Here is a 60948-nt window from a genome sequence, read left to right as displayed (position 1 = left end):
GTTTCCCAGGTACCTCACTTACTGTTTTGTCTGCAGCTCTGCGCTGCATAACGGTGACAAGAGCAGGCTGTCTAATTACAGAAGTGCACTATAAACTGACTGGTACTTCCGTGGGCAAGTGTTTCCTCCTGTGCTCTCTCACCCTCTCCCCAGGGTTCTGATTATTTACAGAAACAGTAAACTCACCCTCCCCACAGATAATTTTTTTCTAAACGCTGCTAAAGATGGGGAAGTAATTAACTACATTAATCTTCCTGTGGAAAGATGCAGTTGGCTCCACTGGTGGTAGCTGTTATCAACCTTATCAGCCTCTTAGTTTGGCTGATACAACAGTAGCCATTTAGGCAGCAAACCCTGCTGCTTAGTGCTCCTTTGCTTCTTTCTTTCTCAGTAACTGGATAAAGGCAGGGCAGTATGAAGACACATCGGTTTTTCTTTCTGCCATTATTGTTTCTCACAGGCTTCCCTGCAGCAGACAGCATAAGTCCAAATGAAACAAAGCCAAAGAAAGCCAAACTCCCCCAAATAAAAAAGGAGAACAACGTACTCTTGCTGAAAAAAAGCAACTTTGACAGAGCATTGAAGGAAACTAAGTACCTGCTGGTGGAGTTCTGTGAGTATCAATTTCCGCTGTCTCTTACCCTGATGGCTCTGCAGAGCATGACTGATGCTGGGGCACTCAGGTACGCCTGTTTTGCTGCTGCTTTGTCCTCCAGTAGTCCTTGTTTGTTTTGATTTTCTCCATGTATCTATTTCTAGCCATGACTACTGTAATTTATTCCTTTTTGGTGTGGTTAAATACCAGTCTGCTATATAAGATAGATACTGATAAGATGGGTCCTCACACGCACAGTGTTGAGTTGGCATTCTCTGCTTCTACTGACTAATTTGGCAAATACGTGTTTCACAGCAGCGATGGGTGAAACTCTAGGTATTAAAAAAAGAATCAGAGAGAGCTTTTCTTTTTACGACATTTTGGTGTCTGTAATTGCATTACACAGGACTGCGAGACTCCTTGAAATTAGCACTTGGTTAGATGGAGGCTGGTCTGTGGTTTTCCTATTGGTTCATGTTCATTCCTCATGGGGAGGAGACTAGCGGGACCTTTTGAGTAACTAACTTTGTTAGACGGTCTGGCCATCTGAGCCTTACAGAAAGTAAATCACAAAAGCAAAAGCCAAACAGTATATTCCCGTGATGTTACCCATCTAAAAGTTCAGATGCTGCATAATTTCTCACTCCACAAACGTGGAGCTGTATTTTATAGCAGCTTGCTTGTAGCAGAAACTCTTCAATCTACATAAGACAGCAAAAGCTTTGTCTCTGTTCCTTGGGCTTGACCCTGCTTCACTGTGCCATACTCACTGAGCTCAGTGCACACATCTACTTAGCCTTAAATTATTCAAACACCTTGCAAACTAGTCCTCCTTTGGAGGCAGACATTAGAGACAGGCAGAAGCTGAAAACTCCAATATATTCCATATTTGGAAGAGATATTTGAAATTAAGGCAATATCCTAATTTTGCAGAAGAACATGTAGTTTGTTCTTTTGCCTCACTACCAAACGTAGATGATGATGATGATAATAATAAGTAGTAGTGTAGGTCACTCTGAAATGAACACACTTGTATTTTTCAACAACAAAACCTAAAATAAACTAAGAGATTAAAGAAACTAAAAATATGTTTGGATCATACCAAACATTTCATTAATCCTGAAACAATGTTATAAAACTTTAAATATTTTCAAAACTTTCAAAACAATCACCTTAGAAATTTCTTTAAAACTTAAAACTTAATGTTTAAGACTTTTAAACAGTTTTCAAAGTGTTAAAATTTAAAAAGATTTTATTTTTTACCTGTAGAGGGTCTAAAGCTATTTGGCAAATACAGTCTATTGTTGTGAACTGTTTTGACATCTCTGAAGAGGCATTATTTTGGTGAAAAAATAATTTATCAGAAAAAACTTAGTCAAGCTCTATTCTCAGCTTTGTAAGAGCTGATTCAAAGCACAGAACCTAAACATTCAGGTCAGAGAAGAGTTTGCAGCCAAATCTCCTTAGTACTGGCAGTGCTGATCAACTACGAGATATTGCAACACACTTCAGGATTTTAACCTACTACCAAATGGAAAGAAGGCATGTGAAAAGTTTCATAAAGAAGTGAGAGATGAAGAAAGAATTGTTCAGAACACAGTAGCGCAGGGATTTGGGCACGCAAAGGATGTGAGAGATCTAAATCAGGATTTCTTCCCTCTACTTCAGAGCAGAGTGTTGGACATCTCTCTCTGATATCCTACCACCCTCACAACTGGCGCTCTTCAGAAGGGAAGGGCAAACACACTCCTCCATTCCAGTCCACATCTTCCAAAAAAGTCAGATGAAACACTGCTCCCCAACCACACCTTGCTTCAGTGATCCTCACTGCCTTCTGGTTTGGATTCAAGGTCACCATGTCTATCTGGAGGGCTTACTGAGAACTCGGATTGCCTTTCCCCCCACAAACCGTAAAGGAATCTACAGTTCCTGCAGAGAATTACGAAATCACTCACAAGAGTGATGAGCTCCATGTCCCAGATACATTATCTGGAAATCACTGGCCTTAGTCTCAATAGCCCCTTTTGAAGACATGTCACTAAACAGCCTCTGGGGCAGCGCAAAACCATCCTGCAGTAAGGCACTGCCCCAGGATGCAGGAAACCAGATGATTCATTTACTGTAATCATTTGCATTGCCACAGCACAAAGAGGCTAATGATGGGACATGCACATGTGCCTGCACGGAGAGGTCATAGAGCCCTACTATTTTATGTCCTACTCCTTAAAACAGGCTATCTAAATAAGCAATCTATGTGAACATGGAACTATTGAGGGAACTTAGATAATGAGAGACAAAGCAATATTCCCCAGATCACACAGGAAATCTGTGGGGCTGCCAGGAATTAGCTTCAGAAATCCAGAACAAATGCAAGACCCGAGACCTCTCTCTTCTTGACCCCATTCTCAACCACGAAGATGCAGCCAGAGAATGGGAAGGAATCCCATCCTTCCCAGAAAGTGGGATTTGTTCTGTTGATGTACCAACACGGGGAAAAGTTCAGTTCCCTCTACGATCTGCCTTAGGCCTATCTGTTACAAGAAAACCCCAACGCTTTCCCTCTTGTATACTATTATCTACTTACCAGTCCCACAATATTTATCAGGAGAGGCCTCCTTCTGCCCGGCAACTCCCAAGTCTTCCTAATGCCCTTCAGTTCCACCCTCACCGTGTCCCACGTCTGCGTTCTTTCAGGCAAGCTTTACTATAAAAACATACGCCGACTTTCTGCCAAGCCGTATCAGGCTACCCTTGTGAGCTGAGCAAAGTACACAGGGCAAGTACCCAGCATGGAAACAAAGTAATGACCCAGAAATGGGGCACTGTTCTGCCCTCATTCCAACTGCGTTGTGCAATAAGAAAGTAACTGAAGGGGCACCGTAATGAAGGCAAGGAAGGACACAGGAACAGAGGTTCCAGTTCTTCTTTGGTTTTTGGGAACGGCACTGAAAACAATGTCTGAAAGCACTGTTGAACAGCACACAGCAATGTGCCTACTCTCCCATGGATGCCCGCCCAGCTGAATTATGTGTGCTCTGTATGCGCTAGAAGCTCCTGATCTCAATGCTCACATGAAAGGGCTCTTCTGCTGCAGTCCATGGCATCTCACCATCCACATTAAACTCATCTAAGCATCACTCAAATGCCTATGAGCACAGGGTATGTGGAGCACTTGCCACCAACAGAAGGTAGATCTTATACCAGTGTTACCTACATGGAAGAGTTTTACTGTTTACACTATATGTTAGCTCAATATAAGTCCCTGTGTTGACTTTCATTGCAGAATACCACTGCTTTCGGAAAAAAAAAAAAAAAAAAAATCCCAAGCACTCTTGACACACTCTTGTCTATCCTCACCACAGGGACGATAAACTTTGTACACTTATAAGCACAAACACTACAAGCACTGCTGCACACCACTGCAGACTGTAACCAGCTGAACTCACGTACTAGCTTACTCTAGTCTTCCCAAGGACAGCAACTGTCTCAACACAGTAAACTGCCTGAACACAGTAAAATGCATCTCCTATTTAATTTCTTTTCAAAAGCCTTTCATAAACCTTTCCAACTTTCTGTTGTCAGAATGGTTTTCACAGGACTTTGCAACTATCCCATATCTCTCTGTGCAAGAATAATCCTCAGATCTCCCAAAGACTACGGTGAAGACCATTCATGTTTAGGCTTTCCCAGGCCAGAGAGGCAGAAATAGCCCACAACACGCTCCAGCCCAGGGGTAAAATACAGAGCATCAGCCCATATCAGCAACTGACCATCTTGTGACTGAGACATGTTAAATGTTCCCAAGTACACTGTTTCCGCAAAGAAGCAGGGATTAAACTGTTCTCTATTTTCATTGACAATATAATGGGTTAAACACAGCAGACACATTATGATTAGGGATAAAGACCACCATTTAGCCGTAAGGCTAATGATGGACTGGAGGAACATGCCTAGGGTACCTCTGGTATCTCCATTCATGGCAATATTTAAAGCCAGATTCATCAAATAGCTGTTAAGAATGGTTCAGATGTGGTTTATCTTGCTTCAAGCCAGACCAATGACCTCTCCAAGTCCCTTACAGCTCTAGTTCTGTAATCCTTTAACTTGCCTAGTGGCATATTTTGGGAAACATAAAGTGGGTACAGAGCACACGCTAACACCGCCTTCCCCAAACCTACAGAAGAATCCAGGAAAAGGTGCAGACCCCAGTGAATGTTTGACTTCCCAGGTCTCTGAGAATGCTTGCTCCTGTCCTCTCCACTGAAAAGCTTTCAGTTCCTAGATAAACATGGGGATAACCTAAGGACAAACACACAAGCGGTGCAGACCTTGTGCTGCTGCTTTGTGTGCCAAGTGCACTCTCATTTATGAAAAAGTGATGTTTACCTTTTCTAGTAGAACATTTTTATATCCAGTGAGACACGGGGTCAGCCGTAGGATTCCTGCAGCTTGTGACTGACAATCCATGCTGAGATAATGACATTTAATAGGCAAGATGGGGATTACTCTTAAAGACAAACATCTCCTCTTCAGCGCAAAAGCTCAAGGTGATGTTATTGAAAGAAAAACAAATTGCTGCCCATGTATATGTACAGTTCATAAAAGGGGGATTTCTAAGAAGCAGGGGAGGCATGACTGATTTTAAATCAATTATATAGATCAGATAGTCAGTTCACTCATAAAGCCAACATCCAAAGCATACTCACTCCTCTGCTAAGATCTGATTTCAGTGTACAGCAGTCTCCTCACCGCAGGAGGTGAACGCAAACAGTTCAAAACCACCCAGAACAGGTATTTCTTACAACTAGGCTTCCCACAGGAACCTAGTGCAGTGTGAAAGATAGTGGAACGTGGGTGCCCCATTCCTGTAGGCTTCATCAGAAAACTGTGTCAGTCTTTTAGCAGTAAATCTTCTGATAAGAGTCACTGAAATTGTTTGCAAAATATGCATACAAAAACGAGCAGGTGCTGTTGTTTGGGCTGGACTGGACACTGAAATGAAGGACTGATGCTCTCCCCCACCTCTCCCTGCAAGGAGAGGAAGGAGAGAGAGAGCGAGAGGGAGACTTATGAATTTAGAATAAACTAAGAACAGGGCAGTGGAAACACATGCCTTCGCAGGTACAAGAGTCACTAGATGATATTCTAGTTGCCTGCTGCAGAGACTTACTCATTAGCATAGGTCCCTTATGTAGGTGTCTCTTACACATGCTTATTTAATTGAATGTTTTGAATAAGGATCCAAACTGTAGAACAAACCTCAAGGATCCAAATTGTAGAATAATCCTCAATGTTTTCATAGCAGATGATCTCAAGTGAACTGCAAACATTGGCTTAGCTCAGTTTAAAAGCACAGAGGTCAGCACAGGAGATGATGGGCTGTATCTCACTCCAGAAGAGAATGGAAGAATTCAAGGTCACACAAGAAAGTTTACAACTACAGCAAGATTAACATCCTTCCACTCTGATATGTTAAACACGAATCCATCCTTCATCTCAAGAGTCTTTTACAGAGAAAATTATGTATCTGTAGTCAAACTGTAAAAGCAGCCTACACAGGAGATGAAAAGTGGAACTGCTAAAATGACTTTCTGACCATGTAACTATCATCAAGGAAATAAGTATTTAGCATGACAACAGGCATATTCACGACTGCAGCAATCACTAGACCATCAATATAGACCACAGAACGAAACTGGAGGCCACCGGCAATTAGCTAAAGGAGGAAGAACTCATCATGCTTTCATGTATACTCACTTCAAGAATGCTTTAGGGCCATTAAACGCATCTATGTATCAGCAAAAATTTTCTCTGTCTACATGTCAATCTATTTTAGTTCAGTAAGCTGCACTATGAAAAAAAGTATCAGCTTACTCAGGTTATTGATATGCTCAAGAGAAAGAGTGTCTCCAAGTAAAAGATTTCTGGTTCTCTTCCCACTTTTGCCATATCCATTTGGTGTGGCTTTAAGCAAAATATACTATGACTCTTTAAGACAGATGATGACACTTGATGATACCCACCTTGTTCTTGATTCTTATGCAGTCATGCTGTAAGTTCTTCAGAGAGGCAGGACTAGTTTCTCACAAAATGTTTTACATTGCCTATAACAAGACTGCTAGCAGCCTGAGCTGTAAAGATCAGGATTTTTGATGGTGTGATTAAAAATCTGTATTCCTTTCCAGTTTGTCAGGCTTTGCTTTCAATGTACATGCAATTTCACATTAATCTAGTTCGCTGGTTGTCCATGGAAAGCAAAACTGACAAAATCTAAGTTGCTGACATATGAGACAGGTAAAATATAAAAAGGCATTTAAATTCTCAAATACTTTATTATAGCTCATGAAATGGAAAATGTGGCAATCCTCCCACACCCAATACCCTTCCTTGGGGGAATCAGAGTGTGTATAAGATTTGCTCTATACAACCTTTAGAGGGAGGCATTCTTACAGCAGTTCCTAAAATAAGGGAAACTTTAGTCATCAAGGAAGGTGCTGAAAAATGATGCTGTTCCTCAGTGTGGGGCCCTCTCCTCACAAAGACAACATGCCAATACTGTCTGAGCAAAGTGGCTGCAGAAAAGGTGCTACAGTCTGCCCCCTGCAAGTGATTTAAAAAGGTGACTGGTTGCAGCTCAATTGTTATCAAAAAGAAAAGAGAGAACAGAAATTCAAAAGGACACCACACAGGTGCTTTTAACTCTCATACTTCTGTGGCCGTTTTTAATTCTTCCCATATCTGAGCCAGAGCTTGAGTTGTTCTCAGACGCTGGATAATTTATTTTCAGGATCTTCTGTACCCATGATCACATGGTAGCAATCTGTTAAGATGCTCCTCAGAGGTTCACATCTGTTTTGAAAAGGACACTTCACAAAACAGCAATGACACAGAATTGGAGGGAATTCAGTGATATTTCCAAAAGACAGGTCAAAAAAACTATCTAGGAAATAATTTAAAAATCTCAACAAACCCTTAAATTATCCTTCCTTTTTTTTACAACTCAACTAAAACTACTGATAATGAAGACGTTCTCCCATTGTTAATACAATGCTGTTCCTGAGCTGACAGCCTTTGAAGGGCCTCTAGCTTCTGGCAGCTGTGGCACAGCACACTGGTTTACACGGACATCCCATCACCCACGCATGTCTTCCCTGGTGATCTTGCCACCAACTCTGTTACCTCTCATCTGTCGCTGCCGCTCAGCTCTCCTCGAGTCTGGAGGCTGTGATGCTGTGTTAGCCTCAGCAGCTGCTTCCTCACCCCAATGCCTGAAATGATCAGTGTGAATAAAAATCTAAAACAGAGAAAGAGAAACAAAACTCAAGAAAAGGCTCCAAATAAAAGGAATGATGATTTCCTGCAACGCTCAAGCAACTTGAAAAATAAAGCACCTGGGAGGCAAACAAAGAATGAGTGGAATGAAAAGGAATTGATGGAAAGCTGAAGAGGAGTCTAATCACTCAGGAAAGCAGTGGAAAGGTGCGTGATGGATGTTTCCACATGCTTTCTGGGTAGTCAAGGAAACAGTTTTTATCTGTCTGATGAAAAAGGCTGTTCACTCACTGAACTTCTGTCTTGCAGTTATCAGGTTAATGGTACTGGGATTTCTCCTGGCCTCTGAGTGCAGTGAATACTTTTTACAGGATGGAGTCATGCACTTTTCCCAGGTCCAGCCAGGACCTGGCAACTCTACCAACTCTCATTATCTAAGCATGCTAGTTACATGACTAGTTACCTGCAACTCTGCCTACCCCAGTCATTCAGTGATAAGAGAACATTCCTAAAATATCTGTTTTGAATTTAAATATTTCAGAGAAAAATGGATCCTAAAGTCCCCCAGACAATCTACATACATGTCTAATGTCCAGAAAGCTTATTATTCCCTGTATATTTGGAAAGCCTCTAAGTGGCTCCAGCTTCTGTGTCTGGACTTCACCAACAAGTTCTTCTGCCCCTTCCCAAAAGAGTCAGATTTCACTGTGCAATAAGCATTTGATCTTCCAAATTCCCAGTTGTGGTAAAACAGCTGTGCAACCTTAGGTTATGAGGAAAAAGGTCTTATATTGAAATTGCCTCTAGTGTGAAACATTGCCTTGGAGTCAGAATGATAGAATTATTTTGGTTGGAAGAGACCTTTAAGATCATTGAGTCCAACTGTTAACCCAGCACTGCCAAGTTACCACTAAACCACATCCCTCAACACTACATCTACACGTCTTTTAAATACCTCCAAGTATGGTGACTCCACCACTTCCCTGGGCAGCTTGTTCTAATGCTTGAAAACCCTTTCAGTGAAGATTTTTTTCCTAATATCCAATGTGAACCTCCCCTGATGCAACTTGAGGCCACTTCCTCTTGTCCTATTGACTGTTGTTTGGAAGACACCGACTCCCACCTCGCTACAACCTCATTCCAGGTAGCTGGAGAGAGTGATAATGTCTCCCCTCAGCCTCCTTTTCTCCACACTAAACAACCCCAGTTTCCTCAGCCAGAAGAATTAGCTAGAAGGTGCTGGATCCCTAATGGCTATGTGGCTTACTGCTCCTTATTCCAACAGCACTCTGTCCAGAGCAATAGGCCCTTTCTCTTGGAAAGCCCAGTAACTCGGTCTAATTGTTCTGGGCTAACCCTGCCACGTGCAGTAATTGTGTATCAGCACTCTTAAAGTGTATAGCAGGTACTCCATGTTTTATTTAAAAGTCCACGTATCTTTGCAATAATTTTAAGCAAAGGTATTTCCTAAAGGCTCAACACACACTGTTCCTAGAAGCAGCAGTATTTTTATAGGGTAGACATGCTAATTCTTACGTTGACAGGTCAGAATTTCTAATAGATATCACTGTTTTCTGCAGTTACATCGAGAACATATTGAGATACAATTGGAGATACTACTATTTTCTTATGCTGGGAGATAACACATTACAAACTTGTTGGGAAAATGTTCGTAAGACCATTTTTATAATTAGGAAAAAGGAAATTGAAGCTAGGATCAAATATCTCTAACATCAAAATAAATTTATTTGATGAAAAAGTAATTTTACAGGCAATTAGAACACAATTTGCTTTGGACTGATGCCTTAAGGTTCATTTAGTTTATTTAGAGAAGTACCTTCTATTCATCACCATGGTATCTGGGTGCCCCCTGGACAGACATTAAGCTTTGTTCTACTACCAACAACGACCCCCCCGCTTTGGCATCTTAGCAGCTGGAGCAGCTACTCCAATGCCAGGGTTTCTGTGAGCCTAAGCCAAAATGGGTTTCTATGTGGAAGAATTTGGAAGGGCCAATCCGGTTAATATTTTGAGAAAATAACATTATTTAATGCTACTCTTCACACACCTCGCTGTAGCAGTTAGGTGGAAGAAAATGATTGATGGCTGGGATTCAGAGCAAGGGTAATGATGAATAATACAAGAAATGTAACTCAGCACTGAGTTAGATTAGTGGTTTTATCTTTCATGTGTCTCATACAGAAATGTTCATTCACATTTTGGTTATAATTATGTTGGGCAATGTCTTCACCAGCTAGGCTGTAAAGAAAGGCATTTGTAATTTTGTGAAAGAACAAAAGGCAGTTACTTTATGAGATTTATTCTTTGGTATGTATGTGTGTGTGCTTGTGTAAGTACAGATCTGAATGTGTGTATATACACACACATATATATGCACTAGTACACACATAAATGTATGAAACCAAGACTAACTGAATGTTTTTCATCTGTTCCTATTTGAAAAGTGTATTGATGAAACAAAAAATTTTCTGAAACCAAAAATTGTCTGTGCAGAATGTAAAGAAAAAGGTTTTGCTCTTTGCAATAAAACGAATCTAGCAAGATAGGGTATCTCAATTTTATCAAAAGAAAGTCAAATTCATTTTCTTTTCAACCCAAGTTACAAAACTGTAAAGCTCCAAGGCTTTACCTCTTATTTGACTTTGAATACAGAGCAGTGATGTGTGACTAGTTTCTTTCTCTTATCCTTTTTTCATGTTAATATAACTCCAGGACTTAGGTTAGGATGGCCCTTCTTCCTCCAAATACACAACTGCCATTTGAGCTAGAGAGGGGCTGGCACACAGCACAGCATGCAGAAATAGACCTCCGGCATCTAAAAGACCATATTCTATTGGTCTCCTTCCCTCCTCCGTATCTTATCTGGAAAAGTAGTTGCTGCATTGCAAAGGTTTGCCTCAGTGAAGTGCTTACAAAAATGATATCTTATCAAAGAGCCCTAATGCAAGTAAAATCTAACTACCCTTGACCTCCCTTTAACTTATAGCCAGAACAGTCGGTCAGTCAAACTACTTTTAATTCCACATCATTTCTTCCCAACAGAAAACTATTGCAATCCTACTAGTTTTTCCCTGTGACTGGTCCAAGGACATGTGGAGTGGTGAACAATCAGCATCAACACGAAGTAAAAAGTAAAGATAATTTCTCATTTATTTCTGAGTCATAAAAGATCTTATTCAACACCTTCAACTGCTACTTGATACAACAACCTCCACTAGAAAGCTTCATGCTGCAGCCTATGTAACCGATTCTCTTTTGATTGACCCTTTCCAGATGTCTCTTTATCTCAGTCATCTCAGAATTTGTCTGAAGAATTTGCTGAGGCTGCACGACAGCTTAAAAAAGAAGCTCCAAGAATCCAATTTGGCAAAATAGATGTCACACACCAACATGATTTGAGAAAAGAATTTAATATTCGAGAGTTTCCTACTGTGAAATTTTTTGTGGATGGCAGCAGGGAAGATCCCATAGACTGCAAAGGTAAACTGTCTTATGCACTAAGAAAATGATATATAATGATAGGGTGTACTCATCTATTATGCTGCTGAGAAGGAAAATATAGATACTCAGATAAAGAACATGCAAGGTAGCAAACTGGTTTTGCCCATAGTTTTAAACATACAATTACCTCTGTACCAATACAAGAACTTGGATTTGAATTCATCTTCCAAGTGTATAACTGGACTGTACGTTTAGTTCACACAGCCAAATTCATTGCTGGCATAATTCCACCGAGTACAGAGAACCACCCCAACAGGATGACTTACTCCCATTTACTACAAAAACCATAAATAAATTCGTTAAGCCAGACAAGAATTTGGTCCCGAACCTGCTCTGTTTACACTTCTAGTTCACTGCAGTTCCCATGGGTAGCATGCCTACAGGCTGGGGCAATACTCTGTGCACTTAACAATGCATTGCAAATCCCTCAGTTCACGCTAAGTATACCGATATAATTCCTAAACCAAAGAAAAGAATTTTGCAATTTAGCCATCAGAGGGAGCTCATATGTGGCTCAGAAAAAACATGGAATAATTTGAAATCTTTGATAAAAAGTTATTAAGGAAAGACAACAATATTGGAATAGGACTGATTTGTGCAATCCAGGCCTTTTTCGAGTTTTTCTTTTACTGAACGTATTAACAAGAAATATATTTAAATATTTTTTTCCTAAAATGATGAACTCTTACAGAGTTGACAAAAATTGCATGACTTGGCCAAAGGTCTGTTAGTGTACTCTAAGCAGATACAGTTGAGTCACAAGTTTAATGCAACCAAAACCAGCAACCTAAAGTTTGCCTCCTGAGCCTGTACACCACTGAGTGCTCCAAGTTTAACTGCTGAGCCCCCTGTGGCTGCTGCTGCTGAAAGCTGATCTTCAGTATTTTTAGTAACTTGCTCTTCCTCACTATTGAATTTCCTACGAGTTCCCATCATTTAGACTTGTGCAAACAGCAGCTTCTGCACAAATACCACTGAAAGCGTGATTTGCCATACTGAAGTTTTATTACGAGTGCTGATACATGACAGCGAAAGCACCTACCTTCAGTTTTTAATTAAATCTATAGCATTGACAAGAAAACCTCTTTTAAACTGGCAAACCTATTTGATAGGTATACTTGTGAGAACCAGCGAACAGAGTATCGTAACACAACATCCACATAGTTACCCTCCAGCAGCGAGCTGCTATTTAAGACACACTAGCAAGACACAAGAAGTTATGACACTGGCTTCTGCTCTGTGATCTGTACAAGCCAGCATCAACTGTTCCACCAAGCACATGTACCACCAATAATGACTTAAATTACATTTTGTTGACTGGTAAATGCTTATGTACAACAACTAGTAAAAACCTCATGTATCGCGTATGACAAACCATTGAGAACTGGCAACTGAAAATGCGCAGTGACCGCCAAATGACTTTTCATACAGAACATGGCATACTTCATACCACAAAAGAAACTGCAGGCCTCACTTAAATCAAGAAATTAACTCAAATACTTTATGGAAGAGGGAATTTTTGAATGGCTGTCCTGCCAATGGACATAGCATGAAAGCCAAATCCTAGGCTTTGTAAAACCATCATTTATAACTCCAAGGCCAGAATCTGGGCAGTAGAAACAAGCTACACAGGCTGTTTAAAGCAACCCAATAGAAAGATTAACCACGTGAAAAATACGCTGAGGGGTTATATCGCTGACATAATCTGCAAGAGCTCATTTTTGCATTTAGGAAGCAGAAGTCAAGCAGTGTGTGGCCACTAGATACTGCTCTGTGCTTTGCTCTGCCGCCTATACACTCCAGAGCAGATGCCTGCCTGCTTCACCTTAAAAAAACAGTATTTTAAACTAGTTGCAGTGCAGCCTGCTGCAAAATGACTTGATGGCAGTAAAATGGTCTGACTCAATTTTGATCTTGTCATATTGTTAAAATGCACAGCCCCAGGACTTGCATCTTTGATAATCCACTTGTACTGTACATCTTGACTCTAGCACTTCACAGCATACACTTTTTCATACACAATTTTCATTAACCCTTTGCTGGACTCTTGCTCTGGTCCAACAAGGATGTCATACTCACAAAGATGAAAGGGCTATTTTATGGATGACATTTTTACCTCCTGAGCCTCAATTTGTGGCTCCAATTCCTCTGCAAACACGATAGCTAGAAAATGTATTTTTTAAAGACACTCAAGATTCCTATAACTGTTGAAAGCTTGAAGAGAATTTACCAAATAAACAGACTGACTATAATCTTAATAAAAGTGGTAGCAGTAATTTGGAACCCAAAAGATGGAATGATCCAGAATTAAAAGATAACTGTGACACTTCAGCTTTGTTTCTTATGTCTAAACTAAAAAGTGAAGATGCAGCACCAAAGAGGAATTTTAACACATCTCTGTGCCTATCAGATCCCTTCTGCAGCACCAGAGGAACAATTTTGACACCTAATTTAATTGAACAGACAGTTCAATAAAATCTGCAATTGGTTTGAAGTCATTTTGGATTAAACCTCAGGTCGATAGCTCTTTATAGCTTACCGTGATTTTGGAACACACGAAACCTTGCAGAACAGGTTTTCTATTTGTCTGAGTTTCCTCATCTCTGTTCTCCACCTGTGATTAAGCAGATTTGCAGAGGTCCCAGAAAACACAATACTGACCCATTGTTGATCTTCTAAAGTCAGCAACATTTTAAATGGTGACTAGAACCTGAGGTTGAATTCGGGTGCCCCAAGCCCACTTTGAATCAGCTTTGACCTCAGTCCTAAGGAGCCCAAGTCCATTTGTATTCAGCATCCTTCTGCATCTCCACTGCCTCTACCTTGATTGCACAGAAATTTCTGTCATTCATTTTGATGGTCATTTTAGCTCTCTTTTTCTTCCACAGGAGTCAGACAGGCCTCAGCCTTTATTACATGGGTGAGAAGAAGAACAGGACCTAGCACTGTTTTAATCAACTCTACTGATCAGGCTGAAGCCATCATACATGCTGATGATTTGGTAGTGATTGGCTTTTTTAAGGTAAATTCAGTGGAGAACTCAAAAGGCTGGTTTCTGTTCCAACTTTGGGATATACTGCTTGCCATCACCACCAAATCCCACACATCCAAAAGAGGTAGAACTCACCTGAAAAACTCAGGTCCTCAGTTTTCTCTGCGTTTTTTTTTTTCTTTGTTTCTATCTACATTTTCACACTTCTAGATAAGCAGCCCAGGCAGAGATAAGAACATCTCACACCACAGCACTTTTCCTGAATAGGTCCCCAGGCCCAGAGACCTACCACTTTGAGTGCAGCTTCTGAGAGCATGATGCTACAGAAGTATTTGCACAGCCCTGGTCACAGCAGACTTTCCAATATCCTCAGAAGAGAAAGGGCTTCTGCCAAACCATCCCAAATTTGGTGGCTGGTGGGAAGAGGGCAGAACTATTTATCTACCTATCCTTACTTAACTCCATCCTTTTCTTTGGAGAGACTTAACCTATTGCTGGTGTGGGTTATACTGCTACTGGAGTCTCCAAATGCAAAAAGTTGTAAACCCTGCCCAGAGCTGTAACCGATCTAAAAATCTAGGGTTACCTGATCACTGCCTTTCTATTTAAACATGGTGTAAAATCATAGACATGAGTAGTTGCAGGGTGTTCTGATGAAGGAATGTTCCCTTCCTGCTAAGGTCTATAAAAAAGCAATAAGTATTGTCTAATATACTGGAGTGCCTTTCCTTCATCTTTCCATTTGATGATTTAAACACCTTCAGTGAAACTAAGGGGGGCAGAACACAGTTCCATGAATATCATGCTAACTGTGGATTTTAGCTCCTGCCAGCTAAGAAATCTGCATGGATAGGAAGTCAAAATATTACACTGTATATAATAAACTCATGTAGTCCTTTCACAAGCAAATTCCTACTAGTTTCCAGAGCTGAATAAGGTTCTTAGGATTTGGGGCTGAATGATACCAAACAATAGTCAAATAGTGCAAAATAAATTTCAGCTGTCAAGGCTCACAGACAGAAGTCAGTAAAATAGAAATATTTTTTTCCTGCTTTTTCAATGTGTCCTGGAAATCTTTAATACCTGAAACATTCAACCAAGGATTTTCTCTAACTAAAGAGAGTTCTATTCTGGTATTTCTCTGCCCAGTTAAAAGCAGTGTCTGGACTCATACCTGAACTGATAAGGTTCCAAATGTGCTGGCTACAGTGGATAGTCCAAGTTTTATGGATATGGAAAACAGGATTCATTACCAAAATGCCCCATAGTAACAGAACTGGTGAACACATACAGCATAATAGGACAAACTGAAAATGCCCAGAGTACCCAGAATTTTGCTTTGCAACAATCTGCTTGCAGTCGTTTATGAAGGAAGGCAGTTTTCCAGTGCTGGGCCAAATTGAGAAGCCCTTGCTATCACTGTGATGCTGGAGAGTTCCCTGAACCATGCTGATAGCAGACATCATCTGCAAATGTGTTTGACTGGACTTCGTGATTTCACTTGGGGGCTGAAATGACAACAGATGAGCATGAGGAGGGCATGTCAGAAATTTAATGGGTGGAAGCCAACAAAACAGTGTCCAAGTAAATAAAGAGCTGTATTTGGTCTTCTATTAGTCACAGATTGCTCACAAATATGAGTGCCAGGATGTGTTGGGAGGTCTCAGCATATAAATTACTATTCATCTAGCATGAAATAATTGTCTGATTAAATCAAATCCGGAAGCGCTGTTGCCTTTCATCATGCTTGTTTACTATTAGTTTGAGGGTGGACAGCACAGTGACTATTTGACAGATGTAGGAGTCAAGGTCCCTGCCTTGAAGAGCACTCAGTCAAAGCACTGAACACATCAGTCAGGTCCTCTTGCAAGCATAGCGCCCTCCTCTCTAATCCATCACATCCTGCCAACTGTGCAGACGAGCTGTGGTAGGAGAGCAGCTGTTGGCTGAAGTCTTTGCAGAGTGCGGAAATGCCAGGGGAGTGCAGGGCAGATAAAAGTAGCACAGAAAGGACATAGGGGGCCATACACCATTCGTATTGACCCAGCCCAGCCAACACTAGCTGGAAAGGTGAACGCATTAGTGGTGTCACAGCACGCCTAGGATCTCCCCTGTTGTGAAGATCTCCCCTTGCAGGTAATCGTGGCAAGCTATACCCACTTTACAATCATGTTCTCTCCTCTACCTCACAAGCCTTTAGGGGTGTGCCTCACCTGTAGCTCTCACTCCTACACATCCTAGCGGGACGCAAGACACAGTCTTGATAAATACTCTTTCTGGGACTAGGAACTTCACAATGACAGTGTGGAAGTTTTCTGTGAGACAGCAAGAGATGTGCCAGAGATGCCTTTCGGGATGACAGCCAGCAAGGACGTCTGTGTGAAATACGGCATCCAAAAGAACACTCTTGTTGTGTTTAAGAAGGTAGGAGTGCAAGCCTAGCAGGCAAGGTACAGGCAGTTTGGGAGTTTTTCAGGTTAAATAATTTCCTAGTTGAAATTCAAACAGCTTAATACAAAAAATACTGCATTTACAGACAAGCAGGAGGCAAACAGCAACCTTTGGACCACTGATCTTTCCAATCCAGCTGCCTACATTCAGGCTTGTAATTTATAGTTAAGGATCTGGATAAAATGGCTTTATTTTCCAACCCGTGTTCTAACCAACACGTGCTGCCAGGTTCAGTGAGTTTCGCAGATGTTCACGTATCTTTCTTTGTGTTGCTTTTGGCCATGAATGTTCTTTTCTTCCAATCCACAACAGAAGTGGCCAACAACAGGAACAAAACTACACAGAAGTAGCAACAACGTTTAAGCTATAAAGTAGTCAGACCAAGGACATCCTAAGTGAGCGCGTGTCACAGATAGTATGCATGGATATAGAAAAGATCTTTCAGTATGTTAAGATTACAGAGCAAATTAAAACTGTCAACTGTACCTTGGATTTTAGTTATAATCTTGTTCTGTAATCTAGCTTTGACATTTATTTTACAAGTTATGGAATTTCAGTTACTGAGGATCATAAAATAGCAAAGCTGAGAACAACACATTAGAATAAAGACAATATCTTTGCTCCTATGCTTGATAAGGCCAACAAACTCACAAACTTCACTATTTGTCCAAGGGAAAACCTGTGCATAATGAAGTGCTTGAAGCTGGCAGACAGAACAAACTGGATCTAACGAGGCTGATCAAAACCTTTACCTTGGATTTGGTCACTGAATATAATCTTGAGGTATGTGCACATTTCACTGCATTAACAAAAGCCACAGGGGAAAGACAGGAATCCATGCAGAAAGGGACCTAAGGACCTATTCTTCTCCTTAGTGTTTCAGAATTTTGTTTACTTGTTTGACTAGGCTATCCCTAAACACATCTAGAAACACCAGCAGAACCCAACAGGCAGCTCTTGGTCTAATCCAGGCCAAAGGATGTTTCCCCCTGGTAAGATGTTGTTTCTTAGAGGAGATGGGGAACAGCTGGCCAAACAGTGAACTTGCCTGAATATACAAACACCTCCGTTCCATGGAGCCAAGACAAAGCCCTGGGCTGCTTCTGCAGCAAAAGAGGTGGGGTGGGAGGTTGGAAGGTCCGTCCCTATCCTGGCTCCAACCCTTTCACTCCCATGCAACAACCAGGTCCTCTCGGCCAAGACAAGTAAGAAAGAAACCAGCAACAACTGCTGGTAGTGCAGACAGGAACAGAAAGACATGGAAATACCTGCTTGCCTGGGGGACACCCCATTGCCTCTAATAATGGGGTGAGGCATGAGAAAAAGGGCAGCTGTATGCAGGGAAAGAGACATAAGCTGCTGATGCCGCTCAGAAGTGAAGGAAATACCCCCACCAGGTCTAGCTCCTGCAGCTGCTGTAGCTGGGCCTCTTTGGGTAACACTGCTTTTTACTTTCAGCACATCTTTAGCTTTAATTCTTCAGTGTATGTTATAAAAGAGGTCAGATGATGACCATAACAGTCCCTTCTGACTGTAAAAATCTATGAATAATGATGAGGTTCTTCCTGGAACAGAGAAAACAGCAGCTGCTGATTTTTCTCACTATCGTCTTTAAAACAATGAAAAAAATCCAATGGTTATGGAAATGTTTGGGAACTGAGTCTTAAAAGTAAAATTTGCAATAGCAGAACTGAATGATACTGATACTCTGAGCCTCTGATTCACTGTTCTACTTACAAAGAGTGGAACAGATGTTGAATCTTTTGTTTCCCAGACATCTGTGAAGATTTTTGATGTCCCTGTTGAAAATCACATCCTGCTGTTCACCCCAACGAACTCAGAGACATTCAATGCAATTTATGAAAACTACAAGTCTGCTGCTGCGGAATTTAGAGGAAAGGTTTGTAATGCTGAATCCTGCTTTGCAAATACGAATGCCAAAAGATCAATGGAAAACCACTCACCAATGGTACTAGTAAAAGTACACAGTTGTCAGTCCATCTTCTAAGTCTACCAAACCATTTAAAAACAGTTTCAGTAACTTTTGCTTGGTTTTTTTTTTAAGGATACAAGCTGAAAAATAAACTTCACTTGAAAATGATTTTTTAAAACGCAAAGATCACACAAACCAACACTAATTCCACCTGTTCCCAATAAACCCGTTTCTGATTTTACAAATACAACTTTCTAGGAGCAACTTCCAACCAAAGATAGTTTTAGCAAGGTTCTGGCAATTTCAGCCACCACCAGGAAATGCCATGAGGATCGCAGATCTGAACCAAGAGCTGGAACCAGCTACAAAACCTGGGAAATATTGCAACACATCTGCATAGCCTTGCTTGCAGCACACGTTTGCATGTATATAAACAGGTATAGGTAGTCATACACAGAAATATTTCAGTTTCCCATTGTCAATCACTGTGGTGCTACTCCTGCTCCAAATACGTGAGACACTGAAGAATGGTGAGTCACCATCTAATAAATTATCACACATGAGTATTGGTAAAGACATACGGATTACAGGTGTTTCAGCTCTTTTGCCCACGTAAGATTTATTAGGAAGAGCATTAAGAGTTTTGAGAGGTAATTTAGAAGTGTTAGTGAACTAGACGAAAGCAAACCACCGTAAAAGGACAGAGGGAAAAGCTCCATTCCTTCTGGCTGCTTTAGCATTTGTTATTAACTAGGATCAAGGTATGATAAGGTCCACAGAGCTGCTGGTTGTTGGACTGAGACCAAAAAATGGTTCTACACAATCCTTTGCATTTAAGTTTACATCCTAACCCACTGCCAAGTTCCATGGTCCTTTCCTCTGAAACAGTTAAACCAAAGCTGGAAACCAGATGCCTATCTCTCTCTTTATTATCAGATAATGTTTGTCTTGGTGGATACTAATGAAACAAGGAATGGACGAGTTTTTGAGTACTTTCGCATCAGGGAGGTTGACGTTCCCGCTGTGAGAATCCTAAATCTGACAAGCGACGCAAAGTACAAAATGCCTGCAGATGAGGTGACTGTGGAGAACCTAAAAGAATTTTGCCAGAGCTACCTAAACGGAAAAGCAAAGGTATGTCCATTACTAATGAGATGCACCTCTACGACACCAGCTAAAACACTAACAAATTTGCAGAACATACCTTTTTAAATTAGAACAGTGTGCTGTTTCAGATCATCAGTTTATTAATTGACTCTCACTCCAATTCATTCATCTACAGTCGTTGACAGAGAATTCCTCTGTATGTAACAACTGAGGTAGACTACGAAGTTTTCTAGTCTTCCTACATAAAACTGGATAAATCACTTACAGACCAGTATTGTAGTTGATTTCAGCTGATGTATTTTAGTGGTTTAAAAACTTCCTAGGTCTCAAATTTTCCAATATTGGAAATATTAATGGAGACTTTTCACTCCCTTAGTTGGGAGCGATGCAAACAATAATTGCAATGGATTTTGAGGTTACAGAGAAGTCCAGTAAATACAAAATTGACAGTTTCAGAGTGGAGTAAGATTTGGTATTTGTTGTAAACGAGTTTAGCACAGTGAATTTTTTACAGGGGGGATCATTCCCAATGGTAAATACAATATTTGTTGTCATAATGAGGCATCATTCTCAACACTCATGAAAAATAGATTAAAATGTTTTGCTTGTGCAGTGCTGATTTACTTATTCAGGGGGATTTACTTTTGTTTCCATCACGAGGAGAAAAGATTAAATAGTCAGTCTGACAGCAGGCAGAACTAAGAAGATTTGAGCAGATCCCGATTTCAATGTTGGAACGAGGCAGAAGGACAGAAGAGGTGGGGATGTCTCCTCTTCTCCACCAAGATCTGCTTGAGTGGCACACTCCCCACCAGGGAACAGCTTCCATGGGGAATGTGTGCCTTTCTACTACTACACTGTGGCGTACAAGAAAATAAATTGGCAGTTAATATACTGTAAATTGTAGGAGTCGTGTGGGGACTATGATTGGTGGTGAAGGCAAAGATTTAAGCAGCAATGCACACTTTGTGTGTTTTACATCACTTTTGAGAGCCCACAGTAGGTAAGTTTTTCAGTAGTCTAGCTTCCGAAGATTGGGCAACAAGAATTCAGGACAACTGCATACAAATGTGTTCCAAAGTGTAATTTTCAGACCATCTACTATTGAGTCTGTATTGAAGTGAGGGACAAGTAATTCTGACTACCAACTATGCAGGCATGCAAGACCCCAGCTCCTCGCTGAAGGGAGAGAAGGTGCAGACTGGCTAAAATGTAGAGATACAAAAAATAACAGAGTAATAGTGCACATTAGGTAGAGAAACATCCCATCAGTCTCAGAGCTGGAGTACAGTTTCTCAATGCTCCCTGCACTTTCACAGCAGTGTTTCTGTTTCTGCTTAGCTACATCTTTCTAGTGAAGAAATTCCAGAGGACTGGGACAAGAGGCCTGTCAAAGTGCTTGTTGGGAAGAATTTCAACCGGGTTGTCTTCAATAAGACCATGACTGTGTTTGTTATGTTTTGTAAGTGTTATTGTTGTATTCAGATTCTAAGTTGCTTTAACATGATCAATCAGAAGTGAAAAACAAAAGCTCATGCTTATATACCAACCTAATACGTGCACTTTACAGAAGCCAAACTAAATGAATTTTTGTTATCTGATGAAAGCATTGAAGAAAAATTTGTGTCAAATCTAAGGAAACACTGTGATACCTTTGCTGACTTAGGGTTGCACTGAATAACACTGGATCCCTTAAGTAAACATTTGTCAAGGCCATATCAGATCTGTGTTGAAAGACAAAATGACACTAGAACGTCATGTTGTACAGTGGAACATTACAGCATGCTGTACAGTATGAGTCAGGCTGTCTTCCAAGGACAGAGGGAGAGTTAAGTGAGGTTGTCTGGTTATAATGCTCTCAGATTAAATCCCAGAGAGAAGCTGTGGCTTAGCAAATCGTAACTCCTTTTTCCCTCCTCTGTCTGCAAGGGAAGTGGCTTTCCTGCTTGACTCTACCCAGGAAGAAACCACTGCCCTATCCCTGTACCAGCCAGCAGGGATTAGTTTGTGCCTTAGTTACTTCAGTAGAGCAAACATGCAGCATTAACACAGATAACTAGCTGTACTGCCCTGAATTCCAGAAATTCTTAAAGGTAGCATATTCCTGCAATCCTCCTTGTTGGCTGCAGCCATTTCATTCGTGCAAGTCATTTTTACATTTCAGTGTCATGAACAAACTGATCTAAGCAGGAGGTGAACCAAGTGCTGTGGAAATTAAAGGCTGGTAAATGGGATATAGTGTATTCAGGAAAGTGTCCCAGAAATTGTAATTCCATCTAAACTGAGTGTGAGCATTGTTCTTATGACTGAAGGATTGCAACCATGCTGTATGCTTTTTAATGGGATACTGGTGGTGTAGTGTAACTGCCGAGAACTGGGTTTTCAGCCGTTTGCCCTTCTGCTAACCTGCTTGAGTGCAGTGCTCAGAGTCAAAACACCACCATACCTCAAACTTATCCTTTTAGTGTAAATATAGCATAGTTTATGAACACAGTTAATTTTAGTACACAGAAAGCATTTTGTGCTTCTGGCAAGTATTTCACCATGGGAAAGATGCAAGACTGACTTGGGTCGCGCTGGTTACCTGGCACACCTCTCCAGCAAAGTCTTATGACAAGCGTGTATTTGTTATAGTCACAAAAGGCTAAAGACAGCTAAAGCAGCACTGCTATCAGAAATGCATTAGGGAATAGCTAGTCATCACTAAATAAAAACTCATGAAATTCATGAAGGGTGTATGGTTTCAAGTAGAGACTGACCACAAGTGAAATCCAAAACCCTGTTTACTTTAAGGGCTAAATGGGTCCCAGTGATTGCACCAGCACATGCTCTTCTGCCAGACTGTATTCTACTTTTATTTTTAAATTTGCAGATGCCCCTTGGTCCTATGACTGCAGAAAACTCCTGCCAATCTGGGATAAGCTAGGAGAGCAATATGAAAATCACAAAGACATAATCATTGCGAAGATAGATGTCACAGCAAATGACATCCTGTCTGTTGCATTAGATCGCTATCCGTTTTTCAGACTCTTTCCTGCTGGACCAGATTACCAGGTGAGAAGCTGTCAGGGAAGAATGTGGAGACACACCAAGGGGGGGGGGGGGGGGGGGGTGTTTGGGTGAGTGTGTGTTTGCATGTGCGGATGTCACAGTGAGAAAGGAGTCCTTTAAGCATGAAGGCTTTGGTCTTTATCTACTCAACATCAGATTCATTGCCATCAAGAACATATATTAGAGGAGAAAGCCTTCTATCATCTTCTCTTATGTGTGAGGCTGTGGCAAGAGCCCATGTATCATTTACTGACTTGGACCTACAAGTCATTACAGCCTTACATTCTGCTGTTTAACAACCTCCAATCTGCCTGTTGGGTTCTAGCAACAGTCCTCCTACAGATACCCCTAATCATTGCAGTGCCTTTTTCACTTCAAAGTGAAGCGATGTACTGTCACAGAACTACCCTCTGCCAGTTGTTTCTGAAGCAGGTATGACTATAGCCTCTAAAATGCTAGTACTACTCTTGTTATATCCTCTACGTTTTCACAAAACCCAAATCCCCAAACTTTCTTCTATACACTTATGCCAGTAATTTCACTTCCTTGCAGCATCACAGCCTCACCTGGGAATAAATATTTGTTGTCAAGACAAATGATCTCTACAATATGCTACCTAATGCATCAGCTATGTTAAACAATAATCAGAAAATGCTGCTGAAAGGGGAAGCAAAGAACAATATTAAATAGTTACATTCCTCAATCTACGTAGATGATCTAATTAAAAAGAAAATATCTCCAAAGAAAAAAAATTCTAAGACGTTATAATTAAGACATTACTAAGCTTTTCATTTTTATTCTTAGTTCTAAACTTAAATTAAATTCTAAGACATTTGCCCATGTCCTCATTTAATCTTTAAGGGAGAGATTTTCCTCTTGGATGTGCATGCACAGCTTCTAATGAATTGAACTGCAGTCCTGCACACTCGTACCGTGTTTAGTCTTTATGCGGAAAAGCAGAAACCCATTAAATGCTCATAATAAATGTCAGTTTGTCAAAAAATATCAGTAACAACTTTCATTAACTATTTAGGGATTGTTTCATACTTATTAATACCCTGAAATTAAAGAGTATTTGAAATCTCAAGTTTTTCCTTGTGCACCATGTTTCTCTCAACTTCAGAGACTTTAACTTGTACTTGACTACCAGAGCAAGTGCCCTGTAGATGTCTGTAGTCACGCAGACCCAAGTTTTCTGGCCTTCTTTCTTACGGCACTATACAGACAACAGGCCACAGACATCTTTACTTACTACAAACAATCATAAACAATTCAAGACACACTCAAACTGTTAATATAGTCACTGCAACAGCTCTCAGTCATTTCCTACCCAACCTGCAGTTATACTGGGAATTCTCCCACATATACATGTCCTTTTCTAGAAGTTAACCAAAGTCAGAGCACAGGATACAAATGTAATCTCACAACGCGCCAAGGCTCAGAGTATCTACTGTGCTTTTCACTGTATAAGCACTGCTCCAAAATTATGAACCCTACTCTCTTATTCTGACCGTGAAAAGAGCAATAGAAGGGGCTTGGAGCTGAAGAGAAACTGGTATGTTCAGAATGAAGAAAAAGAGGAACAGGAAATGTATACAGTCCAACAACAACACCTGATGCAACCTTGATTTCACACAGACATATTTTCTAGCTTTTAGTATTTTGCTGGTGTTAAAAACACTAACACATGAGCTTTCCAATTACCTCTACCGATCCTTCACATTGTTTTAGGACTAAGGATGAATTGAACCCTATCGCACAAGCAGTAGGAACTCTAAAGATGAAATAACTATCATAAAGAAGACTCTAGAAAGCACATCAAAATGCACATAAAGAAGTCTGAACCCGCTCCTGATAAATGAAGGGAAATGTGGCTAACACAACCCAAAGTTGTTTTCTAGAACTGGGTTATCGTGTTCTCTGGCCACCACAGACATCCTTACACCTCTATAAAGTCAAAGCCATGGGAAGAACACATTACTATGCAGTCCTAAGCACTCTCATCTGATGAGATCATATTAGATACTACCCTCCTCCAAACAGAAGTATCTGCTAGGTCTCCAGGCTATAAACTGTCTACTTCCCAGTGGACTGTCACTCTTTAGTCTTTAAGAACAGTTTCAGCTTTTCCTGAAGTTAATGACAAATCACCCTCTTACTTTCAGTGGATGCAAAACTAGAGGCATGACGTTTTTAAATCAGGAGCCACTTCAGGTTAACTGGAGCTGGATAAGCTAAGAGACCTAGATCTATAGCTGGGCATTTAAGTGTGTGTCCAGTTTACCAAAGCACCAACTGAGTGTTTCTGTGCTGGGGTACAGTTATAGTCAGAGCTGAAGGAACAAGAGAGAATCTGATGAATTACATGGAAGAGGGGAGTGACCAGGTATCATCTGAGCTCCATCTGTGAAGCTGCTGAGCAACTCATCTGCTGTGTCATCCACTCCAAATTTAAGAGAAAAACATGCTGTCTTTCAGACGGATTTTAAGATGATTCTATTTGTTTCTATGGATTAAGTGAGAAAAATAACATTTACATACTCTCATGCACTGACTACTCTAATGAGAAGCGTTGACACATATCCTCAGTAACCAGTGCAGGGATCAGCTGCTTCTCTGACTTTACAGATCTTCAGGCTCTGAAAAATTGCTGTTCCAGCCATCATCAGAGGCAATAAATATCAAGACTAATCTGAGAATATTAATCGCTTCTGGAGGAATCAAATAATCTTTCTTAAGAAACTGCTTGCAAACATTAAAGAAAAAAATTCAAGGTTGACACACTTTTTATTACAATAACTTACTGAACGGAAATATCAAACCTGTGTATACTTTTAGTGAATTCACCAGAGAATGGAGGTGTTTTGTTTACAGTCCTTTGAACTCAAACACAGCATTATTGGTCTCAGTGGGAGTAAGTCAGCTTAACCCAAGTGAGAATAGCCATCTGTCTATTTCTAAATATACTCAAGTAATAGCAACCAATTCCCAATGTCACGCACAAGAGCTTCTACAAATTTTTGTTAAAAGACTTGTGCAAGATCATTTTATACCTCCAGAGAGCCATTTCGGGGGGGTGGGGGGAGAGAAGCAGGGGGAATCTTTAAAATACAGTATGGTGCCTAGTCCTACTCAGAGAATTTTAAAGTTCTAAACTGAAAGTGCTTCTTCCATTAAACTTCCTCAGAAGAAAATCCTCAGTAAACCCTTAATTTAAGGTGAAGTATAAGAAAATTAATGTCACTGCTCATCTTCCTCCTGTTCGGACTGAACATTCAAGCTGTGCAACAGCTGGTGCTTCTGGATTGTGTGTATTTCAAAACTTTTTCAGAATTTGAATTTCCATCAAAATCTTTAGACAGCTTTGAATATCATGGCTGGACACTTCAAAGACTCTGCTCTTCAAAATATCTTGCAAATGTTTATTGTTAAACACAGAAAAGACACTGATGTCAGTAGTTGGCAGGATCCCAGACCGGTATACAATAATGGTTACGGTTTTTATACAAATCCTTTTCTTCTTAGGGATATACATCTATTTCTTCTTTACACTTGAGTTTCAGATGACGTTGGAACCTGCTGTGCCTCTGCCCTTGTTTCTTAACTGAGCACAAAAGTCTAGAGTTTGTTGAGTCTAAAGAACTGAAATCCTCCAGGTGATTAAGCTGTTATTTCCAGCATTTTGTGTATAGAGTTAAATACTTAACCTTAAAACTCTTTTCAGGAGGTGGCCTATGCTGGGGAGCATACCTTGCAGGCATTTTCTGAATTCTTAGAAGAACAAAGCAAGACAAAAGCAGAACCAGGAGAGAAGGTAGGCATTTGATCCAGACACTGACTGATCTGCTGTGCAATTCAAGGCACGTTCACCTTGAATAGGCATACCTGAATGGGCTTTACCATAGCCACGTGTATGGGCTTCAGCCACTGCTCATGTCAAAGCTTGGGTGGTTCTTGCCAGCTCTTAGCTGGTTTCAAGCTGACTAGCTTGGCACAACCATGCTAGCTGCAGTCATATACCACTGCCTGGCAGGCACACGCCCACTCACATCCTTGTTTTCATCACACAAAAACCTCTTCTCCCACTGCTCATGTTATCACTGAGTCACTGCATTGGCACTCTGGTGGTAGTAAGTACTGCATGGCAGAAAGGAAATTACACCTGGACAGGTGTAAGCAAAACTTTGTCAGGATTTTAGCTGGAAAAAATAAGCCCCAGCTAAGTTAGTTTCAGTTATACCTGGAGCAGTTCAAGTATCCATCGCCCACCTCATCCTGCTACATTTAGTGTGGCTTATCTTCTTCCTAAAGCAAGGACACAACTGAGAGCAGACATTGTCCCCTCTCTTGGCAATCTGGTTATGATTATTGTTCAATTCTTCAACCCTTTCTACTCCACTGTAAATCAGACGAGATAAGCATTAGCTGTCCCAGATCAGCCTGTTATTTAATAATTCCAGACACCTCACTACAAAAAGACATACTGTAAGTGAATATGATCAAACTCCATACAGACAGCTCCAAGCAACAGAAAAAAAAGGTCACAGAGATGGAGACACTGTCCACCCAATATAAGAATCATGGGCCCATTCTGCCTGGAAGCAAAGTAGATCCACAGGGTAGCAATAGTTGTCATTAACACTCTTTTCAACTAGTAGGGAAACTGCCTGCGGGTGGATAAACAGTTTGAGTTTTCAGACTTATTTCCACCAGAGGCTTTGATTTGCTCCTGAATTCGCTGCTCAGATAGGTGGTTACAGACAGAGAGAGATGACTAAACTAGTAGCTGGACACCACAAGTCTGCAGTGAAGGATCAGACAACCAGCTTTGCCCAGTCACTGCACATGTCTGTTTTCCAATACTCAAAGCCTACACTTGGCGTCTGCCTCTGTTGCATGTTCTTTAGTGATGTGTTTGAAGCAGATCTGTTGAGTTCTACACACAGTCTTTTACACACAATGTGAGAGCTGTGTATATTATCTCTTCTTCATGCTTTATTTCACATTAAAGAATAAGTAAAAAAGCCAGTTTTGGAAACTTCATTCAAAAACATGTTCTGTATAGCAAAAGGGGTAAGTAATTGGCATATTCTTATCTGTTCACATTCTCCGTCCTTACCTGACATCCACCAAATTTTCCCAGAAGACTGCAGTATTGGACCATTTGCAGTACAGCGCTTGATGTGAAGTCCCCTGTTGGAATAACTTCATCCTCACCTCAGGACATTCACAAACACACAAACAAGATAAATAAGAAGATAGTTTCTTTTGAGATTGCCTAGGAAAGACTGTCTTATGCTTGTCAGCTTACCAAACACAGTTTTCAAAGTTCTTATTAAACCTTCACAGAAAGCCTCATCTAAGCTTTGCCATAAACCAGCGTTTGGAAACAAAACACATTTTAGCAACAGCTGCTCTACTTCTGACCTCATTAACAAGCCCTTAAGTTCCTTTGTTGAAAAGATGAAAATCTGCATTTCATATAATCTTAAAATTTTGGGGGGAAATAAAGAATTACTAGAACAATTCTCTTTGTGAATGTCAGTAATAAGCAGCCTTCCTCTCACATTTCCTTTTTTAAAAGGATCCTTCAGGAGGAATCAAAGAGGATCTCAGCCAAAAAGAGACTGTTATAACAGAGAAAGAAGAACTTTAATAGTACAAAGAAAGAGCAAAATTCTGAGGATTGTGGAGGATCCTTCCTGGAAAGAACTTGCTGGAAGAATGAATCATCTCAAGTGAACACAGAGCTGGATCAAAAAATAAAAGTAAAGAATTCGGTATCAATGGCTTATTACGTGTGACCTCTCTTCTGAATCCAATTTAACTCCTAGTTTTACTGGGATCATTTGTCATGGGTTCTTAAAATATTGTCAATTTTGCTTAAGTAATGCCTTTATTATCAACAAAACTCCCATTTAGAAAAGTATATGTGCCATGGCAAACGGATCAAGATATAAAATTATTCTTTCCTAACAAAATTTGCAACAGGTTTGCAACCAGTTGCTCTTCAATTTACCCAAGACAAACCTATTGTTTTCAAAGGAGATTAACTGCTCCCAGATGGATAGTAGTAACATTGCAAAGAGCATTTCTATAGTGATCTTCAAAAGTAATTGAAGCTAAGGGCTACACCCAAAGGGGCACCAAGGGGCAGTTTAGGATTTTTTTCTTATCAAGCGGTAGAAAACGCAAAAATCAAGATCTAATTTAATTCCAGTAAGAAAAATATTATACCTAATACACAAAGTCACAGATATGATTTGCATTTTAGTTTATGTTATGTCCCCTAACTACCCCACACATGTTATAAAAGTGCAGCTGGTAAAACTGCTAGACAATAGTAATTTCTTCCTGCAAGGGTCAGATAAAGCAGAAGTAATTCTGAAAATGTGAAACCTTTTCTTACACAATTAAAGAAGGAAGATAATTTTTTTTTAATATTTCATTTCAAAAGCAGATTTCCATAGTCTTTGTTCCCAACTTGTTAATGCTAAAAAGTTACTTTCCTATGTAAGCAGAGGAAGAAAAATGAAAACTTAAAAATAAAGGAACAACCATTTGAATGGAAGGAGGATTCATTGCTGCAGTGAAGAATACAGCACTGAAAGAACAGTGCAGATCTAACTCTCACCTGTCATGCAAATCAACAAGAGATGGCCAATTTTAAACTATTGGACCGCTTATGTTTTACAATTATTTGCCAAAAAATGCAGTTCATGACAGATGGCTTGTTTACTATCCAGGCTGCAATGTGTAATTAAATACCCGCACTTAGAGATTTAAGATGAAATATTAACACCTCTGCTTCAGAGTTCTTGCAAATAAATAGCACTCAGCATGTGACACACTCACCTTATGAGGCCATCAGTTGTCCTTCATTGATGACGAGTTTACAGGAAGACACAGAAAGTAAAACAGTTTATGTTGATACTTCATGGGCACAGTTTAGTCTCTGCTGGGGCTAACGTTCATTGGGACTGCAATTAAATCCTCTTAACGGGAGAGGATTCTTGTGGAAGCACGTTCAGTGCTAGATCACCATTCCTAATATGGTCTGCCTGGGTTTTGTACGTCTTGGACCTAGTTTCTTGTGCAGTTTATTCAGACTATCTGAAACTGAGGAAGACCACTGATCAAATGGGCTCCACACATTAAGGTTTCTGCCAGCTGCACCTCCCTCCTTTGTCCCAGCAATATCACCTACCAGGGGAAAAGGAGCTTAAAGCTACATAGGAAAACTGTAGCTTAAAAGTCAGCACAGTAGATCTGAGAGATGCAGTCCACTCCTTCACTTGTAATTGTGAGCCACAGCTGAGCTATTATTATTTAAAGCAAAATTCTTCTTTGGAGGTAACAAGTAGAGCTTAATTCTCATGTTTTTAGAACAGAACAAATTTTTGATAGAACTGCAAAACAGTGCAAATGAAATCAGAGTCTCATTTAGCGGCAAGAGGAAAACACAGGACCTCAGATACCAGGGTGACGGTTTTACAGAGACCAAGCTAAGTTTGCTCTGGGTGGAAACTCCCACTCCAGCTGGACAGCATGGGATGCAGTTAATAGTAAGTGTTTCTCAACACCCTTGTTAAGAGGACTTTATTTCCAAATACCACACAGAAACAAAGACTTGTCAATTCAAACACTGAAATATGCCAGAACTGTTTCTCTTATACACAAGTGAAGTCGTCAATTCTCCTTTGGACATCAAACGAGTTCTCTAGGACACTGCCAGAAAGGCCTCGCACAAAGTAAACCTGATCACTGTTGGACACTGGCTTTCATTTAACATTGGGCATTCATTAACAAACAGAAGTCCTCATTTGATATCCTGGAAGATCAGATTAGAAAGCAAATGAGATGAACTGAATCCCAAAGAGAAGGAAGCGTCAGCATGCTTTCCCTTTGCTGCTTGCAACATGATGAAATTTGAATGGCAAGCAGTGCCACCAATATATTTTGAACAACTATTAAACACAGAAGCTATAATCTTTTAATTAGTTTCCTCACAGAAAAATGGAGCAAGCAATGTTCAACACCACTCTGTATCTGGCAGATGGGTTTACCATTCAAGATAATGAAAAAAAATTAATTTTCACTGCGCCTACCCACTGTATATGAGGCTCAATCCTGAAACCGCTATCTATCCTATTATAAGGTGCAAGATTACATGTTAATGAAAACATGTGCCATCTCGGCCAATGATGTTCTCATTTCTATTCCAGCCACTCTCAGATGTTGTGTCAAGACAAGGGGCCAAGAGCAGACTCACATGCCATGCTCTGACACATGAGAAGAGCTGCAAATCTACTTTATAAAGCATCTGGTAAAAGCCTGCCTGAAAGGCAAGTTTTCCCTTGGTTAAGCCTCGTTATTGCCTGAGTTGGGTTGGGTTCCTCCAACCCTCGATCATGGCAGGACGTTCCCCCTGTGCCAGGCAGGTGACCTTACACATTGTCTCATTCTCCCTCCAATGCAGCTCCATTCCAGAATATTTTCATGGAATAAAAATTTAAAGGGGTTTTAACCAGATTCACCAGGTAAATCACCACCAACTCACTTCCCCTATTGTGCCAACTTGTGTCAGTGTAATAAACAAACTCATAACACTCTCTGTAGTGGCTCCTCAACTGTCACAAGCAGAATTGAGGCCTAAATGTCTGAAACAGAATCACTTCTTCAAGCTTTGCTAAGTCAAACACTACTTCTTTTATTTTAGTCTAAACATGAAGTGAATGTTTAATTTTGAAGAGTATATCATTGTAACTGTGCTAAGACATGCTAAATCCATGCAAAAAAAAAAAACCCCACAACCTAAAAATCAGTGTTTATTAGTCAAATTTGTTCCTGTAAATGAATAGGAACATTCTGAATGCACCAATATCACTGAGTTTTAACCATATGAAAAATCTCCCCATGCACCTAAATAAGCCCTATCAATTAAGGCCAACAGGACTAAGTAAAGAGAGATCAATGTGCACCAACTGCAGAACTGGTCTAATCGGCAGTGTCAAGATGGTTTGGTTATCAATATAGAGCAGTAGAAGCAACAGTCCCAGCTAGGAATCTTATTTATAAAAAAAAAAAAATCACAAAGATGATGTGAAGCATAGCAAAACTTAATACAAAAAAGGAGTTTAACCAGAACCATACCCAAGAAATGCTGACTTGTTTTTTACTGAATAGCAGACTATTCTGCCTTAAAATACAAGCTTTGAACACCTTGCAGATAGCAATTCATTTCATTAAGTTCTTTTCTTAAATCCTGGGGAAGAAAAACGTGGTTCAGAATTGACAATTATTCATAACTGCTCAGATGCACAGGAAAAATAATCAATCCTGAAGAGAAATGCAATAATTCTTTCCGTCCTTAAATCTTCATCCTAGCTTAACTCCCCCGGAATGACTCTCAGCTGGCATCAGCATAATAACAGAAACAGAACCACAGTACATTAAAAGAGATTAATGCAAATGCACAACAAATGCATTGCCTGATCAAAAAACCCTGATGTGCAGAAGTGGCATAATTGATATAAATCAAAAGGTCCGACTTGCAAGTCAGAAGTTTGGTTTTGGTAGAGTTATATATATGCTATATGCTTGAAAACTGATGGGACGGCCAGGGGGAGGTGTGTAAATCCAGCATTTCAGGCATTCAACTCAAAGGCTTAGATTGTCCAACTTCACATGTTAGGAAGCCTTTAAGAGAAGTCTTGCCTTTCTCTCACACTCACTCCTGATAACAAAGACAGAGCAGTGTGCTCCGAGGCCACAATGATTTTATACAGAAACACTAATGAAAAGGAACAATTCACACTTTAATAAAAACATACTATTGTGTTAACTCAAGTTGAGTTTGACTGATAGAAATTACTCAGCTCAGATATTTGAAAACCATACTTGGTATAATCAACTGTGACAGGGGAAGGGGGTTGTGTTCATTTAAACTTTGATTTGGAAAATGCTTTAAACCCATCTGTCCCCTGGGCTTGTGGCCACGCTATTGCATCTGTGCATCAGGAGTTCCACACAAGATGACAATCATTCACTCAAGTTCATTTCTAATTCAGAGGACTTCCAGGTGGATTTCACTTCTCACATTTCATACTTGATTCACTACATTTGGGAACTACTGTGACTGAAAGGCCAAGCCAAATTCAGCTTTTTCATTAGTCTCCAAGGAGGCTGCTGTTTCTCATGGCGCAGTACCGGACCAAAAGGAACACATATTGCCTAACGTGCCCTTAGTTTCCAGTTTCTGAGAATCACCTTTGGAAATATTTGCTTTATGTAAAACATTGACAGAACTAAAGCCATGCCAGCCCTGCTGCCCACCCCTCTTGCTGCTGAACAGACAAACATGCAGTGGTTGCCTTTTCACCAGTGCCTGGCAGCCGCGATACACCAGGTCCTGGGTGGGGAATGCACTGAACAGGGACTCTCACTATTTGCACACTGGATCTGTATCAGCACTTACACACCACACAGTGAACACAAATAACTAAAGAATCATTTTGTCCCCCTCCCCAGCAAGTAACAACACCTTGCTGCATTTCATTCAAGCTCTTCTGGGCAAATGCATCTTACCAACAACTGCAAGCAATGAATAATAAATTATTAATAAAGTGCTTAATTGGCATCTTATTGAAAAGCACTTTCACCAGCACAGCTGGCAAGAGCCCCCTTGAACAAATGCTGTCTGTTTGCCAAGTACAATATAGGTAGAATCAGAATTAGTCAGCAGAGGCTAAGGACCGTACATGTGTAAACATCACTGCTGAAGTCTGATCTTTTCAAAGCATGTATTTAATAGACTGAAATAATTTGAGAATTCTGCCTAAATTCCACTTGTCTGGCCTTGTCATTTTTGAGCAGGTGCTGGTTATTTCTTAGCATGCATACTACATGCTAACAGACTCACTCAGATACTGCTCCTAAGCTAAACCAGCACCCTGGAAAAGCATTCCCTCCAGCCTCTACATCCCAGGTCGCATCATCTAGGGTTGTCAGAAAAATAGTTTTCAGACCAGTAATGGACGGAAGGGTTCATAAATAGTGGTTAACTACCATTTCCCTTTTCTTAGTTTGACACTGATGGGTGTCTGCCTTGCCTCACTCTCTTTTCCTCCAAAACATTGCTCTTTGCTGAGTCAGGAAAAAATCCACCTTCTTCCACCTTTTCTTAAATAGCAAGTCTAGTAACCTTAACAGACCAAGACATTTGCGCAGAAATCACATTTGCTTGAAAGGTTCTGAGCATATTGCAAAAACTTCTATCACTGTTTTTACACCGGCTGCACAGCATCAGGTGCATCTAGGAATACTTGGTTTATGGGCGGCAATTACAGCCTTTTTAAGGGCTAAGTATGGGACTGAACAACACTCCCACTGGTGTTAAATACATGCCCCTAGTCTAAACTATTTTTGTTCTAGTCCTTAGTAATTTCCCATGAATCCTTCATCAAGGCTCACTGAAAGAAGAGACTAGACTGGACACTTTTTATTGTGCACCTAATTGTCAATCTTTGCTGTAAATTCATCTGTGTATTTTCCAACTTGAAACCCTTGCACTAAAATGCCGTTCCGCATAAGAATTCTTTGGACAATTTCCTCACAGAACACATTGATGTGGAAATGTGACAGATGTGCTCCCTCAGCAACCAGAGGACTCCATACAGGACAAGGAAGATGGCCTTCTTTTGAACACTCATTGGTGAAAGTGAACCATAATTTGCAATACATGAAAAGAACATCCATTTGGATAAATGAATGCCTTAATTTTAAAATTAATATCATTTTGCAACCTGAAATCTTCTCTTCCAACTGACAGCCACTGTGGTTTTGAAGAGAACAAATTCTCATTTTTATTGGGACCACACAAAATACTTTTCCAAGTATGTTTATTCTTCTACAACCTTGTTCCTAGTAATTTATCCAAACCTAGTATGACAACATATTTCAATCATAGGGTCAGAGATGATAAATAAGGCTATATGTTTACCAATGAATGGTAAATAACAGAAACTTAAGGCATCATTCCACACAAGATTTAAAAGTGTCAGAAAAGCTACCCAGGTGCAGTCTAAGCGGATGAGCCAGCAAGTAAAAAGGTAACAAGAATAAGCCAAGCTTCCCAGGAAGCCAGTACCACTAACTTCTTCATTAGCATCACCCACGGCACATCTCTCTCTGCTCCGTCAACGCCACCTGCTGGTAAATCGAAAGATCTTAGTCTCTGCATTGGCTCCTTGGGGAAATTGACTTCGGGGACAGAACACGGAGCACCAACAGGGATAAAGAACATCATATTTGGGAGAGAAAAGACTTCATGGGCAATGCCTATGGGGACCCTAAGGATCACAGACCCATTCACATATCCTCATGAAAGAGGACGGTGGAATGAAGATCTACTATATCCTTCATACCTGTACGTAACACATTCACCAAGCTCTAGGACTGCTAGAAAGACCAGCTAAGTGCCAGTGCATTTTCAAATGAAAGCAATTAACCAGGGACTTCCAGTTAAGTAACACTGACATAAAGCTATTCAGAACAGGAGTAACTTTGGCCTGTTGGAATTGGCCTGACAGATCAGATATTTTTTTGCAAAACAAAACATCAAGGAAAAAAAAGCCCCAAATTTCTGAAACCAAGAAAAACGCTCAACCTAGAAAGTTAAAAATTAAAATCTCTCAACCTCCGTCTGAGGCCTTACTATGCCAAAGTTATCACTGTATGTCAATGCATAAGATCACAGCAATGTTTTTTTCAAGAGTACCAAAATATTTTACCCAATTCTACAAATTTGAAACAACCAACTGAAAGCGAGTGCATCAAAATGTGTTACATGGAACATGCCAACTGATTCTAACATTGGCTGAATTGAACTCTACACTAGAGCTACCATGTTAATATGCATTGAGAAGCTGGAAACACAGCATCACTATGTCTATCGTGAGACCAGACTGCAATGTAAAGAATGTCTCCCTGGAAATACAGTGACTTGGGTTTGTGATGTTTACAGAAAAGATCAGCCACCTATACTGAACAACAGTCCTGACAAAACAAATTCACAGCAAGGGTAATATCCCAGGATAGCTTTCCAATCCTACTAAGCCAGCCATTATGCATGATCTTGATTTTCGCTCTTTTTAATATCGCACTGGTTTATTCCTCCAAGATGTTCCTATTTTGGATGACTTCCAGGATCTGCCCAGTTCTTTACCATATCTTTATCATTATTTCCTCTAACATTTCTTCAACTCTCTCTGTTCATAGTTTCTTCAACTCTCTCTGTTCATACATAACACTCAAGACTTTATCCTCTCCTTTTTTTCGGGGGCTAACACCGTTGTCTCTGAAGGACTATGCACTAGTGCTTTCAGAAAGGTGATCTTCAGAGACAGAGATGTACTAATGCAACTGTAGAGTATGTTACAGACGATCAAAGATCACTTCTGTACAAAACGAACTCTTTGTAGGTGGAGAAAAATCAAGTCCAGGCAGCAAAGTAACAGTTGATTTTTGATCTCTCTGCACTTTTCAAAGCTAGGTCCAAAATGTAAGAATTTGTTCCCAATCGATTAACTGTTTGACTGAAAGTGTTGAAACACCATCTGCATTCAGTATCAGGTTGGGGACTTCCATCACCACCACTGTGATTTTAACATCATGCTCAAATGCATTGACACATTTGTCAAGAAGGCTGACACACAGCCATTCTTCCATCAGCATAATTCAACAAGTATTTGAATTAAGACTTGCTTGAACCGATTAAAAATAAAACCTTTACAAGTTTACATAAACACTATTAAGCGTGTTGTATGTTCACTGTTGTATTTTCCTTAGATTGCACTATGACAGTTTCTCATGCACTTCACTTCCTAGCCACCACAGCTGCTGTAGAATTGCATGGAATCCCGTCATAGGCCACTTCCAAGAGAGTTTTAAAGCATAGAAAAGTGTCTTCACAGTCCTGTATTTTGCGAGATCTGCATTTCGTAACTAAAAGGAATAGAGGCAGTTTTTTAAGCAGTAATTTCAAAATCCCCTAAAAATACAGTCAAATGAAAAGTGACATGACATAGCAAAATATGAACTATGACGAATAATGACTGAAAGCGTAAGGGAAATGCCATGTATTCAAAATGCTCTCTATTCCTTCTGATGTTTCTATTTTCTATGACATACCATTTCAGTGACCCTCTGTGCAGAAGCAGTACTTTTCTATCAAGCTCAATTGAGTAACGCTTCTTATTTGGAGGGCTGCATCAGCAGTCTACAGGCTGGCAATATTAGCTTTGTTATTTATGAGCAACTTGTTGCATGTGGGTAACATTGCTAGGGAAGCTTTAAGAATTAAAGACAGTGTCTTTAAAAGATAGATATTTCCCCAGTCTATCTCAACCCACTTTTCATGAAGAAGAATTGCTCTAGAGTTTCTCACTGCTTCAGAATGTTGGAAGTGAAAACAGGTTGGTGCAGAGTGAAGCGCAGCACAGTGCACAGCATGGTAATCCCTTTGAACTGCCTGGCTTTTGATGGCTGCATTTATATTTCTGCCCCTGACCACACCACCAATCCTCAGCACACACCTGCGATGCCTACACCCGATGAAAGTCAACAGAGGGCTATTTCCTATCACAAGTCCATAGACCTGACATGGACTCCCCTCACACTGAAAGACATTTTTATATGTACATGGTACCTTCATGTACTTTCAGGTACTGACTTGAGAGCTCTCTATACATTACTGGATCATTCGTTTACTCATTTCTGAGCTACCTCTGTTATACAAATATGGATGTGCTACTGCATAAGACTTTTTGGAGCTTTCAGGAGCAGCAAGGTTCCTGCAGCCATTCTTTTCCATTCTCATTGATTTGTTGATTTTAATGTTCCAGTCGCAGAAGAGCTTTGATGACAACAGCAACATGCTCTTCAACTAACGGAGCTAAGCTGACTGATACACACTGAGGATCAAATCATTATTTAAAGTTAATTTGACTGATACTGTCCTAATTCTAATTTCATTTGCTCATGAACATGAATGGCTACTAAGCATACTCAATTAAAAGTTGCTCAAATTGCTGCATTGGACCAACTCTTCCAATTTCTCCAACTACATTTTTGACTAAAGCACCTGTTTTTCTTCTCCTTTCCCCTCTCTGAGGAGGCAAGAGGGGAAAAAGGGTATGTTACAGTTTTACACTCACTCTGTGTCATGGAAATGAGGGTGGCAGAGTTTGTGTTTTCCCTGCACAAATCAGCTTTTTCTGTACACAAACACCACTAATTACCTTCTCTTCATGTCTGAATATCAGAAAAATTATCTATATTTAGCAGACTGAATATAACATTAGGAGTAGGATAAGGCTTCAGAGCAAGACACAATGAACATCTTGTTCAAGAGAATCCAGCATTTCTCAAAGCTTAATGCTATCAATGCATTTGCTTATAAAGAGAATGAATTTGATTGGAATTTTTGCCACCCTTTCAATCTTATGGGTTCTTAGCAGGAATCTTTTAGAGGACAACACGAAAGACTTGTGTTCTGCACCTGTTATTCCTTCTGCAGATACTACTTTTCCATATATACTACACCATACTCAAGCAGATAAAAAATGACACAATCTCTTATCTTCATCATGTTGTATCCCTCCTACCCTCCCCTGTTTTTGTAGTGTCACAAAAAATACAGAGGGAAGGGCAGAGTGCAAGAAAGGTGAGGGAGATTTGTAAAATGAAGAGATACCATGGGAGCGGTGGGAGAGCAAGCCACTGACTAAATATGAGACTCCCAAAGGAAGAAAACCTAAAAATGGTAAGTAGTTCAGGCCAAGAAAAGATCACGAGAGGAGATACCTATAAGCACGAAGAACTGAAGAAAAAGAACTAGTTTTATAAGAGGGGAGAAGCTCTGCTGGTGACTACTGCTAGTGCATGCAGTCCTGAATACACAGCCATATCGTACCTAAGACACCTCATACACAGAAGACCAACTATCAGTGCAAGTCTCCCCATCCCATTTCTGAGAAGAGCCTTTGAATTCCACAATGTAATTATCTGGGTTTGATTTACAAAGCCTCTACTTTGGGGAAGCAGTTTTAGCGCAGTTTTATTGAACCCCAGCAGAGTGCCAGACAGTGGAGAACATTCCAACTAAACCTAAAGTGAAAACTGTCAATATGATATAAAACCAGTTCACTAAAATTTTTCTGATCATGAGGTTTCAATTAAAATTGTGCAGTATACACTATGGATATGTTACACCAGGCTGTGCTATGTTATTTTTCCAAGTACATCAGTTACCATGTTGTCAGAAAAAATACCAAGTACAGATGAGAGATTAGGACACCCCATGATGGCACTCACCCCATCTCAAGCTATGACAGGTAAAACATACGTTTCAGTAGGGGGAGAACAGCCCTCATTCACATTCTAGAAGACACCGACAAGTGAGTTTTAGTTAGAAATACCATAATTATCCACTTTGCAATAGATAATTATCAGTGTTTCTAATTAAAGATAGGTAACCATACAGGGCTTTGTAATTATGTGAGATAACCTGTCCTGGTTTGAGGTAAAACAGGACCAATTTTGTTCAGTAACTTCACCTCTTAGCTAGGCCTCTTCTAACTATTGAAATTAACAGTCTATTATGCAGACAGTGTTCACTCTCTCAGAGTGATAAGACCAAGGTTTATGGCTGATGCCCAGTGTCGTGGTTTGGCCTCAGCCAGCAACAGAGAACCACGCAGCCGCTCGCACGACTCCCACAGCCGTAGGAAAAATCAGCAAAAAAAGGGCAAAACTCGTGGGTTGAAATATTATAATTTAGCAGAACAGACAAAGGGAAAAAGAAAGAAAGAAAAACAATAACACCGGTAAAGGAATACAAGAACGTGATTACAGTACCGCCGCGAAGCGCACCGACCGGACCCGCACCGCCGCGACCCGCCCCCGAGTGGCGACTGACTCCCCCGTCCCGGCTAGCTCCTTTTATAGCGGGCATGGGTCACGTGGTATGGAATACGTGCCTCCCCTGCCGGCTCCTTGGAAATTAACCCCATCCTTGCCGGAACCAGGACATTATCCACCCCTTATTCCATACCATCTATGTCATGCCCAGATCTTTCAGTTCCCATAGTCTATGAGCCATCCCTTAAAAATGTCCATTAAGCTCACGTAGTCCATGACGGTAGGCTCCAGCAGTGAGAACAGTCTCTCAGGGCACATAAGATGATGTGTAGTGCTGAACTGGTGGGTGCTGTATTTGAAGCTCATGACTGGGGAATGCAATACAGTCCATGCCCATGGTCCACAGGTTGAAGATGTCGATCTCAAGGAAAATTGCTGGGCGCCAGATACTAAGATCAGTTCTTATTACATCATAAAATTATTCACTGGCTATTCTCACCCAAAATCAAATCCCCATAAGGTACACATCGGACCTCCCCATCCTCTCGCATCACCCACCAAGTGCACCCGGGTCCTTGTGCAAAAGCAATCCCACGGATGGGTTTGCCTTTGCCTGAGGCAGGGCTAACCCAGACTGTCTTTCCTAACATATTCTTCATATGCACTACAGGGACTTTATCCCCTTCTACTGTACGTGGAAGTTTTGATTGGGCAGGGCCAGCTCGATTGGCAGATCCCCTAGTGTTAACTAACCAGGTGGCTTTTGCTAAATGAGTATCCCAATGTTTGAAGGTCCCACCCCCCATGGCTCTCAGGGTAGTCTTTAGCAGTCCATTATATCGTTCTATCTTACCTGAGGCTGGTGCGTGATAAGGAATATGATATACCCACTCAATGCCATGCTCTTTGGCCCAGGTGTCTATGAGACTGTTTCGGAAGTGAGTCCCGTTGTCCGACTCAATTCTTTCTGGGGTGCCATGTCGCCATAGGATTTGCTTTTCAAGGCCCAGGATAGTGTTACGGGCGGTGGCATGGGGCACAGGGTATGTTTCCAGCCATCCAGTGGTTGCTTCCACCATTGTGAGCACGTGGCGCTTGCCTTGGCGAGTTTGTGGGAGTGTGATATAATCAATCTGCCAGGCCTCCCCATATTTATATTTTAGCCATCGTCCTCCGTACCAAAGAGGCTTTAACCGCTTGGCTTGCTTAATGGCAGCACACGTTTCACATTCGTGGATAACCTGTGCAATGGTGTCCATGGTCAAGTCCACCCCTCGGTCACGAGCCCATCTATATGTCGCATCTCTTCCTTGATGGCCTGAGGCATCGTGGGCCCACCGAGCTATGAATAGTTCACCCTTACGTTGCCAGTCCAGATCCACCTCAGCCACTTCAATTTTAGCAGCCTGATCTACCTGCTGGTTGTTTTGATGTTCCTCAGTGGCCCGATTCTTGGGGATGTGGGCATCTACATGACGTACTTTCACAACCAGATTCTCAATCCGGGCAGCTATATCTTGCCACAGTTCAGCAGCCCAGATGGGCTTACCTCTGCGCTGCCAGTTGTTCTGCTTCCACTGCTGTAACCACCCCCACAGAGCATTTGCCACCATCCATGAATCAGTATAGAGGTAAAGTACCGGCCATTTCTCTCGCTCAGCAATGTCCAAAGCCAGCTGGATGGCTTTTACCTCTGCAAACTGACTCGACTCACCTTGTCCTTCGGTGGCTTCTGCAACTCGTCGTGTCGGACTCCACACAGCAGCCTTCCACTTTCGATGCTTTCCCACAATTCGGCAGGACCCATCAGTGAACAGGGCATGTTTCTTCTCATTTTCTGGCAGTTCATTATACGGTGGGGCCTCTTCTGCACGCGTCACCTCTTCCTCTGGTGATATTCCGAAATCTTTGCCTTCTGGCCAGTCCATGATCACTTCCAGTATGCCTGGACGACTGGGGTTTCCCATTCGAGTTCGCTGGGTGATCAGTGCAATCCACTTACTCCACGTAGCATCAGTTGCATGATGTGTGGCAGGGACCCTTTCTTTGAACATCCAGCCCAGCACTGGCAGTCGAGGTGCTAAGAGGAGCTGTGCTTCAGTGCCAACCACCTCCGAAGCAGCTCGAACCCCCTCGTATGCTGCCAATATCTCCTTTTCTGTTGGGGTATAGCGGGCTTCGGATCCTCTGTATCCCCGACTCCAGAACCCCAGGGGTCGACCTCGAGTCTCCCCTGGTGCTTTTTGCCAGAGGCTCCAGGTAGGGCCATTCTCCCCGGCTGCAGTGTAGAGCACATTTTTAACGTCTTGTCCTGCCCTGACTGGCCCCAGCGCTACTGCATGAACTATTTCCTGCTTAATTTGTTCGAAAGCTTGTCGTTGCTCAGGACCCCACTTAAAATCATTCTTTTTCCGCGTCACTTGATATAGAGGGCTCACAATCAGACTGTAATTTGGAATATGCATCCTCCAAAAACCCACAACACCTAAGAAAGCTTGTGTTTCCTTTTTACTAGTCGGTGGGGACATAGCTGCTATTTTGTTGATCACATCCATTGGGATCTGACGGCGTCCATCTTGCCACTTTATTCCTAAAAATTGGATCTCCTGTGCAGGTCCCTTAACCTTACTTCGTTTTATGGCAAAGCCAGCTTTCAGAAGGATTTGAACTATTTTATTCCCTTTCTCAAAAACTTCTTCTGCTGTGTCGCCCCATACAATGATGTCATCAATGTACTGCAAATGTTCTGGAGCTTCACCCTGTTCCAGTGTGGTCTGGATCAGTCCATGACAAATGGTGGGGCTGTGTTTCCACCCCTGGGGCAGTCGATTCCAGGTGTACTGGATGCCCTTCCAAGTGAAAGCAAACTGTGGCCTGCACTCTGCCGCCAAAGGGATTGAGAAGAATGCATTGGCGATATCAATCGTTGCATACCACTTGGCTGCCTTCGACTCCAGTTCGTATTGAAGCTCTAGCATGTCTGGCACAGCAGCGCTCAGCGGTGGTGTGACTTCATTCAGGCCACGATAATCCACTGTTAGCCTCCACTCTCCATTAGATTTTCGCACTGGCCATATGGGACTATTAAAGGGTGAGCGAGTCTTGCTAATCACTCCTTGAGTCTCTAGTTGACGAATCAACTTATGGATGGGAATCACAGAGTCTCGGTTAGTACGATATTGCCGTCGATGCACCGTTGTGGTAGCAATCGGCACCTGTTGTTCTTTGACCCTCAACAACCCTACCACAGAGGGGTCCTCTGAGAGACCAGGCAAGGTGGATAACTGTTCAATTTCTTCCGTCTCCAAGGCAGCTATGCCAAAAGCCCACCGGTATCCTTTTGGGTCCTTAAAGTATCCTCTCCTGAGATAGTCTATGCCAAGGATGCATGGAGCCTCTGGGCCAGTCACAATGGGATGCTTTTGCCACTCATTTCCAGTTAGGCTTACTTCAGCTTCCAGTACAGTCAACTCTTGTGATCCCCCTGTTACTCCAGAAATACAAATGGGTTCTGCTCCTCTGTAATTTGATGGTATTAAGGTGCATTGTGCACCAGTGTCCACCAGAGCCTTATACTCCTGTGGCTCAGATGTGCCAGGCCATCGAATCCACACAGTCCAATAAACCCGGTTGTCCCTTTCCCCCACCTGGCTGGAGGCAGGGCCCCTCTAATCCTGATCATAGTATACGTTACTTACCTGTTGCAAAAATGATTTGGAAGTCCCTTCAAGAGGATCGGAGGTTAGATCAGGCCTTCCATTCTGTCTGGGGAACTGTCTGCTGGAAACAGGAGCTGCACTTTTTCTGGAGGGATCCCCTTTTGTGTTTGTTCTTCCTTGCAGCTCACGTACCCGTGTCCGTAGTGCTGAGGTAGGTTGTCCATCCCACCTCCTCATGTCCTCTCCGTGGTCACGCAGGTAAAACCACAGGGTGCCTCGTTGTGTGTACCCCCTGTACTCTTCCTCTTGAGTAGGGAAACGCCTGCTCCTAATAGCTGAGATGCTGGCCTGTACAGGTGGGGAGTAGGACATACTCTCTTCAAGTTGCTGGACCTTCTGGGACAGTTTCTCCACAGCTGAAACGAGGGGGGAAGATAGGCTTTCTTCATATTGACGGAGTCGTCCAGCCACCTCATCCACCGTTGGTCCCTCTTCACCTCTCCATTCCATCACTGCCAAGGAGTTGGCATATGATGATGGTGCGCTCCGTACAAACTTCCGCCATATGGGCCTTGTGCACTGGACTTCATCAGGATCTGTGGGTAACTGAGCATTATCTGGGTCAAAGTAAATCATCTCTCGTACGGCTAATTCCCTTAGGTACTGGATACCTTTTTCCATGGTGGTCCACTTGCTTGGACGACATACAACATCTTCGCTGAAAGGATACCTTTCCCTTACACCTGCCAGGAGTCGTCTCCAGAGGCTGAGGGCTTGTGTCTTTTTCCCAATTGCCTTGTCAATGCCTGCCTCCCTAGACAAGGATCCCAGCTGCTTAGCTTCCCTGCCCTCTAATTCCAAGCTACTGGCCCCGTTATCCCAGCATCGGAGCAGCCAGGTGACAATGTGCTCACCAGGAAGTCGACTGAAATCTTTTCGCATATCTCGCAGCTCACTCAGGGATAGGGATCGGGTTATTACCTCTGGTTCTGTCTCTTCCTCCTGTTCCTTTGATGGCCCTGGTTCATCATCATCCTTTACTATGCGAACTGATTTCTTGGTGTATTTCTTCTTCTGTATAGGAGCAACTGATACTGGCACAGGTTGGTTGTCCAATTCAGCTGCAGTGCCTGCCACTGGGGTTTGAGTGGCTGCATTGCCTGTCACCAGGGTTTGAGTAGCCACAGTGCCTGCCACTGGAGTTAGAGTAGCCTCATTGTCTGCCACCGGAGTTGGAGTAGGCATAGTGCCTATCACTGGAGTTGGAGTAGCCTCCTTGTCTGCTGGTCTGGCTTTCCCCTCTTTCCCCTGAGGATCCTGCATAGTACTGAGCAGTGTTTGGTAGATACTGGCCAGGGCCCAACACAGTGCCATAAGTTGTGCCTCTCTGGAATAGCCACAGCATTTTCCTTTGAAATATTCTATTACTTTATCAGGGTCCTGTAGTTGTTCAAGGGTGAAGTCCCAAACCATTGGAGGTGAGAAGTTCTCTAGATATCTGCCCATGTTCTCCCACATCCCATGCCACCCCTGACTATCTGGCCTTGGGACAGATTTCTGAGTGGTGGTCTTAAACAGCTTTTTTACCCTAAAAAAGACTTGAAAAACATTCAGGAGACATAGCAATAGGAACACGCTGGTTTGAGCATCCCAAGGATATTCAAAATTCTCAAGAGGTGTTACACCTGGCCCAAAGGAGAAAAAGGAGGCAAAAGAGCTGGGGAAAGTATCTCCCCCTGTTTCTCCCATAGATTGGGTGTGATTATTGATAACTTCTGAGAGACGGGAACCAAGGTATGGACAGGACAGCAATACTACATAGAAACCCCAACAAAGCCACTTGAATAGTGATGTTGCCATATCATAAGCTGATATTGCACAGGACAGCAAAATTATAGTCCTGATCCCTCTCCCTGAGATAACAAACAGCATCACAGGGAGTACATACAGCATATAAGAATTTACATAACACAGCCATGTAAACAAACGAAGCAACATTGTAACCGGCTACTATTTAACTAATAGGAGAAATACATATAAGAAATCCGTTTTAACAAGCTCTGGTCAGATCTGTTGTTATTACAACCCTTCGAGCCCCACGTTGGGCGCCAAAAAGGACTGTCGTGGTTTGGCCTCAGCCAGCAACAGAGAACCACGCAGCCGCTCGCACGACTCCCACAGCCGTAGGAAAAATCAGCAAAAAAAGGGCAAAACTCGTGGGTTGAAATATTATAATTTAGCAGAACAGACAAAGGGAAAAAGAAAGAAAGAAAAACAATAACACCGGTAAAGGAATACAAGAACGTGATTACAGTACCGCCGCGAAGCGCACCGACCGGACCCGCACCGCCGCGACCCGCCCCCGAGTGGCGACTGACTCCCCCGTCCCGGCTAGCTCCTTTTATAGCGGGCATGGGTCACGTGGTATGGAATACGTGCCTCCCCTGCCGGCTCCTTGGAAATTAACCCCATCCTTGCCGGAACCAGGACACCCAGGTATGGTATGCGGAGAGGCTCCTGCTGGTACTTATTGCTATAACCCCCAAGGCCAACCCACTTTGTTATTTGCCCCGGTGGAGGGTTGGAAGCGGAAAAGCATAGTGGGGTCCCACCTGCGGGGAGGAGCAGACCGGACAGGTGACCCAAAACTGACCAACAGGGTATTCCATCCCATCTGCCTCGTGCTCAGTATAAAAGCTGAGGGATCAAAGGGTCAGCTCTCTCTTTCTTCAAATGGCAGACATCTGAGGAAGACTCTGTTCGTCTGCCTGTGATCCCGACCCTGAATGCAGATCCGGAATCCAGTTCCTGTCTGTCACCGAGTCCAGCCTGGGACTTCCCCAGTGCCAGCCGGTGCTGTGATTGTCATCTTGGGAGCTTGATAAGGTTTTGTATATATTTCATCATTTCCTTTTATTTTATTATTGATATTTCATTAAATTAGTTTAGTCCCTTCTAAACTCATAAGTCTCTTTTTCCCTCCTCTGCCTCTCTTTGAAGGGTAGAGGGGAACATCTGTTGGTCCCATCTGGGGTCCCCCAGGTCCCTAGTAGCCGATTTGGCCTAAGCCATGACATAACCTTTGCATCAAAATTAGACATGGCCTACGCTTCCTCATTTGCGTTGCACAGCCATGTAGGTTCACAGCATACCAAAAACATTTCACCTCTTGCCAGCTATACCAAAAGCAGAGGTACAGACCTAAATGAAGAGGATCATACCCCTTGTAAAATTTATTTCACTCAGGGGACTAGCGCACATATGTTAATTAGGGTGACATAAGTAGCATCTACAAGGAGAGTTTGCTGGGCTAGGTGTCATCAAGTATTTTCTCATAGAAAGATCTAGAGACTCTTCAAAGATCGCCAGCTATGCAACTGAAACTTCAAGCACATGGGATGAGCCTATTTCAACAAATTTATTGAGCATCCCTTTGAAGAACAGAGCCTCTGGGAACTGGCAGTGCCGGCATTTCATTTTAAACCCCTTCACAATAGTTTCTACGGTGTTGAGCCAGCCTGCTTTCTAGGACAAATCCTTCACCAGATGACCTTTAGCTTGGCCTGGTGGCCAACTGTAACCCAGGCAGAGAAATCCCAGGCAATCACTTTGCTAAACAATCCCAAATTTCAGAGGCACGAGTGAAAGCAGCTATGCCAGGGAATGATCTGTGCAACTGTCAACGTAAAAGTTATGCAGTGAATTACTTGATGAGAACCAGAGCTGCACCTTCCAATCAACAATTTGTTCTTCATTCTCCGACTAGCCTGTCCTCAGGGCTAATCACTTTGGTAGTTTTATACCCAGAATGAACCTGCCCTTGTGTGCTTACGGCCATTCCTTCAGTTCTATATAATTTCTTTCCTTGCTTCAGTGCAGCAATAGGAAAAGACAATGATTGCTTCAAGACAGCCGCAGAACAAGGTAATAGTGAACAGTGATGAAGGAATGTGGATGGGAGTTGTTACCATGGCAACAGGGGGACAGAGAGCTTTCCAGGTTTGGGAAAGAAAGTGAATTTTTCATCACACTGAAAACGCCCAGCTTCGATTCTACCCTGAGCTCTGAGCAGCCCTTATGACTTTGGGGTGGGGGATGAGAGTTAAAACAGCATTTGGCCCCAGGAAGCTGTTCCATTACAGCAAAGGGTAAAGGATAATGAGCAGCTGAGCAAATAATGAAGAAATTAAAACTGGTGTGCAGGTCAACGTCTTCAGCATAAATTCATGCTACTGAATTTTGCAGTGGATCCATAAATCCATTATGTTTCAGAAGAACTTATAAAAATCTCGTTCCTGCTCTTTTCTGAAACAAAATGTTTACCATCACATTCCCAAGCATTGGCTATATTTGCCATATATATATGTCATGCAGGCACTATACGGTAAGTATTTCCTTGCCAAAACTGATTCCAAGAAGCAAGAGCAATACATGACTATACGCGTGAAAGAATCACATTAAAAGCAAGGAATACAAGTCTGTGACTAATTAAGAGCATCTATTGATGGTCCTCTAACAGTTTCGGTTGGCATAGCTTTTTCAGAAGAAAAGCATTGGGTGTGGCACGCACAGACAAGCTACACATGTGCAATTATGGCACAGTATAGTTTGAGCACAATGTATTCTCTTTAACAGACATAACAATGATTATATATGTTACTCACACCAGCTACCATTTACATTAACTGTTGTTCCTAAAGAGCCCAGCATAAGCACAGGGAAGGCCAAAATTGGAACCCCATTTTCCCCACTAAAGTTACCAAAAGATCAAACATAGTGGCTGACCAGCTAATGTGGCTGTACTACAAAAGGGAGCACCAATTTTTACTTAAATGTATAAGGAAATAGCAAGAAGGCTGTAATGCTTTTCTGAGTTAAGATGAAAAATTTGCTGCGACGGTGAGTGTATGTGTGTGCTTAAATATCAAGAAGCTCTTAGCCTAAAGGATGAACCACATGAACTCTGCAAGTTGGCAGAAGATTTACAGAGAGGCAAAGCTGCCAATTTACAGAGATCACCTCCTGGGGCATGCAGTCTACAGCAGTTATAATTTCTGAAAGAGACTGTGGGAGGGCTATTAGAGGGAAGTGTCATTTGGAGTAAAGGAACAAAATGCAAGAAATTATATTTGAATATGTAGGTCTGCTGATGGTAGATGTCTCTGCTGGTCAATACAAATACATTTTGGAGGAAATAATGGTAGTTCTAATGTCAAAGTAAAGGCTGATAATAACAGCAAGAAGATGCAAATCTTTCACCTTCTGAGGGGCAGGATACAGCTGACAGTGATATATGATATAATCCCTCCCTCTGCTGCTTGGGGAAGTCGAGCATGACAGATAATCTCATACTGGTTTTTTTTGGAGGAGTAGCTAAATTCACCTGGCGAACCATGAAGACCCTTGTTGTGGTCACAGCAGTTTTTGCAGGATGTCATGTCACAGCTGCAGTCATTTGCACTTTCCAATTTGTTTCTAATGCCCTCCTCAACCAGACCTGAGCAGCACACAGAATACAGTCCAGATCACTTTTAAAATATAAAACAATGGCCTAGGAGCAGGTATTAACCCACCTTCAGTAGTGCTCAGTAAGGCATGCAGGCTGGTGGTCACATCAAATGGAAGCCTATAGATACAGCTATGCTATTCTAATCCCAGCATGGCCTAACTCTGGCCCACAATGCAACCAGGGCAGAAAAAAACCAAATCCTTCCAAACCTGTAGCCATATAGCACTTCACACATGTGGGATGGGGAGCATTAAAGGACTGAATTGATCCCTTCACCCTCTGACACTGAACACAACTGTGATCTCCAGGTTGTCTAGGAGCAAAGGATGATCCCTCCAAGCCTCCCCTTAAACAAGTACAGCAAATGCCTCCTCCCCCACCTGTTTTGTTTGCCTCCCCAGCTGCTCTCAACTGTGCAAAGCCTGGAGTCTCTGCAGGTCTTTGGAGCAAACTCTACAGATGCAAGTGCCCTATTAATTAATATCACATATTCAGAGAAGCTCTGTTATCAGAGGCACGCAGTACCTTCCCAGCCAACTTATATATCAGACTACTGCAGGCTCTGGGGACAAGAGATTTATGTTTAACCTCTCATTTCCCATATCTGGCTTTTGATATATTCCACTTGCTGGTAAATGTGTAATACAGCCAGGGGAATGGCCACTGTCAGCTTCAATCAAATATGCAGGAAAAAGAGTCTGATGTTTCCTGGCAGGACACAACATCATCCACTGATCTAAGGTGGGGGAAAATCTGGAATGACAGATTTGTCTCAGTCAGATGATATGGAGACACTTCTATGTGAGCCTAGATGTGCCCTCTGGGAAAATGAGAGGGCACAAGCAGAGCAGCTGTAGGCAAACAGATAAGATCGCTAGCTTTGTGTCTCCCACTTAAACCCCAGAGAGCTGTTTTCTGGCTCTGCATTAACTCCCAGGAAGACTAAAATTACGTGGATTGAACTGTTACAAGCAACCTTTACAGAAATAACTCCCATCATACCTGAAATGACAACTTTCTTAGACAAGCAGAGGGCTCCTCTCCCCTTCCTGTATCACCTCAAATGGTAATCCTACAATTTAACAGATGATAGTGCTTGCAGAAGCAGCTGTTTTCACTTATAAAACGGTCCCTGACAGTTCCTGCACTCTCATTAAGACCATGTTTATATTCACAGGGGGCTGGGTACCTCCTAAACTGGCAGACCTCTCTAAATCAAGATTTTCACTTTTCCTTACTCAAATCTCAGTCCCAAAGGGGATTTTCTATTACCAGCCTGTTAACAGTGGCCTGGATCAAAATAATGTGGTGACTGCAGCCAGATGGTCTGGCAGGAGGATTTCAATCAGCACACCCACCAGTTTCTGTGGAGCAAAGACTTCACTTACACATTGCAATCACAGGAGGGAATGCTACTGTGCTGTCTAAATGTATGCATTTTGGGTAGGATACAGGTGAGGTAACATTGGCAGAGATTAAGAACAAACCAAAACAAAACACTACAGATTAGTGTTGACCAGCAGCAGTATTAGCATCAGTTTATCTCCAGCTGTATTACACTTAGAGCACATCTACACCCCAAACCAAGTACACTGCAGTGATGCCTGAACAAGTAACCACCACCCAAGGGCCAAAACCAGACACCACATGACAGTCTTAGTATGGTGCTGGGTCTGAAGTCATGAAGCCCTGCTGACTGCAGCTGATTTTAACTAAATGAGTGCAAGGGGACATGGTACCACAATCCACCCTTGACTCCTCCACGTTTCGAGCCAGTCTAGTTTGCAAGGTGGTGGGCACTGATGGACTGGATCCTCACTTCTCCAAGACAGACTTCTTGGCAGCACTGCAGTAGTCACCAGGCTTCTTAGAATGCAAGAATTATTCCTGCCAAAGGCTTCCCTGCAGAAAGACCACCCTGAGGATTCACATTTGCTAGACTTTATCCCTACAGCTTACAGTTGATGTCTCCAGGACACAGCACTGCATATCACTGCTGGTACAGCTTTCCTCCCATTTAGGGTCACTGGACCAAAGATGCCCTTGTAATGTCTATGCTACAGAAGAAGCCCTTCAACAACTGACAACTGTCCTCAGCACAGCAAGATGGGGAAGCAGTCTCTTTACAGTCTGGAAAACGTCCAAGAAGCAAGCTCCTCGGGAGCCTTTGGGGACAGTGTTACAGTGGCAAAATGCAAGCAGAATGCAGAAGTTTTACATGAGGGATTATGGTAAGGGCAGGGGAGTAGCAAAGAGGTCCAGAAAGCACTTTCCGGAGACTGCTTTGCAGGACAAAAAGGATAGACAGATGGCTGGAAGTGGGGAAAGTTAATCAACTCTAGTTCTGAACCTGAACTCCATTCCTAACTTCTATCCACATGGCAATTATGAACATCAACCACAAGGCACCAGGAGACTCTATCCTCCAGCTAGCAACCCGATCAAGCCATTGCATAAGGTGCGCTGGAGGTCTGAATACCTCAGACCTGAACAAACAGATGGTTCCCAGGTGCTTTACTACCTTTTCAGCTGGGATGAAAAAGAAAGGAGAACTGTTTCTCACTTATCCAGGCTACCACTGAGTCACACTTCCAAGCAAAACTAGTGATGTTGAATACATTTCTTAAATGCCTCCCTAGCTGTTCCAAATGATACCACGACAGCAAATCAAAGTAAAATATAAACTACAGTTGCAGAACTCTTTCATGCAACTATCACCCTCTGTCTTGCTACAGAAAAACAAACAAACAAACACCAACATTTCTGTTTGGGCAAAAAATACAACAAAGTGAAAGGAACCAAACAGAACAGATACAGGCAAACTCTGCCATACACTCTTCAAGACTTTGGGGGCTTAACTTGGAACAAATACCTTACTGAAAGCAGAACCCCAAATTGTGAATTTCTGCATTTTATTTCAATTTTTCTTAAAACACTATCCATCACACCTCAGCAGACAAACGTGCTGCTAGCAGCTTCACCTTACCACAGGGATCATCTCTGTCTTGAGCCAACACAGGTGAACAAATGTTTTGCTTTTGCAGTGCTTTAGAAAATCTTAGACATCTACTGGGAGAGGAAAATTCCCAGCTCAGAGGTCCCACAAGCAAGCAGAAAAGCCTCAGCAGAAGGGGCTCACTCTGAGCTGTTCGCACCAAGTACTGCGGCAACACTTTCAGGGCTGCACAACAGAAGTTTGGGCCAAGCAACTGAAATGCCCTATGGTTCAGATTCCAGCTTGTTCAGTTAACAAAAAGGTCAGGCCAGCAGAGAGATGTGCTTTCTATGTCATGGCCTTCAACCTACTCTAATATTCCGGGAACTCTAGGCCTCAGGAAAAAAAAACAAACCCACAAACAGAAATTATTCAATTCAAGGGTGTGATGTCCAATCTTTGCTGACTCAGAGGCAGTAGTACTGACCAGTAACTGATGAGCTGTTGCTGCCCGTAACAACATGCTTTCTCTCCCTTTTAACCTAGGCAGTGGCTGACAACAGGAGACTGGGAAAACACTCAGGTGGGAGCTGAAAGGAAGACTAGGGCTATGTTTGGTGCAAGCCTATTGACATGTCTTTTCCTCCCGGGCTTATCCAACAACAAAAACATACACATAAATTGTTTTGGTTCATATCTGGGAATCAAGGGCAGGAAGGTTAAAGTTAATATTTGCTCTGGACCACAGCTGCACCCTATTACTGATGCAGGACACATTGACAGGGTAATCTTGAGGAGGCTGCAAGTAGTTCTTTTTCACACCACTAAGTTGAGGAGGAGGATGATCATCTGTAAAGGAGTCAGCCAGGGACAGAATATTTTTCGTGAAGCAGTTATGAAAAATGCACTGTAGCTTGGGAGGAAAAAAAACAAAACTCCAGAAGCATGAAACTAGTTCCTACTGCTTTTCCTGCTTCATCACACCAGCCAGGCAGTCCTTCCCCTTCCACCATTCAGTAAGCCTCCAGATAAGAAGACACAACAGTACAACAGTGCAACAGAGCAGCATGCTGTCAGAATTGATTCCTCCCAGCCTTCAAGCTGACTTCTTGACTTCGCTTTATTCAGTTACTGCCTATGACTATTACAGCACAGTTACAATGTGTATTCTCTTTTGATCTAAACTTCTCTACATAATGGGGAATTTAGGCTACTTGATGGGCAAGAAAAAAGAACAACAGCAAATAATTTTATTCTTACAGAAGAATCTATTTGCAGGAGAAAAGAGCTGGTAAATTGCTGCCGTTTTACTGTTTTGTTTGAATAATTTTCTGTAGGAGAATTTTAAATGCCTTGTGTATCAGGAAGGTGCAGCTGTTCCTTTTTCCAGATGGGTATTATGGTTACAAGGCACTGATACTATTTGGAAGATGGACTATTGACTGTTGTGAAATGATGCTGAAAATGATGCAATCAATTTAATTCTCTAATGGCCTAAGGAAAGGAGGGGAAACTTTCTGGGCATTGTTTGACCTGCCTTACAAGAGGCTGAAAATCCTGTTCTGAGTAATCAGAAGATGGATCTCATTTTATGCAACTTTTTTTTTTGATTCAGTAGCTGAAGGAGGAAGAACTGAATCTCAATTTATAATTCTAGTTCCTTCCACTATTACTCAAAATGAATGAAGAGGACCGCTTTCGTTCCAAAACCCAAAGTGCTTCAAGCCTTCAGACGACCTTCAAGAGGACTGCAAGGTAGTCTGACTATAGTCATCAAAACTCTTCTGGTTCAATTGGATTTTGTAGAAGTGTGCTATTTTATCAAATATTTTGTGGCGATGAACTAGTTTGAACTTTTCTTAAAAAAAAAAAAAAAAAAAAAAAATAGCGTGAGATGGCTGTATTGTAGATTGAAGGGAGACATCAGTTCAATCCCCTGTTCTGACCAAGTCAGGGATATCTGGGATGAAAAATCACCTAACCACATGAACCTCTGTGTGCGAGTTAGAGAGCACATGCATCTTGGTGTCCCACAAAAAAATGGATTTTTGTCCTGAAAATATAAGTTATGGCAATTCCACATTCACATAAGAAAAGGATTCATATTGCTCCACAGCAGAATTAATGTTTTTCAAAACCTGAAAAGCTGCTGAAATTGGAATTGCTGGCCTTTCATCACTAAAATATTGACATCAAAAACCAGGGAAATTGTCACATCCTATTGATCAATACAGGTTGCTCCAGAGTGGGCTACAGAAACAATCACTTCTGTTGCATCATTCTGTCCAGTAGAAGCCAAAGATCATGCTCCTCTTTAAAAAAAAAAAGGTTGTTTGTTTTTTTAAACAAACAGGAAAACTACAAAAGGTAGTTTTACCTCACACCTGCTGAATTGAGGTTCCATGGACACATTCAAAACAGGTAACATTCAAACAACCCAGCCCTAAGTTCAGGGCATTGTCTGATGCTCTATATATGAAGAGCTCCTGTGCAGCTGCAAGGTCTCTCCTGAATCATATCCTGGGCAATACTATTGGGGTTGCCATGGTATTTCTCTCCATATGTATCACAAATAATCACTTTGTAACAGTCTTCTGACTCTAGGCACATTAACCTGAGCTGCTCTCAATCACAGCAATGTTCAGGGAATAATTCTAATCCAAAATCTGCTTGCCTGCATTAGCTTGGTGCTGTCTATAAAGGACAGCTTGGCTATAAAGGTATGGGACTAGGATTCATGAGATCTATTTCCAACTCTTAGTTACACTACAAGCTTCCTGAGCAGGTCATTTAATTTCATTAGAGCTTTCACCTACTCTAAGCACACACTACCTGCTTAAACTGTAAATTACCCAAGAACGGGACCACCTAACACTGTGCACCTGTAAGAGCTGGCAGAGAGTGGGGATTAAGCTGCAGCTGGACTCCGGTGCAATATTGTATTACAAGCACTAAGATACAAAGCAAGCTCTTCCCAGCCAGTGCACCACCACTCCGCATTTCTCCTACTGTTTCACTGGTAGTCACAGGCTGAACACGCAGCGAGACGATCTGAACAAAAAGTCAGGCTCACAGCTTAAGGAACCTGCTTTTGCATGAGGATATGCAAGGAAAGTGCCCAGGACCTGATGCAACCTTGCTGGTTCAGCCTGCCTCCCCGGTATCCACCACATTCTCCCTCTATAACAAGCCTTCAGGATAAACAATGCCTCAACATTTTTGATTAAATGCTTTTCAAGCTCTTAAAGTCCCTAGCAAACGAGTTAGTTTGGTCTGTGATATTGCATTATACAACAAGAATGATTGATTGAAACAAACCTTTTCCCCTTTCACTCCACAGCTATTTCCACAAGTATTTTGATTCTGGCAAGAAGTATGACATTATTGATTTGCTCTGCACTGCTTGGTCTGGAGCCTCATCTGCAAAAGCATTATTCTTTATTGCTTCAATAATTTCACTGAGTGCAGAGAACTCTATTGTATTTTTTTTTACTTAGCGTTTAGTGATTCTTTAAAATTTTTATGTGCTCTGAAGCTGAATATCAGCCATTTGCAGAAATGCACTGGAAGGTAACCAGAAATTCAGATGTCTCCATAGACATAGGACTACTACTCTTGCTGATTCAAAGTTCCCCACAAAGGTTTTGCTTGGTCTGGGACACCGATAGCACACTGCATTTACGCAAGATTTAAAGTGTTAAGAAGGACTGGCCAGGGAAGGGAAACTGATTCTGAACTCAGGACAGCACCAATTTCTGTGCTCAAATGGCTCCTGGTCAGGAAAAGTAACAGTAGTATTTGATGCCTGCGCCAGACCCCCAGCAGATCCTAATAACGGGTCTCTGAAAGCACCTTCATTTTACCCCTTTTCCTTCCAAAGCCTTCTGTTTATGGTGCTGGGTGCACAGCAAATTCCAGACAACTGAAAGATCCAAGGGTGCCTTGAGTGTACATTTTTGGCAGACTTCCAGCTGTGGATCTGCCCGTGTAGCCTGTGAACATGCGGAGACTCTCCAAATACAGAATTTGCACTTTGACATAATATGGAGTTTGGTTGTCTGCTGCCCCGTTTGGTCTCCATATTGAGTTAAAAGTCTCATGAGGAGACAAGACGGCAGCTGACGCGCTGATAGCAAAAGGTGCCAAAAGGGTGACACTTGTTTGCTCGGACAGAGTAGTTTACGGTAACACCTTAAACCTGCATGATTTGAGCATCTTCTGTTCTGAGAGGTGAACTGTAGACCCAATGGGACTGGAAAATGGGTGTTGGGAAAAGGAGCATCTACAAAGTCAGGTTAAGAGGCATTCACCCTAGGAGCCACTTCCACACGGAGTGGATAAGAGACTGACATTGGGCTCAGAAGCATGCTCAAAGCTCCAAGGAAAGGCAGTGCTGTAGCCCACTCAAACTAAGGGAAGCCCAAGAAAACCCAAATACAGTGTGGCAAGACTTGAAGGAGCTTTGGTCCAGTGGTTTTGTAATGGGCCAAGACCTACCCAGCAAACCACTGATCACAGCTTATTTTCACAAGCTGTTTTGTGAAAACGTGTTTCAGGACCAAAATGATTACAATAAGACAGAGAACTTCCCACTCTCATTAGAGATGTGAATGAGCTGTGATCTTCACGTTAAGTACCATTTTAAAATTTCCACGATACTGCAACATACAGAGCTATTTAGCAGCCTGAAAAGGTCACATCTACTCTGCCTCCCACCACCGTTTACAGAGCACAGTAGGCATCAAAAATAATAGGTCATGCGTTTTCATGCTATAGATTTTGGGGGAACAGGAATTAGAAAAAAGAATGTGCTTGCAAAATAACAAAACTGTGAATGGGGCAAGTGGACAGCCAACCCATCCTCTGTCATGTGAAAGTTCCCTTTTGCTGGTCTTAAGGGGAACACTGAAGATTTTCCACATCCGAGAAATCAGACTCAAGCCTTGAATATTGAGCCGAGAATGAATCCCTAAACTAAGATTTCATTATACACAACATCTGCCCAGAAGCCATTTTGCACCTCAGTCTTTGCTTTATGACTAAAGAAATTAACAGCTTCATGTGAGGTGTCAGGAAGTGAGTTCGTAAAATCGAAACCCCAAAGCTTCTCTCTCTTTGGCAAGCTGCTAACTTGTCTAGTTTGGATAGCAAAGGGTGTTCTAAAGATAAAGACGATATTATACCCCAAGATATTGAACTATAACACTTTAAAAATTGTATAGTCTTATAACAGATTGTGTGCTAATTTTCCCATGTAGAAGATAAATATCTTTAGTGGATATGTTTAGAGGAAGGAAGAGACTATAAAATGCACAATGCTGCAAGCATATACTGGAACTCAATATATAAACCTTTTCACATGTTTTTTCTCTCTCTCCAAGCAGCTGGATGATCTGATGCAAAACAGCTGACTCATTCCCATCCCCACTACCCTGGACTGTATTTCCACAGAGGGTGGAGGCAGAACACCATCCTAATAATCAACCTTACTCACTTCTAGAAGTGCTTCACTAAACACCTCTTTCCCTACTTCAAAAGTAAAAGATCTCTTTACAGAGAATGGAAATTCCACCCCAAATGCTCAAATATGCAACTCTCCCATGAAAGGCACACAGACCTGATCCTGCTTGAACATGCAGAGCCTGGACTGACAGTGGTAACTATAGTGCCGTTGCATCACTTGCTACAAATGCACACACGGACACGCTACTGAAAGGTTCAAACAAAGCTACATTAAAACACTAAGTTCTGGTTTTGTATGAGTGAAAACTGGGTCAGCTCCATTGAAATCAGTAGAATGCTGCCCCTCTACACCAGTGAAGAACTAGGCTCAAATCTAATTTTGTCACGTTTTTAAAGATTGTCCCAGTGGTTTTAAACCTCTTTCTTTGGTTGTGCATTTACTGACGACCTTATTTAAGAGATGTTTCAGTAGTTCTAATCTGCACATCTGTTCAATGCAACAACAGGACAATTACAAAAGCAGTTTCAAAAGACACATCTAGTATTTAAGACTGACAGATTCTTGCAGGTGACAGCTGTTTTGCCACACTGCCAAGTCCACAGCAAGCTTCATATCACACCCAGAATGGCTCCAGGAAAACAATACGCAACCCACAAGTCACAATACATAAGCTAACAGGTCAGTTTGAAGGTCTACACGAAGCTCCTATGTTGTAACGCTCCCATATCTAATTTAATATTTACCACTACTGCAAGTGTTGTTCACAGGTTATTTTGACTTCGGATGTCAAAGAAAATTACCTGCTCATTGTTTGCAAAGTCTAACCCCTCCGTGAGTGCAGGACTGGTACCTAATATATTTAGCAAAGATTGGAATACACAGAGTGAAGTTAGGTGGGAGTTCTGCTCCCTCTTTGTTGCCATTTTCCTAATGGCACTTCCCCCCGCCATCCTAAACAGTACCAGCTGTAGGTAGCTACCGGTCAGGCTCATTTCTAGAGGTCTCCACTACTGCCAGTCACAGAAAACTGACTTTGTTGACTGCTAAGTCCTGTAAAAAAGAACAGCTCCACAGCGAACAGTAGCATCTCTTCAAAATATGACTGCCAATACAGTGACTTTAAAAGCTCTTGCCTGAATTATTTCACATGGTCCAGAATACACTTTCCTTGTTATTTCAGTATGCTTTTAAAATGAAGAAAGAAAATAAATTAATTATTAGTGGGAGATTATATAGAGAACTTGTTTTACAGGAAGACAGAAAATCACCACACAGCACTGGAGAATAATACAGCTGCTCTCCTCTCTCACAACAGCATGTTAGCTGACTGAATACACCATTTATTATTCCATTTGCACCATCTGAAATGAAGCAATGTATTAATATGCTTTGTCAAGTAAGAAATGGTGGAGATCTGTTTAGCACTCCAATAAAAAGATGAGGCATGTGTTGACTTCTGAATTCAGTATGCAGGTAGTATTCAGTATTTTCCCCTGCTCTGCAGCAGGAGGGCAGGCTGGGGACTCTCCTCTCTATCCCCTGCCAAAAATCTTCTCTGGCAGTTGCTCATTTCTCATAGAAGCTCATTACCTTTAATAAGAAAGAAACAACATTATTAGACCACTGTGTGCAGATTCGTCACCCTCTTTGCCAGACTGTTTTCCCCACAGCCTGTCCTCATTTTGTTGTTTTTCCCCTAGTAAAGGATAGTAAATCAAATCCATCAGAAAAACAGCAGCCCTTGGATTTTTATTTTTTTTTGTTTTGACACTTAGACAACTATTTTTAAGAAGGTCTACTTTCACAAGTTCAGTTCGTTTCCATTACACTTATGCTTTTATCCACAAGTATAGCACAAGCCCCTTCCACCTCTGTGTTTTATCTTACTTCATGTGTCATTTAGTTAGGAAGAGGTGCCAAGTGTTACATTTTCCATGGCTAAATATTTTATAAAGTCTGTATTTCACCTAGCCAGGACACACTTGTCAATCCAAAACAGAACCTCTCTCTTTTGAATTGTCTCTGTTAGTAAAACAAGAACAGGAGACCTCAAAACTACGCTAATGTAGCATTGAACATGTTGACTGCAGAGTGTTCTGGGGGCTTGCACAGCCTTTTCGTTCTGTTTAGACTTCAAATTAAGTAAGGGCATCTGGGCCCTCGATCAAAACTCTTCACAGTCATTTATACTAAGCTGGTCTGGGAGGAGTAACAGCTAGGACACAGCTATGCTGGATGACAGAAATTGGCCATAAGAATACAGTGAGATTTTCCAGGATGTTTCCTGTATTAAATTTTCCCCAACAAGTTTGCTTGGCAGTTTGAAGCGATTGAGCCGTTTTTTTTTTAGCTGAGGTCAACACAGAAGATTAACATACTTTCTGTCAGCAGTTTATGTGCATTTACTACATATCTAACTTCTTACTAGATTTTGGTAGTGTTCTACCCAATCTACCAATGTCTTATTTTCTGTCTGGATTTGTGAAGGAACATAAATCTGGCAAATGATCACAGAACCATTTTTATTGAATTCAGAGATTAGTGCTGATTCACATAGTAACTGAATTTTAAAAAGCACATTTTCAGATATTTTGCTCTTACAAGTGTTTTTAAATTCAAGAGCTTCATCCACACTGGAAAAACATTCTGAGAATAAATATAAAAAAGGGAATATGAATTAATTAGGGTTCAGTTCCTGACAGAAGCTGAGCACACAGATCCAGTTTCCACTGGGAAATAAATAAAGATCAAACCCTAAATTAAATCAATTGTATTACAGGCACTTGGAACCTTTCAGGACTGAGCATTTGTAACCTAACTTTAACATAAAGATAACACTAAAGAAGTTCCGAGTTAACTGCTGTAAGCAGCTTTTTCACATGAGTATTAACATCAGTATATAGCAGTAGCACTAAGGAGTTTGGGACTACTTCAGAGGAAGCAGGGGCTGCCTGTTAGCAGTAACCTGCATCATGCCAAGTTTTGATGAAGGATATTCTGCAGTATCCCGTACCATAAATACATCAAAGTATGATAATAACTATTAAATGCAGCTGTTTTCATAACAGAATTCATAACTTCCTTGTCAAAACACAAATTAAGTTATTGGGATAAGTTTTTAGTACAATTCTCAGTGATTTAGCTTTGTGAGACATTAAAAGTCACTTTCCTTAAAGCCTTCTATGTGGACTGTGAAATTTTCACTGTTGCTTGAGACTTTCCTGTCATCTCTCCACTGCTGCTATCAACAAATCCCTTGCAATATCATTTTTGTGCTTTATGCTGTGTATTAAGGACACCCTCCCACCTGGGCCACTCAGCATTAAGGGGACTCTGCTGCTGCACATGTTCTTCTCTTCCCCTCTCTTAACCTCCACAGAAGTATCCTGACATGCCTTACAAAAGATAGTAGCACAAATCCATGCATGAATACGGCTTAGAAGTTCATTTAAGGAAACATTTTTTTAGTACAGATGATTAATTGCTTAATAGACGTTTATGACAATATATATTTTATACATATGGGACCTACAATAGT

General features: G+C 41.7%; 1 protein-coding gene across 1 annotated transcript; it reads left to right on the top strand.

Annotated features, from left to right (window-relative positions):
- Positions 1–414: 414 nt before the first annotated feature.
- On the top strand, positions 415–28579 carry PDILT (protein disulfide isomerase like, testis expressed; the record flags this gene model as incomplete). The annotated part of the gene is made up of 11 exons (XM_082490469.1): positions 415–613; positions 11162–11368; positions 14278–14411; positions 16668–16805; positions 17505–17615; positions 18607–18732; positions 19702–19899; positions 21214–21334; positions 22745–22926; positions 26648–26737; positions 28508–28579. The coding sequence occupies 11 exons, from the start codon at positions 415–417 to the stop codon at positions 28577–28579; spliced, it is 1578 nt and encodes a 525-aa protein (XP_082346595.1).
- Between the last annotated feature and the right edge of the window lie 32369 nt (positions 28580–60948).

Source organism: Vanellus vanellus (assembly GCF_965231255.1).
Source record: "Vanellus vanellus genome assembly, chromosome: 14".
Classification (NCBI taxonomy): Eukaryota; Metazoa; Chordata; class Aves; order Charadriiformes; family Charadriidae; genus Vanellus; species Vanellus vanellus.
This window is presented reverse-complemented; position numbering and strand designations above follow the sequence as displayed.